The sequence below is a fragment of the Rhyacophila brunnea genome, unplaced genomic scaffold (genome assembly GCF_057557595.1).
Source record: "Rhyacophila brunnea isolate RB1 unplaced genomic scaffold, BYU_Rbru_1.0 scaffold_1, whole genome shotgun sequence".
In the NCBI taxonomy this organism is placed as follows: Eukaryota; Metazoa; Arthropoda; class Insecta; order Trichoptera; family Rhyacophilidae; genus Rhyacophila; species Rhyacophila brunnea.
This window is the reverse complement of record NW_028232751.1, coordinates 4,601,681-4,673,769: the sequence shown is the minus strand read 5'-3', so window position 1 is coordinate 4,673,769 and position 72,089 is coordinate 4,601,681. Positions and strand designations below refer to the sequence as shown.

General features: G+C 33.5%; 1 protein-coding gene across 1 annotated transcript; it reads right to left on the bottom strand.

Moving 5' to 3' along the window:
• Nucleotides 1–48,360: 48,360 nt before the first annotated feature.
• Nucleotides 48,361–69,687, bottom strand: LOC147079394 (uncharacterized). Its single transcript, XM_085953355.1, has 7 exons — nt 69,567–69,687; nt 62,718–62,870; nt 60,428–60,564; nt 56,067–56,246; nt 53,756–53,811; nt 51,681–51,836; nt 48,361–48,959 (listed from the first exon to the last, which is right to left on the bottom strand). Exons 1-7 carry the CDS (start codon nt 69,589–69,591, stop codon nt 48,749–48,751), a joined length of 918 nt encoding a protein of 305 aa, XP_085809481.1. The 5' UTR covers nt 69,592–69,687; the 3' UTR covers nt 48,361–48,748.
• Between the last annotated feature and the right edge of the window lie 2,402 nt (nt 69,688–72,089).

The following is a 72,089-nucleotide window of genomic DNA, read 5'->3' as shown; positions in this document are numbered from 1 at the left end:
CGATTGGATTAGATAACATAATGTATCATTTAAAGAAAATACTACTTGAAAGCCAACCGTTTAGAAAAATGCAGATTCGTTCCACGGTTATTTAAATTTTAAACTAAATATTACAATGTTGGGGAGGTACATACTTATTTTAACTTTCCAATTATATTAATGCAATCATGACACCTCGTATTAATTAACATAACTGAGTTCAGTTAAGACGTACTTATACTGATGTTTCATGATTTATGTTGACAATGAAATATAATCCATCTATGTTTACTAATCGGTAATTAAACTCATATCAACAATAAACATAAGAAAAACACAAAGATAGTTAATATGATCACTGGATCAGTATTTAAAAGCATAATTACAATTTTACAAGATCAATTACCTACAGAAAGATATTATGTTGCAAAAATTGAATTGAAAAAAGAGAATAGAAGGTAGGTACTGAAAAGGTTATCACTCTTGTTACCTACATAAGAGCTACATAATGTTGTATCAATGTTATTTTAGATAGGTAATTACCTAATCGTGATTATAGAATGTGTATGTATACAAGCCTAGTATAAATTTTATATGAATTTAACTTCTGCTGATGAACATTTTAATAATGCTCATTTGATAACGAAAGTGAATTCAGCTGTCTTTAAATAATAATTATTAGGTTATAAATAACACTTTCCTTAGGTTTATTAGCATTAAAATTTTTGAAACTAATAAACCTACTTAAATATATTTTTCCAACATTTCGATGCATTGGTAGGTACATTTGTGCCAAATTGTTATGTATAATATTATATTCCACTAGTTATTTAATATTTTTGTATTTTTGTATTGAACAATAATAATTATGTGTGTTCTAAAGTAATAATTACTAATTTAATTCACTCAGTATATCCTTTATGTAAACTATTAACGAACTTACAATGATTTATTTATTGAAATATATTATCTCTCTGGTTTCGATAATTGTACTGAATATTAATTAAATTAAAATTGTTCTAGCGATATATCTATTCTATATTTTTAATGAAAAATTTGTTACGAAGTAGGTATAAAAAATAGATATTTTATTGATGGTGTAGTAAGTAGTGTTATGTACTAATTTCCTCATAACTTCTTTATTATTCCATTATAAACATTTTTCCTGAATTTTTATTATTTCGTAATGTACATATTCTGATTATTTATAAAAATATCAATAATAACTTGCAAAAAAACATAAAAAGTCATACTTAAATACATTTAAATTATAAAAACTCCGTATAAAAATATATTTATATCAATATGTCCCTATATCCCTTGTTAAGATTTTATAGACACGCTGTACTATTTCGAGTTAAATATTGCGCAATGTCAATTTTTCCGTAAAAGAGCGTTATAACTATAGTTGTAATTAATAAAATCGTATAGAGTAAGAAAAATGCGACGTAAAATAAGGTTCCTATCTCAGAATATGAATGTGTTATGCGGAGTCAGTAATCTATTTCGTCCGCGCAAAAGCATGTTGAATCGAGTCGAAATATAAAATGCGTAATATTATTCCAAATAAAAACGATTTTTGGACATTATCTCAGCTGTTAATTAATTAATCACCATTAAATTTTAATAGGAATATAGACCATAAAATGGTCTATCTGATTTACTTAAATGAGATAAGAAAAAACTTACTCATTTTATATGATGAATTAAATAGCGTAAATATTTTAGTTTTTTCGCTCTCCTGAACATTTATGATTTTAGACTTATCATGGTTTTTCCTGGGGCCGTCGATATTCGCAACGAAGAAAAACTATTGGAATTAATATATAATTAATATATAATAATCATGAATGGTGCTGAAGGGGATAACGGGCTGCAAAGGTGTATGGGGTATAACTCACTTCAAGAATCATGTTCTCTATATACGACCCGACACGCAGACTCAACGTCTCATACTGATCGTAAGCAATAGTCAAATTTTATTGTATTTAATCAATATTGATTTAGGTATCAATGGCCTCGACCATACAGGTATTAAATAAAAAGAGGGGCAAGGAATCGGCTTTCTCATACAACTGAATGAAGCAGGCCAACAATAGCAGACAACTTACGAGAAATAGCGACGCGATTAAAATGCAGGGCATCATAATATAATATAATGTTAACGTGGTAATTTTGCCGCAAATTGATTACCAGCCTGCCCATTGCCGACTCAAGTAGAAAGCCGATACATTCACAACGACTGGTCTTACTTTTTCCGCCCCTCCTATTGTTGTCTATGGATGACCTGTCATTATCTGTCATTTTTCGAGTGCTAATACTGACGCGTCTGCTGTGTTCACACAGGGAATAGTTTGATTTGAATAGATATGATAAATAATACACTAGCATTAACACGCCTTCTAAATATAATACATAGATAAATGCTACATATTTTTTGGAAATCGATATTACCACCGGTTATTGTGTGAAGGACTAGTCTGACTTTGACAGCTGACGAATAATAGGAATGTATATTATTAACAATTTATTAATATATTTGATTTGAGAATTTTTTCTAATCCAATTTGAATCGAGAAAGGATGAATCAATATGTCAAGCAATCTGGGATCTGATTTTGACAGCTGAACAGTGGACCACGCGTTGCGGTGCAAAAAGATATGCTCAGGCTTTATTAATCTAAAGATGGCGCTCTCCTGCCTCACCATACTTTCCTGCTTCACCATACTTTCATATAACCTGCCGCCCCTAGGTCTCTACGCTTGTTTTGACTGATTCATAACTGCTATACTGCCCTGCTAAGTAAAAATACATTGTTTTCGTTTTAGTGAAGTCAGAAAACCCAAGTTTTGAACTATTTTTTTTCTTATATTATGTAAAATTATTAAATTGTTTTGATATATACTCTAAATAGGTACGTCTGTTTATAGATTATGTCAAAACACAACAATAATTTAAGTAGTAGTAATAATAGTACCTAGTACCTAATTAAAGACAAAAAGTACTTTAAAATGTGTTTCCTCTGACTTCACTAAAACCAAAACTCTGTTTTTTATAATTAGCAGGGCAGAACAAGTGTCACTAATAAAAATATAAATAAATAAAAAAATATATGAAATGAAAATAAGAAAATGTATTCTGACTCTATCTATACGATAGTATTTTTTTTTTTTTTTTTTTTCGACCATGTCCGATCTTGATAGGATCATATGGGCCTCCACAGAGTGGAGGTTTGTATTGACAGATTTAGTTTTTTACGAGAAATGGATGTCAGCCACTTGCTCAACCTATTAGGTCCATACCCTGACACACACAAATTGAAAAACAATATGTGTAGGTACTTGCCAGACCCAGGATTCGAACCTGGGACCCACGGCTTTATAGTCCAACGCTTATGCCGCGCGGCCACCGTATACGATAGTATTTAATCAAAGGCAAACGGCCTATCTGAATAGTCTTGATAATGGTGTTACAACCGAAATAGCTATCGACAAAACATTTTTTTAAAAACCTGTAGAATTTAATAATATTATTTATATTTTCATTTCTTGTAAAATGGAATTCTACCAAGTAAATGCGAACTAAATTAATACAAAAATATATCATATTGGTCTTGCTTGACAGCTACACTAAATAATTTTCCGTTATATTTTCTGGTTTTAAATGTCTCTACGGACTATTAGAGATTGCATTTGGACAAACAACAACTTTGTATTCTATAACATGTACATATTATTATTTGTTAAAATAATTAGTAAAATCAGACGAAATCATTAGAGGCCCATGTGAAATATTTACGATAAAAAATTATATTTCATAATCTCTGTGATCCCAAATTTGACAAGAATTAGTTATTTTATTATTCAAAAAAATTGGCACGATTAACACATTTGTAGATAATTCTAAAGATACTGATTATAAACTATGTCTTTGACCATTCAAATGTGATAAACATCATACGAATTATGATAGTTTTATAATTATAATTGACCTAAGAATAAGGTGGTATTTTTTTTAAATACGCCATCTCTATTGGCATTTCCCAGTGGTTAGGCGACAACATACGGCCATAGCCATAAATTGACAAAAAATAAATGTAGTAGGGAGTAAGATCGTGTTAATGCGCGTGTTTGAACATGTACCGTTTTAAAAAAAACGATTTTTTTCGGTTAGGTTAGGTTATTTCAAAAAAATACTACCTTATTCTTAAGTCAATAATTATTATAAAACAGTCATTATTCGTAGAATGTTTATCACATTTGAATGGTCAAATATATAGCCTATAATCTGAATTTTTGAATTTCTGAATCTGAGTTTCACGAATATTTAAAGACTTCAGCCATACGCCGAAGAAAAAAATGTAAAATTGTGCAAGACGGTTGTACATAACTAGTGTATCCATATAATATGTAGCAATAATTACGGATAGTGTCTTTCTCGTTTTTTTCTCATTTGCGGGGTTGAATAGAATAATATGGCGATTTTCGAATAATTCATTTATTTCTAAAAGTATTGAGTCTATTTTACTTATGTATGTAATTAAATTATGAATATTTCAATAAATTTTGTTTTTTTTTGTAAATATATAAAATAATGTTAGCTGACCGGTTTCGGCCCGGTTTACCCTATTCGCGAACACTCTCCATAAGGAGGGGCAGACTTCCATTCTTGCGTCGATATTCCATCAAAAAGGATTTCCTCGGGCATATTTTCCACAATGGCTTCGTTCCTCGTCCATAAATATCAAATTGCCCGCTTCCATTCATACCCGCACTACGTCAAACAACCAACCAAATGAATTTCTCAATGTTGCTCATTCTATGTGAAATTTGCGATAGTAAATTAACTATACATGAATAAAATAGTATTATTTAGGGATTCCACTCCCGGGATCCCGAGCTATTTTCTATACCTATGAATCCCGGGATTGATAAACATAATCTCGAAACTTTCGGGATTGATTTTTTATCATTTTTTATGGAAAATAAAATAAAAACGAAAATATAACAGAAAAATACTTAATAACAAATAAATACATTAGAAAAAAACTGAGTTTGAATGAAGTTCATTTATACCCATGTGTAAATTGCCGATTCATTTTATTTTTTCACATAAATTAATAAAAATGAGAAAGATTGGAAAAAGACAATGGCTTCGCACTTTTAACAAAGTAATCCCACCATGATCTCATACGTTTTACGGCAGTTTCATAGTTGGCTGACTAATTAGATCTATGAAGCGGAAAGGCCATAAGTACACCATGATTTGCTTTACTATTTTAAATCTGGCTGACCCATTCATTAAATATTTACTATCAGAAACAGCAATCTCATATTAAATTCACATTATTAATTATATTAAAATATTATTTACTCCATTAAACTTATGTATTTCCAAGATTGAACGTATACAATATTAACAATAAATATCTTAAATAATGTTATTTGTAAATATAAAAATTTTATATTAACAATGGAAAAAAATGCCAATTCCGGGACCAGTCCTGGGATCCCAGGATTGTCAAATTGTAATCCCGAAATCCCGGGATCAGAATTTTGGCTCGGGATTGGATTCCCTAGTATTATTGTTATTGAGAACAATTTCTCACCCTTTTAGTAGGTACATACATACATTATGTATATATATTTTCAGCCGGGGTCGATCCACTGCTGGGTGAAGGCCTCCCCCAGCTCCCTCCACTTTTCTTGGTTCCTTGCTTTTCTCTGCCACGTACTTCCACCAAACCTAACAATTTGGTCAATCCAGCGGGTTTTGGGGCGTCCCTGTGCCCGTTTAGTGCCCCTCGGATACCACTGAATGACTGTATTCGTCCAGCGGTTGTACGTTCGCCGTGCGATATGTCCGGCCCACCGCCATTTCATCAAGTTGGTGATCTCTATCACATCTCTCACTCTTGTTTGCTTCCTTATCCATTGGTTTCTTCTGCGGTCCTTACGCGTTATGCCCAACATGCACCTTTCCATGCCACGTTACGCAACTCTCAATTTTTGAATCTCTCGTGTGTTGAGAGTCCATGTTTCGCAAGCATACGTTACCACTGGTAGCACCATGGCCACCACAAGGGGAGGTCTGACAGGGCTCTAGCCAAGGGGCCCGGGCTCAGGAGGGGCCCGGCGAGGCGAGTCCACCAGATAAGTGTGATAAACACACATCACAAATTTTGCTTAAATAGTAAAAAAAAGTCGCCTGCTTCCTTCAATGTTATTATTTAAAATAATGTGGTTGTACGATAAATAAATATAAAAATTTTAATTGTGTATCGATACTCGACAACTCCATGATTCAAATGGATGTATTAAAATATGCAAAAAAACACTAAATATACACATTAATTTTACCGCGTATACCATTTTGGAAAATGCTACTGTAGAGCGTCACACTGCCTTTATCCTTAGCGATAGGTAGGGGGGCCCACCAGAGATCCTAGCCTGGGGGCCTGGTTCAGCATGTGGGGGCCATGGGTAGCACATATTGTTTGAATATTACATTATGTATATTCCTATATAAGTAATAAAGGTATGGAAGAAAACCTTATTCTATAAAGATCGGGTCCAAAAGAAATGAAAGTTACTTTGGGATAGAACCAGGGAATACAAAATGTATGGTAACTGGCTTACCTACTCTACCAAATGTGGTAGAAGTTTTTAAACAGAGTTCCTTTATATCTTTCGGCTATAAAACCATAGGACACGAACAGTGACGTCCCAAGTTAAAATGCCGCCCCTAGGCAGCGCCAAAATGCCGCCTCATTTTTTATACTTACATTATTTTTATCATCCTTTCAGTCCAATATCTAAGAAATATGTTGTATGGATACATTACTAACAAAATATCAGACTTATTATTCACAAATCTGCACGTGTCGTTTCTGGTCACCAAGGACGTCGAAAGGCAGCGGAAGTAAACTAGATATAGCAGTGAGCTGAATTTTTTAATGGAAATATATTTTCTTTATTACTAAGTTTATGTAGCTATTTCTATATATTCCAAATGATTTTCTTCGATTTGCCACCCTTTGAATAACTGCCGCCCCCAAGCGACGCTCAATCTGCCTACCCCCATGGGACGTCACTGGACACGAAACGCGCCGACTATCGTCAAATATTAAAGGTGCGTTATATTTACGTTACAAACTTGCATATTATGAGACCGACGCTATTTTTGAGAATAAAATATTCATTAAAACGTGTTTAAGTTTATCCCATATTAGTTCACCCAGAAGGTAACGCATTTCCCATCATTTCTGTCCTCCCTGGCTACATGTCATCCCTACCTATGTAATTATGACCATAGCACTTAGTATGCTCTGAAAGTTATTAAGAGCATACATAAGTGAAATGGCAAATAATTTTCAACAGTAGGTAGAACGAAATTTCGCAATCGGAAACTGACGGTCGAGGTGTGAACACGTAAATTTGTTTTGTGATGGGGTCGGAGGAATATATTCTTAAATCGTGTAAAGATGACTAAAAAACGTTCCGCATGTACTTGAAAAAGAAAACATGTCAAATTCAATATTATTATTACGAATATAATAATAAACATTACATTAAAAGGACGCATGTTGAATTTTTATGACAAATTATATTTCGTTCTGCACGCGTCATTAATTTGCACAATCCGCGCATCGCCTAGCCACGATCTTTTTAGACCATGCGTCAACTAACTGAAGTATAGCCTTAACCAAAATAACATTTATCTTAAAACTTTATACAATTTTTTTGTAAAATAAAAAAGACTAACTTATAATACCTTTACCTAAATAATATTAATGAATATTACATAACATCTCAAATAATTAGTAAATAAGTTATCAAAGGAAATTATTAAAATATGGTCGCAATTTTCTTTATTACCACGTTTTATTAGCTCGTATTCTTGTTTGTCCGGTACAGATTTTTTCTTGTGTGTCCATTACACATTTTTTCTTGTTTGTCCAAGATTTGTATTGGACGATTGAAGATTTTTAACTAACTTCCCAACTAGCTAGACATTTGAAATTTTTAGAATATATCAGAACTTCCTGAGCCAGTCACCTATGAGAACCAGTCACCTAGCACGTAGCCACCAAGCAAGGCACCTGCATATGTGACCTTAGCTCAGCGCTCGAAATGCAAAATTTTACGAACTCGAGCGCTTGATAATTTTACGAAAATATTAAGTTTATATTTAATTTTATATGTATTCTATCAAAAGAAGTGTGTTAGATTTTTTGTTATACGGCCTATCTAGCTCATACTGTCAAATAATTTTTCCACGAGACTAAGCGATAGTTTTGGGGATTTTATGAACCGGAACGGCGCTCCGGTGCGCACCGGTCCATTTCGAGCCCTGCCTTAGCCTTACGGTTAGATGCTTACTAGACCTACCTACCCAAAACTTAAATAGGTATATATTCCAGCATCTTGTTGAAGCTTGATAATTTCGATTTTTATTTAATTTTTATTTAATTTTTTTAATACATAATAACAATAAATGGTAAATTGCAAACGCACTCATTTATTCTGGAAAACATAATACCTACTTATTTCAAGATATTATACTAGATCGTGTGAGATCCTAAAAATATTATAATATGGGCCTCCACAGTGTGGAGGTTGTTTATTACCGGATATTTGTTTTTACGATAAATAGATGTTAACCGCTTGCTCAACCTATTAGGTCCATATTCTGACTCCAAACACACATTGAAAAACAATGTTTGTTTGCCAAACCCAGGATTTGAACCTGGGACTCACAACATTATAAGCCGGTCGCGCTATTTTATAGTATTTGAAATGGAATGACCAACTATATTAAGTCAATTATATTAATACCTACTTAAACTTTTTTGGTACCTAGATATAAACATTTTCGGTTGAATTATTTGTATAAATCGTAAATAATATTATTATAGATTCGAATGAGTAATGCCATCTCTCGTTAAATGATCATTCTCCATTTAACTGTTCTGCACAAGAGCTTTTTATATAGAATGAAAAATGTCGTTAGATCTTTTTAGATTTTATAATAATTATTATACAATAATTTGTAATAATATTATTATTATTGTTAAAATAATTTAAAAATAGTTTTATTTCAGATAAACAAGGTGTTCAATTGTACAACAACTTATTGAAAAAAAAATTAAACAAAATGTTTTAAAATATCTACGTATTTGTAAAAGGTAAAATTATTCATACCTACCTACAAGAATTATTTTTTCAAATTAGATATTCAATACATACTCCAAACCAAATTCTCTTTCTCCATAACAATTCTAGATTCTAATCGGATTAATTTGGAATCAAGCTTAATTGTTATAAATATTTTAAAAATATATTATAAAAAAATATTTAAATACTTACGTGCTATAAATATTATATATAACACGTCTATTATTGAACGGTGTTAAAAACAATAAAATAATGTTATAACTTATAATAGTTATAATGATTCATAATATAATAATTTATTTTAAATTTAGTACTATCTATTGATTTTTCTATAAATTATTCTTCAAAACATAATGAAGTATATTAAGGGTAAAGTAAGGGTAAGGGTAAGAGTAGCTTACTTTTTTAAAAACAGATGTCATTAATAAGACAAAATTAAAATATAAATTGTTTCATACTTAGGTATTATAATATTATAAATAAGCAGAAAACTTTTCCCAAACGAGAATAATAAAATAGATACCGATTTTTTTTCCGACCATGTCCGATCCTAGTAGGATCATATGGGCCTCCACAGTCAGCCACTTGCTTGACTTGCTCAACCTATTATGTCCATACCCTGAATCACACACAAATTGAAAAGCAATATGTGTACTTGCCAGACCCAAGCTTCGAACCTGGGACCCACGGCGTGATAGTCCGACGCTTAAGGCGTATGGGTTTATTCGTAAGAATCAAATTTGACGTAAGCGCCATGAAAAATAACAATGCTCGAAGCGTAAAAAAACAAAAATCGCTTCGCTCGGCTTCTCGTGTAGTAGATACGAAATCAGAGGTTTTAAAAGTGTTGAATTAATAATATTTTTTTCCTAACAAATTTTATAAACATTTTTGTAGTCGGTAGAATAAATTATAAGAATAAAAATAGTAGACCTCTAAATAAGAACCTCATATTATTGATATGCTGAATTTGTGAAGTGACACCTTTTCTTGAACCTATCATATTTAGGTTCAAATTCAGTGCAAATATTTTTCAAAAAAAAATCTAATACTAAAAAACACGAAATTGTAAACAAATATAATTTTATTCATTTTCATAAGCTAACATTACAAATTATAAGTTTAAAACATTCACAAGATGGCATGAAAGATTTCTGTTATTATTGCGTTTTTATTAAATTATAAAAAAATGACTCATAAAAGAAAGCAATTCAATGAATATTTGTCGAGGAACGTTTTTTTTTTTTAAATTTAGTACACAACAATTATGATTTAAGAAACAATTATTATAATAGCATGTATTTGACGGCAGTACGTTTTGGTCGCCGCGGAGGATTTCGGAACATTAGTGTATAGAAAATTAATAATTGGTTCCTTAATTAGTGTATTGGTTTAACGGTATGCAATATATTAGAATAACTATTATAAAATGTTTTTTTTTTTATAATTTTATTTTCTTTTCTATTGATAGCTATTAATTGATAATTGATATTATTATTTGTTAACTTGATAATTATTATATTGAGGGTTTCTTATATCCATCGACCGTGTTAGTCTGATCAACGAGTTCAGGCAATACACAATTCATATAAATCTTGTCACTTGTGATGTGAAGAGTAATATTGTTTTTATTATTCAATGAAATAGGTTCTTACCTCAATATATGTTTTACTTGAGTTAAATAATTACTAATAAATGCCTAAGGTGATTCCATTCAATTCAACTCGGCATTAAATATATTACATTCTAAAAGTTTTGTACTATTTCATTTGAGTCGTTTTATGCGATCCTGGTTTCGCCTTTCGACATCGTCAGGATGCGCACTCCTCAAATATACACTGACAACGAAAGCAGCTAATTCTCACTTAACAATAAATTAATACAATAAAGTAAGGTAAAAACTTTATCACCTACCTATTAAGTCAAAGTGCACAATGAAAAATTTAACAAACAATTAATTATGAATAGTTGAATTGTGGCAGTATGAAAAAAAAAGATTTTACCACAAACCATCTGAAAAATACATACATCATAAAACATATACGTGATTTTGTGCCCCAAAACACTTATTTTATTATTATTTTGACGATTAGGAAAATTATGACACATGTTTCAGTGGCCATTACTATGACAGCATTCGAAAACGTATTTTACTTTAAATTTTCTACAAATTTACTATTTGTGACATAAACCACTTAAGATCGATAATAAATAGACCTTGAAAAATAATATTATTTTGTTTCTATTGATAATGCCAATAAACATACTCCTGGATACGTCCCTTTGAAAATAACAAAACATGGCGACCCAGGTACATAAAAACTGTATTAAGCCCAACCAAGTAGGTATTTATCAAAATAATTAAAGTCCACCTATATTTTATCTAAACTGCTCAAGTCCAAAATATTTTTTTTTATAAATGTTGCACCGAACGAATACCTTTAGGACTTCTTTGTAGCCATCGTGGTTATAAGATTCAATTATCTTACAATATCTCACATGCTGCAACCATTTGTATTACAAGATAATAAATAATATAATATAACTACATTTTTCTCAGTTTGACATTCACTGGTATTTTATGATGTTTGATTTGTCAACACAAATTATAACACCTGGTCTACGTTATGTGGTCTTGCCAATTTGATTGTTACTGCAATGCGAGTAAAGGTTATTTTTCTATGAGTTAAAATACTGTTCGCGACGGATAAAATTTTGGAAAAAAAAGACGTCCTCACCCGTTGAAATTCACAAGCCTACTAAGGTTAGAAATGAGAAATTAGAAAAACTATATGGATTAATCGATCAAATGGTCTCTTTTTGTTAATTTTGCAAAATAATTATATATCTAAATTGTCTGAAAATAGGATAAATACATGAAAACGTACGACGTGTTTTGGTAATATAGCGTCACTAATTGTACCGAATTTATAGGGTTTTATTTATTTTTTCATTGTTAATTATTATTTATAGTATTACGGAAATGTTATATTATAATAAAAAAATATTTTTATTGTGCAGTATATATTATTTTGTGAGAAAAAATCATTCAAAATTGGCTGATGTATACTCAAACTAAAATGGCTTTAAAATCTTTATTTTTCTGAAATTAAAAAAAGTACGTGAGTTAATCAATGAAATGTATTGTTTTACCCATTTCTTTCATACAATATATACCTGCAAAACTATTATTAAGTTCAAAAATTCACTGTGGCGTGACAGTCGTTTTGGCCAATTTCGAAAACAGGACCGACTATTTGTCATTTATTTTAAAAATTAAAGCGAATCAGAAAATTTTAATGACACAAAAAGTGTTATTTGAATATTATTTATTAGATTTTAAATAAATAAAGTGTTTATTATGTGTCAATTCGTGTTAACCTTTCCCTTACCATGGTAAAAAAATTACGTCCGTTCCCATGCCGTCCACTCAGTGTTCCGATAGAAATTTGGCATTTTAAGGCATTTTAAAAGCTAATTGATTGCTTCAAAAGGTAAAGTATGTTTTTAAATACTATTTAGTCATCGTTTAACATGTTATTCTGTGTATATCACATGCAATTATCTTATAATCGTGTATAATAATCGGACATCGATAAATGTACGTCATAACCAAACCACGGTGTGTCTCGATCTGTTTTAAATGGAACAACGAACACACGCTGGCATTTCACGGAGAGTGGGGATGGCTAATTCATCCGAAGCGGACGAGGGTGTTGTAAGGTAGACTAGCACGTGTGCAGGCGTTCGTTATTACGTTCGCCACATAAAATAATAGATACCAAGCATATTATGAAATAATAATGGCTTCGATATATGTTAATGAACACATTAAGTTTTATTGCTTACATTTTGTCCAATATATAGTGGACAAAAACATATATCTAAATATATATCAAACTCAAAATTTTATGAAAACCTTTTTAGGGCTTCTGAAACTAGGCGCTTCACTTGAAGAGTTAAAAAATACCAACAACATGACGTGTAATAATATTATGTATTTTATATTCAACGAAAAGAAATAAGTATGAATGAAAAAGTGTGCACAAAATTGTCGGATTGCCCAAAGCGTACTGAAACTACTTATTATGGTTTTATTTTGGCTGGGTTTATCTGATTTTTTAAAACTATCCAACACCATACTATGTAAATTATTGTAGTACTCGTTCAAGAAAAACAAATAGGTACGTATGACTCACAATGCACTATTTATGTCGGATCTTGACAGCCTACCTCCACACTTCACCACTAAGAAATAATAGTATAATATTATGTATATACCTACATCAGATTGAGTATGATCATATTTATTTATATAATAATATTATTTGGTAAGTACTTATGAAATTAGAATGATTCAGTAATCTTAAAATGAATTTCTTCTACCTACCTAAAATCCACCGATCTTATGGACATATTATATTATATAGTTAGACATATAATATTATAACACAATATCATGTAAACACAACAGGTTCACTATGATTATTTATTTACATATTAGGTATGTAAGTAGGTACCTACTTTATAATTTTATTATTGGTACTTATAAAATTAAGAGATACAAATGTAAAAAAAAAAAGTAAATATTCATTGTACCTACTAAAAGATATTATACCGATTTTTCCGACGGGAAAGTTTGAACATAGGTAACTGCAAACACTATAAAATATTTTTTGCAACTGTGTGTCTACTTCATAAACAAAAGAAACTCCACGTGTACTACCTAGTTGCACTTGAATTGCATTTGCTGACTCATTATTATTTTCGGATGAAAACTATTATTAGTGATTTACGACGACAATACAATTTATTACGGTTCAACCATGGACCAACAAAATAATGTCTCATTTATAATCTTTTATAATTAAAAAAAAAACTAATATAGGTAGGTATTAGTAATATCGTCAAAAAAAGGATATTTTAGAATATCGTATTAACTACACCGCACCGCAATTTACAAAGCTACAGTTAACGATAATAAATAAATACAAATATATTATTATTGATGCCAGTCATTAGAACATACCTACATTTTCTGTAGCTGTCTGATTTCAATGCAGGGTATTTATTTAAACGGGTTTAACATTTGGGTTTGAATACAACATTTGAATGGGTAGGTACAACAATATTATGAAATTTATAGCATTGTATTATTTTCCTAAAATTCTAAAACTGAATGAAATAATATTACCCTCGCCAATATTTAACATATTGCATTGCCTAATATGATAATAGTATAAACATGTAGAACATGTGAATACGCCACGCCACATGCTGTGCTGTTTTTATTTAGCCCGCTCGAGATTTTTTTCAATTGCTTGTGTCCCACAAACTGATGTAATCCTTACACAACCTTGCAACAAGGGTCCGTATTCTAAATCCGGGGAGAGAGATTTTATTACTTTATTATTTTATTACTAGAATTATGGTCAATGGCAATGGACCCTTTTTGTCAATTGTTTATGAAAAAACGCCACATGTAGCGAAGTTAACACGGAAAAATGAACATTAATAACATTGCGTTAAAGGTTGCTCTGGCGTTTATCGTCAGATGTATTTGAAAAATGTAAACTTCAAGGTTCGATATATTATGGGAGGCTATCACTGAATGCATTTTTCACAGAATTATGTTGAACAAAGACATACATTTCTATCTCTGACTAACAAATGACATTTTAAAATAGTGTCTCATGTTTACATTACTATTATGCGCGTTTTTCTAACGTATATCTTTCTAGATAGCCCTGTCACTGTCTTATCAAAATATTGATTAGACTTTCGAAAAATAATTAATTTTACATATAAGACATTCAATTCAACTACCTACATATTTTTCTTTTTATGCCTAAATATTTTATCTACAAATAGCTAAAAGTAGACGTTTATATACATAATAATAAGTGGGGTATCTATGATTTTAGGTCATTTCTAAACTGCGAGACCATCGTGGCAACGGGAGTGTTAAACGTCCTTGCCATTTCCACGATTCTGAGAAGACAGGAAAAAACGGGTCCAATGGCCTTAAGCCGCGCGGCCACAGTGGGCGTGTACCTATACCCTATACCTAATAATATTATTATTTTATTAAAATACTAAAGTAGGCGTACTTCACAATTACGTTGTATAAACTTCACAAACAAAATATATGAATTAGATGTCAATGTAGACAATAACAACAATCATTTAAGGCGATCCTTCTACCAACAGAGGCATCTAGCGGAAAAAATGAAGCTTGCAATTTGAGACATTTTTTTGATAATTTATAATTTCAACTGTATTAATTAATTTTATTTTAGGTATAAAAAGCATTTGAAGTTTTATAAAATTCCATGTTTTTTTTTAATAAATATTAAGGGGGGATCCTATATGCCAACAGTGAACCTAGCGGAAAAATACGAAGCTTGCAATTTGAGATTTTTTTTGATAATTTGCAATTTCAACTGTATTAATTAATAAATATGTATGTATATGAAAACATTAAAAAGATTTTTTTTTTAAATTCAAAGATAAACTTACAATTGTAAAAAAATGTTATTTCGTTGCAGGGTCACATCTTATTATTACATTATATTTTATGGTCATATTTATTATTAAAATTTAGTTTAATAAGTTTTAAATTTTTCGACATTTAGATTTTTGACTAATTAATCGTTTTAATATTTGTTTATATTTATATTAAAAAACATCGATTTTTATAAAAATATAAATGTGTAACTTGAAATCCTTTTTTATTATATTTCCACTATTCTATTACACTGGTCACATTTTACTTGGCTTCCGGGCTACCACAAAAAGGAATCAAGATCAGTGCTTCATAATATGATGCCGAATGACGACAACTCGATATATCAAGTGGATTTATTTAAATATACAAAAAATCGCTGAAAATACACGGAACTTTTACTTTATGAAACACTGGGGATCCGCGGGACATCATTTAAGGAACACACCTGTAGAACATCACACTGCCTAACTTAACCTAAGCAGTGGGAAGGAAGGTCCGCTAAACATCCTGGTCTGGGGGCCCGCTTCAGGGTGTGGGGGCCATGAACATAACATAAGTAATTATAACTTATAATGCGCGGCGTCTACTAGAAACTATCAAACGCATCCAATAAATAAATACTTTGTAAAGATGCCTATGAGTTTTTGTAATATACCTATCTATATTTATATCGTCACCTCAATACTACAACCAGATAACTCTGATTTGGTAATTGTTGGGAAAATTAAATTTAAACTTTACTTGACCAACATAAATCTAGGCTATAATTATTATTTAAAATAAAAATGGAAAATCGTGATTTGTCTAATTGGGAACATTTAAATAATATTCAATTAAATGAAATAATAATGTAGAATATTTAGTGTATTTATTTAATGCATTTATAGTTTTAATGTTGTGTAATATTTTCAAACACAAAATTCATACAGTTCCCGTTAACTTCTGACTTACCTAGTTTTATCATTTTATAGAGAAGGAAATGTAGAATCATATTCAATAGTTCACTCAAAAAACAATGAAAATCATGTTATCTAGCTGTGTATTGAGGTAACGGTATATATTATAAAGTGTGTTTGTTTGAATTTTATAATTTTGAATTTTTACCACAATAATTTATAAGGTTTGCAAATTTTGGATTTGATTTAAATTTGGTAAGTATTCTGTTATTTGACTGCTATCTGAATTATTTTCATTTTTACATATTACATTCAGTTATTTTGATATTGAAAAATGTGAATATTATTGTTAATTATAGAGATAAATGCATATTTATTAACGAAGCAACCTCGTGCAAATCCGGGTACTTCATCTAGGACATATAATAATATTATGTTTTAATATTATCATTTAGGTCAACCAACAGGATCAAGCACAGAGAATAAGTATAATGAGAATGAAAAATTAAATAATATCTATGCGATGGTCCCAATAACGGGTGGACACAAAAAACATAATAAATTGAATTAAGCCAAATAGAATAGAGCTATAATGAATATATTGGAGAATTATATAATATGAGTTCAAAAAGAAAAACATAAAAAACTATACATGTAGAGAAGATAGGCAACATAAGAAAAGATAATTACAAGATAAAAAGAACTTTTTAAATACAAAGTTTTTAAATTTTCTGTTCAATTATTATGCTCAATATGCTCAAACTTGTACTTGATATGAAGTAAATAAAAAACAAACAAATATAGAATACTGAAATGTCATTTTGATTTCCATAGTAACGCACGTATATATTAATAATTTAGTTGCTAGGACCACCTCCTTAGCAACCAATAATAGTCGTTTACTTTTTGCGGATTTTTCTGAAATAACTTTCCATACAAAACAGAATTAGCTGAAAATGAATACAATTCTGCTTAACGATGGCTAAAAGTATTAAAAGAATGCATTGGCATCGTGTTCTGATATATTCTAAAAGTTTCGAATGTCTAGCTAGTCGGGAAGTTAGTTAAAAATCGATTGCAAGATTTGTACTGGACAAACAATCACCGGACAAACAAGAATACGAGCTAATAAAAATGTTGTAAAAAATACAATAAAAACGCAGTCGTCCAGATCCATTACGTCGTAATTTTTTCTAGAAAATTGATTGAATTGAATTGAAAGAGGCAAGATAACAAAACAGTTCCATTCGACCACTGTCATAATTCATGGTTCTGCAGAGTCGAATCACCCGGGCAATGATAACCTAGAATGGTTTTACATGTATATAATACTGAAAATATTTTAGGACGAATACTGAGTTTGGGTACATTAAACTTAAAGCGATACATCAGTGAAACGGCAAATAATTTTCAACTATAGGCGCGACGAAATTTTGGTCTCGCTCACTACTCGCTGGCATTCTGAGAGAGAATGTCGAGCTAGGCATACGTCAATTTGTTTCGTGATGGCGACGGGCGTATTAATTCTTTAATCTTGTAAAGATGACTAAAAACGTTACCCATTTACTTTAAAAAGAAAATATGTCAATGAATATATTATTATTGTTACCAATAGAACAATAAACAGAACATTAAACGGATGCATGTTGGATTTATATGACAACTTATATTATTTCGTTTGGGATGCGTCATTTGCACCCGCGACCCGCAATCCGCGCATCGCCTAGCCACGATCTTTTTAGACCGTGCCTCAACTGAGGACAATACAATAATATAAACGAATGATTGAATTCGATCATTGATCCAAACTCTTTATTTTATGAAAAATAGTGAACAATGTCATGTTGATTTTTATAATTCAAACTTTCAATGCATTCTTTATTACGGAGGATTCGTTATACATATTTTTATTAGTCCGTCTATTGTATTATTATATATTCAATAACATATTCAGAATATTAGCATAGCGGAAAAAAATACAAATTATATAGGTAAATGGAATATAACTTCATCGGGACTTCATGACTGAGGACCGGATGATGCGGCATGTCTAAAATACAAGACAGCGCGGATGACACAAATCGGTGGTTACATGTAAATTGTACGTAAAACATTTCACCGTGGCACTGTTCGCCGTGAGCTTTCTTATCGGAAAGAGATGACAGTATACTAATATGGTCTCCAATTTTATTAGATTCAATATGAACATTAATTCAATTTTCATTGTTGATTTTGGCAAAATTCATGACTTATTCAAGAATGAAAACCTAACCTAACCTAACAAATAATTTAATTAATTTTAAAAATTCGTTTGCTGCTGGCTTCCTGTAAAGTCTAAACCGACAAGAACCGTGTTTTATTCAGACATGAATTTTATGTCAGTAGGTACTATACAACACAAAGAGGTTGGACGGTCTTTAATATACAGCCATATATTTCCGATACAACATTTCATGGTGAAGTGTGATACGGCGAACTGCATACGTACAGGTTTCCGGACACGCAAATGGACACTACCGATCCTAATAATTATGACCGCGCATTCGATAACATAACGCGAAAGCTCACAACAAATCGAAGGTTATACCCTTAGTTATACCTGCAACCCAGGTGTTTATAATAGCTAGATTTAAAGTGCGGAGTGTCTGGGTATGAAGAATGAATCTGAAAAAGTGTGGTATGCCGCGATTGAAGCGACGACAAACTATACATAATAGGTGGAGTTAATAAAGAAGTCAGCGACACCTGCTAGATTTTCTTAAAAGCATACTTCAGTGAAACGGCAAATAATTTTCAACTATAGATGCTTAGATTATAGATATATATAGTATAGTATAGATGCCACGAAATTTTGGACTCGCTGGCAATCGGAGAGCGAAAGCCGAGCTGTGAACACGTCATTTTGTTTCGTGATGGCGACGGGGATATTAATTCTTAAATCGTGTAAAGACGACTAAAAAACGTTACCCATTTACTTGTAAAAGAAAACAATTCAATGAATATATTATTATTGTTAAACAGAACATTAAAAGCAAGCATGTTTAATTTTTATGACAAATTATATTTCGTTCGGCACGCGTCATTTACACAAACCGCGCATCGCCTAGTCACGATCTTTTTAGACCGTGCCGCGGCTGAGGTATAGCCTTAACACCGCCTTGAAAATGAATTAAAAAATATTAGTTATGGATATTTTTTCAAAACGGACCCCCCAAACCATTTTTCTGTGTACGTTCCTGATAGCCACTAAACCGTAATTCCACACACCACACTAATCCATTGAACGCTGGCGAATGTTAGATAACTATTATTACTTGTCTTACAAACGTTACGAACTATTATAATTTTGTACCGTTAACTTAATAACGTTATAATTTAAAATTTAGTAAATGGTAGGTATATATTATTGTATTTAGTCCAACAGAATACCTACAGGCTAAAGTCCATGTTGTGTGAAATGCCAGTCCTTCTTGGCCTTATAACCTAATTTAAAAGAATTTTTCGATGAGTATTTCAAAGATGAAAAAATATCCTACTCCAAAATAATTGTTAAGAATCAGTAAACTCACATTATTTTCGGCAAGAGAATAACGGTCAGTAACATAGCATAAATCAGTTAAGTCAGCGCCATTTTTAAATCAATAAAGCCTGACCATATCTTTTTGCACAAGCAACGAGTGGTCCACTGTTCAGCTGTCAAAATCAGATCCCATATTCCTTGACATATTGACTCCTTTCTCGTTTCAAATTGAATTATAAAAAAATCTATCATATCAAATATATTAACTATCAGTGTTATTTATAAATAATATGCATTCCTGTTATTCATCAGCTGTCAAAGTCAGACTAGTCCTTCACACAAAAACCGATGGTAACTTAGACTATAGATACATCTAGACGCCACCATTGGATTGCTAAATGAAACTGCGTGCCATGCGTTTGGTTTGTGGGCGAGCGAACGCATTCGTATACAAATGTTTGAGACCATGGACCATTTCGGTAGTGCTCGCCCAAAGTGCTCGCACTAGACGCTCAGAATTAAAATATAATTTTCTATTTTTTACGTTATATAGTATTGTTAAACCGTCAAAATGCAACCATTAGGTAAAGATATCCATAATTTTAGTTATTTTAAGGAAACACTAGGTCACATGATATTAAAATATATAATAATATACAAATAAATTATCACGAACATCTATCAACTTACCTATGAAACGCAATACAATCTTCTTGCTTATCAGTACGGCTACCATATTTTAATACAACACACAGAACCATCTTTTCTACTTAATTAACTAAAAATATTTACCACTGACTTTATGTTTTACACAAAAAATATCAATTTTAGCAACACGCGCTCGCATGTTATCGACACTTAGCTATGCAACAAACTAAGATTTGGCGGCGACACCATAGCAAACCATCTCACACATCTGTAAACCTTTTATCTTACTCTAGCGCGTGTCGCAGAGATTATAAGGTGCCGAATACTTTCTCACTCGCACTTATGCATCGTTTTTGTTCAGGCCTTGGGTGGTAATATCGATTTCCAAAAAATATGTAGTATTGATCTATGCATTACATTTGTAGAAGGTGTGTTAATGCTAGTGTACTATTAATCATGTAACTTATTTATCCAAATCAAACCATTCCCTGTGTGAACACGACAGATGCGTCAGTGTGAGCACTCTATAGAACAATGACAGGCAATGGCAGGTCATCCAAAGACAACAACGGGAGGGGCGGAAAAAGTAGGTCCAGTCGTTGTGAATGTGTCGGCTTTCTACTTGAGTCGGCAATGGTTAAGTCGATATGCAATTGTAGGAAAAAATGCCGACCGCTTCTCTGTCTGGTCACATCACCCATATAAGGTACATGTAACACACCAAAACAATGATAATTATTATACGAATCGCGACGGAAGTCCAAAAATAATGATGTGACATACTTAATGTCGTTTTACCAAAAACGTTAATTGTCATCGTATATATGTACGCTCAATGAAGAAAGAAACTATCCGTTTGTTTTAATGACGCCATTAATAATGTATTTAACACAGAAACATGGTTTCCCATTATTTTTATATGTGGGAATGAAGACGAAAGATGTTGAAGAATCCCTTCTTCTCCGAGATGGAGCCATCTGTAAGTCCCCGGATATTAAAATAATTGTTAAAGCAAGTTCCAATTTGTCGTAAATGTTATTTTCCTAACTTTTATACGAAATTAGTCAACTAAGGGTCCTGTTTTTGCATGTTGTAGAAAAAGTTGTTGTTTAACATCTTTCATATAAGGCATAGGCAGGGAACTCTGAAATAATGGGAACCAACGGGTTAGGCGATAGCAGGTAACCGTCACGGGTAAGGAAGAACCGGGTTAAACTTACACACGTGTCAAGAATACGCTGTACGTCTAATACTGAAAACTGCTCTCGGTTTATGCATTTACGCTCATTTAGTGTTGGTGTATTACACATACTATTGCACGTGCATAATGCGTGCTTCATTTTTGTAGGACACTCACACATTCAAAAACCCTGCTTCAACGTGCGGCGTATTGAATATAGCCAATCGGTATTCTATTTATTATCTGTTCTGTGGGCATAGGCCAATGACATTATTAATGGACAACGCACTCAATACAGTAGCTAGTAAGTAAATTCGCGCATAGCGACATTCCCACATGTATAGGTAGACGTCACGCAATTTCCATTATGCGATATCACGCATCGGGAATTTATAGCAATGTGACCTTTACTGTAATGGCGTTAGAACAGTGTTTTTAGTGTCAATGTTCATTTGAGCGAACCCGTTCGAACCGAACCATTCGGCAGACCCGACAAAAAAGTGAGTGTTATTTTTTTTTCCAGATGCTTCGTCCATATTAATGTCATTGGCATAGGCTGACAAAATATGTTACCGATAATAAATAGATCACACAGACAGTTATTGCTATGTTCCGATTTTTTTTTTTTTTTTTTGTTTACTTTATGGTTGCTGCAATATTCAGGAATAGATAGAAAGAAAAATCGACGAGTGTAATTAATTTAATTTGATGTAGGTACGTTTTAATTATAGAATATTGTAATTGAAATAAGTACTATATATTATAATTATTATTATTATTAACACCCACGGTGGCCGCGCAGCTAAAGCGTTGGACTATCACGCCGTGGGTCTCAGGTTCGAATCCTGGGTCTGGCAAGTACACATATTGTTTTTCAATTTGTGTGTGAGTCAGGGTATGGACCTAATAGGTTGAGCAAGTGGCTGACATCCATTTCTCGTAAAAAAACACTCTACTCTGTGGAGGCCCATATGATCATATTAGGATCGGACATGGTCGGAAAAAAAATTATACTTATAATCCACGGTTTTACTATATTAAAGAATATGGGTTTAGTTAAATACGTTTTGAGCAATATATAGTTTTAACGAGGAAACACAAAAATAAGTGAGTTACATTCTGGTACAATTCTCGGATATGGAGAAATATGGGATATACTTAAACACGTGTCGATAAATATATTATATTTTCCATAATATGTATAAAGTTTGTCGCGTAAACGGATTGCACATTCAATATTGGTAGTTGTTGAGGATATTAATTATTATCCAATATTTATTTACTTGTGACGAGGATATACCTGCTTATATTTTTCTCAAATCCAAACTAATTCCGAAATCCTAAGATTCTAAAATGTTCAATTCAGCATGAAGAATTCGAACGAGAAGGAATGAAAAAAATACAAATTATTGGAATAATAGAATAGTTACTTTTTCTTCTCCTTCACCAGGACCTCATAATTGTGGACCGCGGCCCGGTTGTTTTGGCTGTCGAACAGCTTTCTCAACTTACCGTTCTCCTCTTGGCATTTTCTACGACCCGCAAAACATATGTCAGTCGATGAACCGTCGCACTCATGAATAAGTACAACCTTCTGTGGGATCTAATATTCCTACGCAGCACACTAAAAGACAAGACGGCGTGGACAATACAAACGGACACCAATGATCCTAATAATTATGATTTTTTAGTCACACGCATTTGATAACTATTACGTCTTGTGGATGCGACTCATTGCTATACTGCCCTGCTAAATAAAAACACATTGTTTGCGGTTTTAGTGAAATGAGAACCCTACTTTTTAACAGGGCTCGAAATGGACCGGAACGCCGTTCCGGTTCGTGAAATCGGTTAAATTATCGCTCCGTCTCGTGGAAAATATAATTTGGCCGTCTGAGATAGATAGGTTATAAGATAACAAAAAATCTAACACACTTATTTTTTATAAAATACACATAACATTTGATAACTATGTTATATCTTCGGAAAATTGTCCAAGCGCACCGTTTTGTAAACTTTTCCATTTCAAGCGCTGCTTTTGAAACTATCCTTTCTTTTATATTATGTAAAAATATTGGATTGTTTTGACATAATCTCTAAATATACAGTGTTTATCAGTGGCGAAGGGTGGAGGTAGGCTGTTAAGATCCGACATAAATAGTTCACACGAAAACTTTGTAAATCAAACGTACCTACCTATTTGTTTTCATTGAGTTAAGACTAGGTACAATGTCTAGATAGTCTTTGTTAGATTTTAATTTAATTAATTTAAATCCTGCCTAATCCAAGCCATAATAGATAATTGTCGAAAAATATTCGTTTAAGTACCTATAAAATATCTAAAATTATACAATTAAACCATACATAATTTAAGATACTTTATAGATAAGAGAATATTTTTTATTGATTATGGTTTGGGTAGGCAGGGCTCAATGACTTTTAAAAAACTATCCAACACCATCTGTTAAAGATGCAAGAGTGTGCACTATTTTTGTCGGATCGCCCATAGTATATATACCTGGTATGGTTTGGTTAGGCAGGGGTTAATTGAATTTTAAAAACTAACCAGCACCATCTGCAAATTGTATTCTTAGTTAAATGGAAACAATTAAGTATTACTGACAAAGTTTAGTGTACTATTCAAGGGAAAGGGTTGTTTAAAACGTCCGTTCTCATTTCACTAACACTGTCTATTTACTTAGTAGGGTAGTATATCTCTAAAAGACTCTGAAAGTACGCAAGACTAAGCATAACATTTGTAGTGCCTTTTTTACAAATGACAGTCATAATGGCCATGGGAATGGGACAACTGGACGCCAGGACAATTGGACGTCGCACTGTCGTTGACACGTAAACAGAACGTAGACGATGAATTTTAATCAGTTATTATCTAATACCTAATAGTTTTAATTCATTTTACTCTTAACATAATATTAATACTTTCGACCGAAGGTACTTGATGGAATTTGAATTTGAATTCTAATGGATTCTAAATTGTAACTCCTGTAATCCTTTAGAATCTTAACATAATGTTTTTTTATTGCGGATTGAGAATTACCATGCCTAAGGCTTTATATAAAAAGAAAAAAACTCTTTTTTCGTTGGAACTTAAACATTATGCATGATTTAATCATTATTTACGTGTGCATATTTAAATTCTCATGAACTATTAAATCGTAATATAATAATTTAAATATAAATAATCATATTAATTTTTTTAAGTACGTATAAGTACCTAACGTCTATTTATTTTCGAATTGCGTGTGCGTCCAGTTGTCCCGGCGCCAAATCGTCCTAGACCCATAGCCACTAAATCTAAATAAGTACAACGACACCTTAGTAAATAAAAACAATTGCTATTTTGTATATTTTAGTATGAATGCGTGATAGATAGAATTCAACGATCTAGTTTATTTATTTTGTGTGAATATTTTTCAAAATGGACACGCATGCGTAAATGCGATAGCAAAAGTGAAATAAAATTGTAATTTTTAACTGTTTTTTATTCTCAATAACGTACTAGGTATATCAATGGTATATCAAAGTCACTCTCACTTATAAATTATAATAATACGATCTGATTAGTAGTCAATTGGCACGCAAGGTACAACACGATAACACCGTTGGTGCAATATACTCCCGTGTTACGAGTATGATACATTTGTTATGTGCATTGCAGTGACTTATACAGAAAGCTCGGTGTCATAATATGTCTTAGCAGTGTTGCCAATTACTGTTGTCATAAAAAAATCCAGATAGGGTAAGCAGTGACGTTTCGTCGGGGTAGGCTGGCCATTCGTTGCATGGGGGTGGCACATTATAAAGGGCGGCGAATGAAGAAACGAATACAAATATTACAACTTTTAAAAGCGTTGGTTGTTTTCGATTATGCTTCCTAGCGCCCAGTGGCGAAGGCTCCATGGTAGGCGATTATTTGAAGCCTACCTTCTAAGAAAAATAGGTAGAAAGTATTTAAATTTAAATTCTTAAATAAAAAAATGTGCGGGAACCAATTGAATATATCGTCAGAATAATTTAAAATAAATAAATAATATGTGACAAACCAGCGCCTCTAGCGAGTATTGAACTAATATCGATACATTCGAGAATATTTTTCAGAGCTTATTGTATGAACTGCGTCTCAAGGGCATCGGGGAAGTCTGCTTTTATTCATACGAATCTATAGGCTTAGCAAAGGTTATATATTTAGTGTCGAGGACTGTCGCTTTGGCGCTTTATTCAAATAATAATTAGTAATGCGATAATTAAAACAAAAATTCTATTTGTTCAATCACTTCATATTAAGATAGAATATTTTTAAAAATAATTAATAATTTTATCTCGTGATTATTATTTATCATTTAATTCAGTCATAGAACATATTATACGTATATTATTTTTTTGTTTAGTTGTTTGTCATATTGGGCTGTTGATAATATTTACCGATGATATATTTTTAGGCGTATGTTACGTGTAAATATAGGAAAATACATAATTTATATTCATTGCTCAATTCTATATCGTCAGTGAGCTATTGAAATTTCATCGATTTAGTGTGAAGTTGACAATAGTGTGTACCTATTCATCAGTAGTAATATCGTATTATCGTCATATTTCTGTGAGTATACCTGACAAGTGTGCTCTTTTTCTTTGATCTCCACAGCCTACCTCTTTCCAAAAGTCACCCTTTGCCACTGCTAGCGCCCGTACACGTGCATGGATTTGTTTTCAGCAATATTGTGTATTTTAAACTATCGCGATAATAAATGTTTACACGTAAAAGTACTGGCTAAAAGGGCAGCACTTTTCCTAGGTACGTCACTGGGGAAAGAAAAGAACATTTATCGGAGAAAATAATGCAGGATTTCGATTTTAATATATATATATCGTACCTTGTATTTTTACCAAGTTTTCTTGATAGAAATATTATTTGACATTACCTGGTTTATCCTGAGCAGTCATTTGACATTTTTCCATCATAATTGGAATCAGGGGTTTATTAAGATTTATTTTATGGTCTTGAGTTGAGACAAAAAATGGTGAAACAACATGAAAAGTTGACAAGCGCGTGATTCGAATCAGACAGGTAACAGTTTCACATGTAGGCGCTCTACGAACTAGGTCACCGTAGGTCAGCTATTTCCAAACTGGGAGGCACGGAGTGTTGCAAAGGGAGACGCAAAAAGTTTAACACAAATGTAGTCACAGGTTTGCGTTTGCAAATGCATAGTTTATAAAAAGCTTGGGGGCCCGGGCATAACACACATCACAAATTTACTATAATATTTTTAAAACTACTTTATTTTATATATACTTTATTTCAGGCCTATTAAATGTTTTAAATATGTGGTTGTGCGTTGCAATTATTTGATGTGATACATATATTATGATTGCTATACTGAAATGATAACTCCCGTGTATAATTTAGGAAACACTACTTCAGAGCACCACACTGCCATTAACCTCAGCCATAGGTAGGTGGGCCCGCCAAAGATCCTGGCCTGGGGGCCCGCTTCAGGGTGTAGGGCCCATGATAGAATACATTTGTCAATGAACGATGATGAATTTGGATTGACTACTATTGAAAAGGAAAAATTGATAGAATCTGGTATCATGCGATATTTCATTGAAACAAAAACTCTAGTTCAATATTGATTGAATCGAAGTGAAGAATAATATATTACTTTGTCAAGAAAAGCAAGCCAAGTTGTAAATAAAGTACTGCTATCATTGATTCGTAACATCATATTTATGCGAAACGGGATTTTCTGCATTAGCTGCAATGAAATCCAAATATCGATCCCGTTTAGTAGAAAAGAGCACTTCGTGCTAAAAAACAAGCAAATCCATTGCATAAAAAATAAAGTAATTTAAAAATGAATATAATATATAAGTAGTAACACTTTGTTTATTTTTATAATTAAGTTTTTTTTTCATTTTTGTATTAGTACATTTTTGGCTATTTATAAGGCACCAAGATTAGATTTTTTTAAAGGGAGGCGTAGTAACATAAAGTTTGGAAACCACTGCCGTAGGAGCAAGGTGTTGATTTTAGGTTTTGATAATTTTTAGTACAGTGGTTCATTTCTTTTTCAGTTCTTCTGATGTGCTTTTAAAAAAATCGGAACATAGTGCCGATATATATTTGCCTATATATATAATTTACAACGTTTTTATTACCTCGTATTCTTGTTTGTCCGGTGGTAGTTTGTCCAGTACAAATCTTGCAATCGATTTTTAACTAACTTCCCAACTAGCTAGACATTTGAAACTTTTAGAATATATCAGAACACGATGCCAATGCATTCTTTTAATACCTTTAGCCATTTTTAAGCAGAATTGAATTAATTTTCACTTAATTCTGTTTTGTATGGAAAGTTATTTCAGAAAAATCCGTAAAAAGTAAAAGACTGTTATTGGTTGCTAAGGGGGTGGTCCTAGCAACTAAATTATTAATATATACGTGCGTTGCTATGGAAATCAAAATGAAATGTCAAAATGAATCAGAATTCTATATTTGTTTGTTTGTTTGTTTTTTTTATTTACTTCAAATCAAGTACAAGTTTGAGCATATTGAGCATAATAATTTAACAGAAAATTTAAAAACGTTGTATATAAAAAGTTCCTTTTATCTAGGAATTATTTTATAATAATACCATTTCGAATCATTTAAAAAATCAATAAGTACATAATAACATATTATTATCATGAGGGCGAATCAAATAATATTATTTCATGAAGTCATTTTTTAATGGAAAGATATTTGGTTATATATATTATAGCATGGCCCCCACATCCTACAACGGGCCCCAAGGCTAGGATCTTTGTCGCCCCCCCCCTACCTATCGCCAAGTTTAAAGGCAGTGTGATGCTCTACAGTAGCGTTTTCCAAATTGACTTCACGGTAAAGTTAAGGGTATTTAGTGTATTTTTAATATTTCCATCAACTTGAATTATGGAGTTATCAAGTAATGACATGATTAAAAATTATATCGAACATATTTTAAAATATTAATATTAATACAGGAAAACAACGCCGCAGGCGACTTTTTTACTTTTAGAGCAAATTTGTGTTTATCTCACTTATTTGGTCGACTCGCCACGCCGGGCCCCCTATGAACCCAGGCCCCCAGGCTAGAGCCCTGTCACCCACCCCCTTGTGGGGGCCATGTATTATAGTGTTGTATATTATGTTAGATAGGTAGAGCTATGTCTATATCCCAAGTGATTTTCCTCGATTTGCCCCCCTTTGAGTAACTGCCGCCCCCAGGCGACGCTCAATCTGTCTACCCCCACGGGACGTCACTGTAAATAGTACGTTACAATATTGTATAAATCCGGCCACGGATAAATCAACACGAAGTTAGCACATTTTTAGTTGAAAACGCAATTGTTTATTTGTCAATAGAAAAGTTTTACTAGCCACAAAAAAGAGTTACTATCATTCGTTATCGAATTTACACTTTCATTATAAATATAATAATACAGGCAAAAGAAGCTCTGGCGTTACTTTGTCGTCGGAATTATGGAGAGGGTACGATGTCGTATCTCAGTGAAGAGAATAAAATTATCAGAGTAGTTTAAAAGGATTCACGGGCACACAACACACCCAGTTCCAATACGATTACTGCACTAAACAGTTGTCTACAAACACGAATAAAATAACATTCAATTTAAAACACCGACGTGATACTTCATTTATACTTATATATTAAATTATAATATAGTATAAATACATATTATAATTGTTATATTGTTTCAATATTTCTGATATTTAAATCAATATTATAAACAATATAATTATGAGTCTTAAAGAATTTACTATAACCATTTTAGCTATTCATAATTTTATTAGTTGCGTATCTAGTGATGTGGTTAATCAGTTGAGTGATAACTTGGGTAAGGGAGTTCTGTACGGATACCAGGATGGCGATATAACGCAGGGGGTTGGATACGGGGTAAAATATTTATTTTTATAAGAACAAATAAAAGCTTCATTAAATCATTTTAGTATTAACAGTGAAGAAAATATATTAAATAATACTTGACTACTGTAAATTATGTGTACTGTGTCGCTCTTTGCAAAATCTAATATAACAACTTACAAATAATATATCTTGCGCTTTATTATTAATTGTTAAAAGTTCTATTAATTCTAGAGTAGCGTAGTGAAGATTTATTTACCTTTATTTACCCATATCCATTGATGATTGGCATCCTTTATGTAGAGAATTAAGCAAAATATAATCTATTATATAACTGTTATAATATGAAATATTATGTTCTTTTATCACTTAAGCATTTTACAACGTTTTTATTAGCTCGTATCCTTGTTTGTCCGGTGGTGGTTTGTCCAGTATAAATCATGCAATCGATTTTAACTAACTTCCCGACTAGCTAGACATTTAAAACTTTTAGAATATATCAGAACACGATGCGAATGCATTCTTATAATACTTTTAGCCATCTTTAAGTAGAATTGAATTCATTTTCAGTTAATTCTGTTTTGTATGAAAAGATATATCGGAAGAAATCCGTAATTCCATCCACTATTATTGGTTGCTAAGGGGGTGGTCCTAGCAACTAAATTATTAATATATACGTGCGTTACTATGGAAATCATAACGACATTTCAGTATTCTATATTTGTTTGTTTGTTGCAAAATAGCAAAATATAATTTGTTGACAATTGCCTTATTTATCCTAAATTATTAATACATAGAATGGTCAAATTTATATGATTCAACAGAAAATTTTAAAACGTGGTATATAAAAAGTTCTTTTTATCTTGTGTTATGCTACTGTTTTCCTACTCATAAGCACATATAACATATTAAGTATTTGATTTATTTTACGCCAAGCGAAAATGAAACTAAGCGGTGGTGTTTATGTTGTAATAGTTTTTAACAAATCATACAAAAAATACCAAACCAAAATTTATTTAATTGTTATAAACTATTTTTTATTCAACGCATAAATTCACAAGATTAAACATAATATTATGTAAATTGAATTGCTATTTATTAATCTGTTATGTGGTTATTTATAATACATAAATAATTTGTAAAAATTTCATTGTGTAGGTATATAATATTTACGTTTATATTTTCTTTCAAATACATTATAAGTAAATCTTATTATCCAACCTTCAAATTACTGGATTATTTTCAAAATATCAAATATTATTGGATAGGTACAGTGTATTTAGTTATAATACCACATTTATTGTTTTTATGTTGTTTTTAGCTGTCACTTTCGCGCGCAATGTTTACTCTATGCTGTACGAATGTTTAATCAAGAATGTAAAAAAATAAAAAAAAATGTTTCCTTGATATAATATCTCTATATATATAAAAATCTCGTGTCACGATGTTTGTGGTCGAACTCCTCCGAAATGGCTAAACCGATTTTTATGAATTTTTTTATGTATATTTGTTAGGTATGAGAATAGGTCAACAAGTATATTTCATACCGCTTTGTGATTAGGGTATCTCTATCCAGAAAATTTTTCTTTTATTTTTTTGACAATTTTTTTTTTGTATTTTTTTTATTATTTGACATAAAAATATACCAATAAACCCAAATTTTCACCCTCCTACCTCCACCCTCCCATTTTTAAATCGCGATTTTATTATTTTTGTATGAACAATTTTTAATTTTCAATTTAACCGTCGTTCGTATTTCAAACAGAACGAAATTATTTATGTTGTTGTATGACCTACGTCCGAGAAGAATTCAAGAGAAGCGTCGCGTCATTTTGACATTTCATTCGGCATGCCACAACGCAGTGCGTGCAAAATTTTGTACGATTTATTTTATTTATCTATTTTTATGTGTGTCTATTATAGTGCACAATACCAGCAAGACGCAAGGGGGGCCATTTGTGTCGTCGAACGAATAAAGCAACAAACATGCGAAATAGTAGAGCAGAAAGAACAGACGGACAAATCCAACAAGATAACAAAAACTTGCGTGTAAGCATGTCGCAATTGCGTGCAGCTCAATCACAAGAGACACGAGCTGAACGAAATCAACAACGACAATTGGAACGGAGCCAAGCGCGCCGGTTCGTAGTTACCACACGCAGAGCAAATGACCGACAACGCCAACAAGTACATCGAACATTTACATCCGCTTCGTTCCTTCGTCTCGCATTCGAGTACGAGCCAGATATTGAATATTCCGCTCATCCGAAAGTGCTGATTGGTGCTATAGACAAAGAATGTCCCCATTGTCATGCGCTCAAATTCAAACATGAGTCAGCCGGGATGTGTTGCGCATCAGGAAAAGTGCAACTACCAGAAATTCAGATACCACCAGAACCATTGAACGGCTTGCTCATCGGCACGGTTCCAGATTCAAACCTGTTCCTGAAGTCCATTCGCACATTCAATTCATGCTTCCAAATGACTTCGTCCGGAGCAACAGAAATAGTTCACAATACTGCGGCAAATGGTCAACAATTCCATTCTACGTTCAAAATCAAAGGTCAAGTATACCACAAAGTAGGCTCATTGCTGCCAATGCCAAACGAACCACATACATTTTTACAAATCTACTTCATGTGCGCGGCGGTGATGACATCAATCATGTGGATGCACGTTGCGGCTACAACAGCCTCAATTCGCCTAATGCCAGGCGCATCGTCGGCGAACTGGACGCCCTGTTGAATGAGCACAATGAATTATTGAAATTCTTCAAAGCACACATGCACGAATTGCAAAGTGACAATCACGCTATTGTCATCAATCCTGATAAAACACCAGCTGGAGAGCACGTACGTTGATTCAATGCGACTGTTGTTGACGACATTGCTGGAATCATGGTTGGCGACCGCACATCGACGCGAAAAATCGTGATTCGAAGAAGAAACAATAATCTGAAGCTCATCGCTGACACACACCGTTCATACAACGCTCTCCAATATCCGCTAATTTTCTGGAAGGGACAAAACGGATATTGCATAAATAGTAAAGAACGAGATCCTGCCACATGTAATTCATTCATTATGAACATCATTACTCATTTTGAATTGAGAAAATGAATGGTTGATGTTTTTTTGTTTTTATCGGCGGTCATCGTCTACAGCGCTCTATTCCTCTTTCTGTCATAGATCCCATCCCCACACACTTACGATACATTCGTTATTTTTTATTTAACAACCAAAATATTCACTAGAAATAATTTATATGGCAGAACAACGTTTGCTGGGTCAGCTAGTATATTATATTATTACCTAGTGTATTTTTATTTTTATATTTACTATTTTTAATATTTTATATTAATCGCGTGAAATCTCCAAATGTGAAAAAAAAAATTCAGTTAAAAAATACATAATAATATTATAATTATTGACCGGTTTTTGTCGCCTAAGATATTTTCAACTTACAGTACAAAAAATCAAAAATGCTTAAATTTAAATTATAATGGATAATTTAAATTATTTTATCAAGTATTTACGAATTTTAATATTATTAAGTTCTTATATATATATGCAGTATATAGTATACAGTGGCCGCGCGGCATAAGCGTTGGACTACAAAGCCGTGGGTCCCAGGTTCGAATCCTGGGTCTGGCAAGTACAAAAATTGTTTTTCAATTTGTGTGTGTCAGGGTATGGACCTAATAGGTTGAGCAAGTGGCTGACATCCATTTCTCGTAAAAAACAAAATCTGTCAATACAAACCTCCACTCTGTGGAGGCCCATATGATCCTATCAGGATCGGACATGGTCGAAAAAAAAAAAAAAAAAATATATATATATTTTTTAATTATTGAGATAATTTGATAAAGGGGCATATATTTTATGTTGGTAATTGTGCCGCAGAGGTAGATACGATCTTTTATATTTGTTTTACGAAAACAGTTGACTACTATAATAAATACCTTTTTCTGTCGGCGCATCGGCTTTTCGATCAAATATGTTAAATTTTCATACATTTTGATACACCATTATCACAAACTAAGATTATATGAAGTTATATTAGGTTGGGCTAGGTTAGATTAGGTTAGGTTATGTTAGTTAGGTTAGGTTAGGTTTGGTTTGGTCTATAACAAAAGTTGTAAAATCTCATGTCCACCTCTGCGGCACATTTACCTTTCTGTTTATTGGAAACTCCATTAAATCATATTATTTTATGGATAGGTAAAATTTGAGCTTTTATTCATAAGCACTAGTTTTCTTTAATATATGTATATTTTATTAATTAATATTGTATTATTTAATGACACTAAATATTTGATGCTGGTAGTGCCAACATTCTTAAATTCTGTGTTTTTTTTAAATTTCATTTTAATTCGAAACAGTGAATAATAATTTTAATTTATTGATACTACCCACTTATAACATAATAATAATATATAATAAGCATCGCTTTACCATATTGATTAAAACATATTATATAAATAAATAAAAAATAGTAGGTACTATCAATTAGTGGAATTTTAATTTAAATTCTGATTAATTTTAGCTTTGTAATATACCATATTATTTACGTATAATTTATATATAACATATGTATTTGTCTGGTGTATTGTAATCACTTTGCTATAGCTATGTAATTTAGCTTCATTTTCCTTCTTTTGGTCATGTCTGGTCCTAATATGATCATATGGGCATCCACGGAGTAAAGGTTTGTATTGACAGATTTTTGTTTTTACGAGAAATGGATGATAGCCACTTGCTCAACCTATTAGGTCCATACTCTGACTCCAAACACAAATTGAAAAACAATATGTGTATTTGCCAGACCCATGATTTGAAACTGGGACCCATGACATTATAAGACAGCGCGTAAGCCGCTCGGCCATCGTGGGGCCAATTATACTGATTAATTAAAGCTTATTGATAAAAAAAATAATAATACTAATACATATTATTAGAAAATTTATCTACAATTGTATTCTATTCAAAACGTAAACAGGAAGATTAGATTTGTTGTAAATGTATACTAAAATAAAATTATGTAAATATATGTTAGATGCAAACTAATTAGCTGGTTCACAGTGAACATCATAGTTACGTTAAATGATTTTCTTTATTTTTCAGCATTATTTACATCCCTTCTACTACCAGGGAACATCGAAAAAATACTACAACTGTGCAGTGGAAGGTAAAAATATTATAATCGAAATTAAAATAAAAGTGTTATTTATGTTGATTTTTACTTAATATAAAATCTGACAAAGATTAATTTATGACGTCAACATACAACTTCCTGCCCTAGGGGGAAATTTGTTCGAATTATTATGCAAATGGTACAGGGGAAGAAAGAGGGATGTCAGTTTTATTAAAATGTTCAGGAGATGAAGTTTACGATTGCAACACTCATACTGACCTATTTTCTGCCACTTTGTATTTTTTTATAATTTGTAGAATAATTTATTTATATCTATCATCTAACAAAGCCAAAACCATGGAAATCTTTTACTTTTAAAAATATTTTTAAAAAATCAGACTATCTCCCAAATTTACAATCCAAAAAGGGAGGATGTCGTTTGACTATTTATTATTACAATACGTAAATAAAAATAATAATAGATTTTGTGAATTATTTATTTATAAGTACCATTATGAAGTACCTACATGCAAAAAAATGGTAATCTTAATTAGAATGATATTGATAATCTCTTGAAGTAAAGTTCAGTTACTGGTAAGAAAGAGTCGATAACCACTGTCAAAATTTTAATCTGGAATATCTTATGACTCCAAGCTTTTTTGCACTATAGTCCATTGAAATCTACGTTACGCAAATTTAGTGAGATCATGCCTTTTTCCTCTGTACCCTCGTGTGTTATTACGAATGTGTTTGGTTTTTGTCTAGATTTACTAGTTATTGCCATATTTTATCAATAATTTTTCTACCTCTATAAAATCGATAATAATTATCGAATCAAGAATAGTTCATTCTCAATAAATCAAGATTGGTTTATTAATTTGTTGGGATCTGGAAAATTATCGATCCATCCTAGCATCATGCTAAAAATTTTCACATGCAAATTGAAAAAATAACTTCCGTAGAGACTCAAAGTAGAGACTTTATATTTCTCATATTCTCGAGATTCAGGACGAGACATCTCGATTATAACATAATGACTGGGCCGTATACTGACGGCATATATTTGGATTCATTCTTCAAACTGGATTTATTCAATACTAATAAATCTCAATTAAAATATGCTACAACTAGGGATTGCAATACCGGTATTTCAAAACCGGTATTCCAGTATTTATCAATACCGAAATTCCGGTTTTAAAAATCCAAAATACAGGAATTTTCGGTATTAAGAAAGCACACTCGTTTACGTTTATGAAAATGTATTATAAGTTATGTGCTGCTAATATGCAAATATATTGAGTGAATGCAACAGAAGTAAAAAATAATTAAACAAATTTCATCAAACATATTTTACAAATTATCATAATATTATTTCGAAATAGAAAACATCCGTGACAAAAATGTTCAATTATTCTATAATAAATATTGATGACTGCACAAGCGTTGAATTTAAGAAGCTTTTCCTGCAGCCGGGACTTATTTGCACTTGATGAACTTTTTAGGGCTTTAGTTAAAACTATCAATATATTCAAATTATTTGTAAAAAATCAACTAGTTCTACAATTATAATCAATACATATTTTTAAATGTCTTTTAAAAGGTTTTTGCTATAAAATAACATTAAAGAAAGATTTTAATAGCTATATTTATTGATAAGTACCTACTTCTGTTTTTTTAATGTTTAATAAATACCAGTATTCAATAAGAAATACCGAAAAACCGATATTGCAATCTCTAGCTACAACTACAATAACGATACTTCGCGTCTTTAGGTAAAAAAATAAAACAATTCGTTATTTTCTACACTATGTTATAATTTCTGTTGTTATCAACATAAATCCATTACATATTTATTTAATAGTTTGCCGGTATGGTTACCATAGTAATGGTGTATTCCTTTTCAACGGATACCTGGGTAAAGAGGTCGAATGGAATTCCATTCCCATGGTTAATCGTGAGCAAAACGATCAAAAGTGGCAAGTATCATTTCAAAAAAAAAATCTGAAGATGAAGTACTTTGAGACTGTTTAATGTTCAAGGTTTAAAATGATACGCTGCTTACTGCCATTTGGCGTAATGACTGCAGTGTCATGCTCCGATCGTTCAAACATTGCAAGCTCAATTTACGAGTCACCGTTATTTTGTCATGCGGGACTATTTGTCAACCGAATTTATTTTTACAGATGATTGGAAACCTATCTCTGGTTATCGAGCACCTGTTCCAACGGACGGCGACCAGCATCTGCGTAAACCGCAGAAAAACACTTCCCCCGTAAAGAAGTACCAACACCTTGACGAAAAAGTGAAAAAGAAAGTGGCTCCCGCCAAAAAACTCCACTTTGCACCGGCTCGGAGCCCGAGAGAGAAATCACACTCCGCATCAGCGACCAGAAAATATTATCGCATACAAAACAGGAACGATTACTCTTCGGAGAACGTCTTCGGCGAACATAGATTGCAACAAAACCACGCTAAATTAGTCAGAGATATTAATGGCCTATCAGAAAATCAGCCGTTCCTGAAGAAATTCCGAGAACACGATCAGATTTTAGCTCTGGAGTCAGACAACGGCCAGAATATAAACATAGCCGAGAATCCGATGGCAGAATATATCTCACACGACGTATCCCCTACTGACATTCAACAAGTTCCTGGATATAAAGTTCATGAAAATCCAATAGACGTTCTGCCACCTAAGCCACAGAATGCTCCAATACCTCATAGGTTTAAAACTCCTACATCAAAAATACCTTTTCAAAAGTTCAAAAAATTTAGAATCATAACTGTGAAGCCTTCGTCAGTTATACATTTAAAATATTTGGGAGGCGCTAATAAAAATAAGCCAGCTAAAGAGGAAGCAGGTCGGCCGCAGTATTTTCTTCATGATCCGCACCACGAAGGACAACCCTACCCCTATGTTACCCCGGCAAACGAAGCTGACCTCACTAGGAGTAATCGATACCAACATAGACCACAGTACGATGCGCCATCAAACCTCATGAAATTCAGGCAGGGAATAAATAACCCAGCTTCCCTTTCGCGGCATCCTCGATTAACACTCCTTGAACAATTTCTTCTCCTTTTTCCTAGATTGATACGGTAAATTATATAATGATAATATTTTATCCTGTTTTTATGTATTGTATTAAAGTATACTTGTTGCACAAAAGGATTTCATTCGCAAATACTTTTTTCATCCTTTGTGTCAATTAAATACTTTATTTATTAGCCTATCTTTTTTTATTTTCACCTTTAGAACTTGAAATAAAAACTACAAAGAAATATTAACTTTACATATAATTATAATAGTAATAATTTAAACAAATTAAGAACATTTACCTACAAATTAAAATATAATTATTACACACGTATGTTAATAGTTAAAACAAATAATAACTATGTAACGGTGCAACGAATTCTTATAAATAATATATTAAAATCAATGACATTAATATGGACGAAGCATCTGGAAAAAAATGACACACACTTTTTTGTCGGGTCTGCCGAATGGCATAATCTGTTCTAACGCCATTACAATAAAGGTGATATTGCTATAAATTCCCGATACTTTTTGTCGGTCTGCCGAATGGCATAATTCACATTTTAATATCAATATCGTTCGCTCAAATGAACATTGACACTAGAAATACTGTTCTAACGCCATTACAATAACGTTGATATTGCTGTTAATTACCGATGCGTGATATCGCATAATGGAAATTGCGAAATTTTGTGATGACGTGACGTCTACCTATGCATGTGCGAATGTCGCTAAGCGCGAATTTACTTGCTAGCTACTGTACTGAGTGCGTTGTCTATTAATAATGTCATTGAATAAAATGTTGTTTTTAAGAGAAATGCAAAGTTTTGCAAATTATTTTTTGATCTTTTTGAAAAAGAAAAACAAAAATGTACCTATTTAATTATTTTTATTTTATATTCTTCACTTAATACTTCACACTATTTATTTTACATATGATTGCGATTTTTCAGTAGCTAATTTTAACTCAGTATGTTATAGCGTAATCATGAGTAATTGTGTGATTATTTATAGAAATTTCTTTAATAAGAATAACGCACACTGAGATCTATAGGGTCATAACTGCAAAAATAAACCAAAAATGACTTATGAATGCAGTTCGATAGAAAACAAATCGATCTTTAATGCAATATGGCATTAACTGCTACTTGGAAGCAGTGGACTCCGACACAATTGTGTCCATGGTTATTTTATATTTAAAATTTTAATTTAGAGCTATATAGAGGCATTATCTTACATGAGATTCTTTTGCCTAAAAAATATTTCATCTTTGGTACAATATTTATTGTGCTAGACCGCCGTATTTTTCTGCAGCCTACTGCAATTAATTAAATTGTAGTAAATTATTTAACATTCAAACTCAAATTACTCAAGATCATGCTCTTTGCAGTTATGACCCTATAGATCTCACTGTGCGAATTAATTATACTTAATTTATTATAGAAATAGTAAACTATTAATATTTATGTACGAAAAACTAGTGAACGAAACGAAATCATTCGGTAGACTATTAAGTTTATTCAAGATTTTAAATGATGTAGGTATACCTATATATTGTATAAGATTTAAAATAGACCCTGTTTAACCTGTAGAAGTTATAACTGATACGTTGAATGTTAAAAATGAAATAAAAAATAAAAATATAAAAAACAAATTTTTGATGTTACTCCAAAAATCACTGACACCTTTAACCTTTTTCTTACTGTGTTATTAATCCATCACATTGCGATAGTATACCTACATAGTAGTTTCACGATAATACAATACATAGGTATTTTAAAATATAAATTTTAAATTTTAAATAAAAATATAAAAAATTGATTTATAAATATTTGTTTTATCGATGATTCAAGATATCGGTATAAAATAAAGTAGATGATGATCATATTGTCTCCAATATAAAATAAAATGAGAACCATCCAACATGTGTAATGTAACATGACGCCACTGGATGGAAAAGGTTAACAAAATGTATATACTTAATCTTATCCCGCATATCCTGAAGCGGGCCCTCTTCCTCCAAATGGTGTTCAGATGTATTAAAAAGTAGATACTTGAATTATGGATTATTTGAGTATCGACGCTATTATCAAAAGACAATAATTATCTTTACAATTGGAGCATATTTGTGGTGTGTGTTTATTTCAGTTATCTAGTCAACCCATCGCGCTGGGCCCATGTAGGGCCATGTTCTTAATATACCAGTACGACATCTTTTTTTTTAATGAATTATTATTGTGTTTAGTTGATTGTTGTTGCTAAGTAGCAACAATCCAGTGGCATATGAGTGGTTCTGGATTGAAATCACCGCTAGTTCAAACTGTACCTTAGACTTTAGAGCTAAAAGTCTGGAAGTCACATGCAGGAGAGCAGTTTTAAAATAGTTAATGCTAAAAATTTGGGAGTCCAATGTCACACGGTTTTCAAAATACTTACTTTCAAAACGACGGTTGTCCATTTATTATACTTTAGAACTGAGAGAGTGGATGTCCAATTTAAGTCATAAAGATTAATTCCAAAAGTGCGGAAGTCTAACATACGGAGTTTTAGTCCGAACGCGAGTGAGTATTTTAACTAGATTATATTAAGAGAACATGAATCATCATCATCATCAGCCAGAATCTATCCACTGCTAGATGAAGGCCTCTTCAAGCTGCTCCCACATCTCTCGGTCTTGTGCGTTGCATTGCCACGTACTTCCGCAGAACTTTATCATTTCATCGATTCAGTGGCCTCTAGGTCTACTTTGCGGACGTTTTGTACTTCTTGGATACCACTAGATGACTAGATTTGTCCAACAATTATCTCTTCTTCGAGCTATGTGTCCAGCCCATCTCCATTTAAGGCTTTTAATAGACTCTATTACATCGCAAACCCTTATCTGCTTCCTTATCTACTCATTCCTCTGTTTGTCCTTTCGCGTTATGCCCAGCATGCACCTCTCCATACCGCGTTGTGCTACTCTAAGTTTCTGTATCTCTCTTTTACTTAGGGTCTATGTTTCACACGCATATGTGATCACGGGAAGCACACACTGGTTGAACACTTTCCGCTTTAGGCACAGTGGAAGGTCACTTTTGAAGACATTATTCAGGCGGGCGGCCAAAAGCACTCCAGCCTAGCTTTACTCAGCGAACAATTTCATCAAATATACATCCATCACTTGATGTACACGTGTTGTCCCAGATAGATGTAGTTTTTTACCTGTTCGAGCTGAGCGCCATTGATGAGGATCTATTTTTGACCCGCAAAGCAGTTGAACATGACTTTCGTCTTTGTTACATTTATTTTCAAACCTACTTTGTTACTTACTTCAGCTAGTTCCTGCATTCTGCTTTGGAGGTCTTCTGAGTCTTGCGAGAAAATTACTATATCATCGGCAAAGCGCAGATGACTCAGGTATTCTCCATTTATGTTCCAGTCAAGTTGCCTGAATAAGTCTTCAAGGGTATTGTTTAGGTGAGATTGTATCACCTTGTCGGACTCCTTTCCTGATAGGAAATCTGCGCGATGGTTTATGGAGATTGACATATGCTGTTGCGCTACTGTATATATTATTGAAAATATTTAAATAGCGCCCAGGGATTCCTTGTTTTCTGAGTGCGTCGAGTATTGAACATTTCTTTATCGAGTCGAACGCCTTCTCTTAGTCTATAAAACCCATGCATAGTGGCAGTTTGTAGTCTTGGCACCGCTCTATGATTTCTCTGACGACTTGGATATGGTCCATAGTGCTGTATTCTCTTCTAAATCCGGCTTGTTCTTTCGGTTGATTCTCGTCTAGTACATTTTGCAGACTAATGCTACGAAAACTTAGTGACATTATAATAATCAATTTAAAGTAAACGGATTATGTATGTGGTATGTACTTACTTATTTTTATTTTTTTTTCAAAAATAATGCTCGAAAACCGCATGGCTCTTCTGTGCAATTCCAATTTTAAAACATTATATTTTTGAAGTCGATGATAGACGAATAAAACAAATGAAAATTACTTTGCTGACGTTCGCAAAAATGCGCTAATAATAGATTTAATAAAATTCTTCTTCGATGGCGCTACAGCTCAAGTCGATCCCTGGCCTCCTCCACCGCCGTCCTCCAGCCGGAACGGTCCTCCGCACGTCTTTTCCAGTTTATGATTTTTAGCAGCTGGTTGGCATCTTTTGTAATGTTGTCACCCCGTCGCGACGCGTCGTGTGCGTGGCTTTGCTTTCCCACTGGCCTTTTCTCCCCTGAGTTTCCTTCAAGGATCTTGTTTGGTATCCGTGACTCAGGCATGCGCTGGACATGGCCTGCCCAGTTTAGCCTCTGGAGTTTTATGAAGGTGGAGAGTTTTGAATCTTGGTATAAGCGGTATAGTTCCGTGTTGTACCTAATTCTCCACTCCCCACCATCATTCATGGGTCCGTATATCCGCCTCAGGATCGTTCTCTTAAAACAATCCACCATTTCAGCTGCTTTCACATTTAGCGTCCATGACTCGCACCCGTATACAACGACTGTGCGTATGACGGTTTTATAGAGCCGGGCCTTAGTTTTTCTGTGAATATTTCTGGATTTGAATATGGGCAGTAATGAGAAGTACAATTTAATAAAATTATACGTGCACATTATAATAATTATATTGTTCTGGTTCCTTAAAATAATGGAAGTATTTCGCAAACGATGAAATAGATTTATTGGGAGGTTTTAGAAGACTATTAATCGTGAAAATAATAATTATTTTAATTTAGCAGTAGTAAAAAATGTTCATACTAATTGCATAGTGGCATACCTGTTACTTTGCTTTTGTACACGTTTCGAAAATTATAGATGCCATCATAATATAGTTCATAATGCCTTACAAGAATTTAAATATTTTTTTAGTACGTTCTTAGATGAGCTTTCCACCTAGTTTCATAGAATTTTAACATAGGATTCAATAGATTGAGAATGTCCTATTGAAACGGACGAAAATCCTGAGAAATTTCTTGATTATCTGGATTGTACAAAGCAATTATTTTGTAACAAAAAAAATAGTAATACCAATATCCAAAATGCGAAAATAATTAAAAATCAGTTAACATTATAAATGATAATATCAATTAGGTACGATATATTAAATTCTACTTGCTTATTTTCTAACGATCGACTTAAAAAATATCCGGTAGAATTTTATATCATCATCAGCCTGAATCTACCCACTGCTGGATGAAGGCCTCTTCACGCTGCTTTTACTTCTCTCGGTCCTGTGCATTGCGTTGCCATGTTCTTCCGCACAACTTTATCATTTCATCGATCCAGCGGCCTCTAGGTCTACCTTGGGGACGTTTTGTACTTCTTGGATACCACTGGATGACTAAATTTGTCCAACGATTGTCTCTTCTATGAGCTATGTGTCCAGCCCATCTCCATGTAAGGCTTTTAATAAACTCTATTACATCGCAAACTCTTGTCTGCTTGCTTCCGGGATCCCCATAAATGGAGAATACCTGAGTCATCTGCGCTTTGCCGATGATATAGTAATTTTCTCGCAAGACTCAGAAGACCTCCAAAGCAGAATGCAGGAACTCGCTGAAGTAAGCGACAAAGTAGGTTTGAAAATAAATTTAACAAAGACGAAAGTCATGTTCAACTGCTTTGCGGGCCAAAAAGAGATCCTCGTCAATGGACGGACACTCAGCTCGAACAGGTGAAAAACTACATCTATCTGGGACAACAAGTGTCTATAGCTGAAATTGTTCGCAGAGTAAAGCTAGGCTGGAGTAATTTTGGCCGCCTGAATAATGTCTTCAAAAGTGACCTTCCACTGTGCCTAAAGCGGAAAATGTTCAACCAGTGTGTGCTTCCCGTGATCACATATGCGTGTGAAACATGGACCCTAAGTAAAAGAGAGATCCAGAAACTTGGTATGGAGAGGTGCATGCTGGGCATAACGCGAAAGGACAAAAAGAGGAATGAGAATTTTATATAATTTATATTATCATTTTTAAAATAGAATTCTACTAAGTAAATGGTGACTCAATGAGTACAGTTAACACAAATTTTCATAAGAAAAATGATTTTAGTTTATTGCAGCAATGAATTGGAATTGTGTATATTTGTCAACATTGAAAAAATTCATGTAGGTACCTACATAATAACATTTTTTTGACAATACCTTTGGTATGTTTCACAGTAAGTACCTAATGCAGATCACGGAAGCAGTACACAACGAATTTCAACATGCTATGAATCGTGTCCGGAAATTTGTACGTATGCAGTTCGCCGTATCACAATTCACCGTGAAATGTCGTATCGGAAATAAAATATGGTCATATATTAGACTATCCAACTTCTTTAGGTCGTATAGTAGGTAGGTACTGAGATAAAATTCGTGTTAAATAAAGCACGGTTCTTGTCGGTTTACAGGAAGCCAGGGGCAAACAAATTTTGAAAATAGCTGATATACTGGATTATTTGTTACGTTAGGTTAGGCTTTCATTATTGAATTCATAAATTTTGTCAAAATCGGCTTCATGTAAACCGACTTGTACCTAAAACACTTACAAAATAGGTACTTAATAAAAACTACCGAAATAGATGACCGTATAGTATATGGTCATCTCTTTCCAATAAGAAAGCTCACGGCGAACTGTGCTACGGTGAAATATAATACGTAGAATTTACGTGTAACCGCTGTAAATACGATGAAAAAGAAAAAGAAAAAGAAAATACGAGGATTCCAAATTTTTAATGGTGAGGAAATTTTAATACTTTGGACGCGGAAGACGCACACGGCGCGTAATGGCCAGGCGGCCGATCGATGTAATTAACGTGCATTTTAAAGAGGGCAATTAAAATCTCATTATCTCTTCAGCAGCGAAAGCGTTAAGGAACTGTAGAGGAACTAAGCAAAGAAGCCAAGAATGGGATGCTGGGAGAAGAAATGTTTGTCTTTCATATTTTAAAATGTTTCAAAAATGTTTATTTATTTCGAAAACAGTATTATGGCGTTACAGCTATCAGCAAATTCGCCAAAGCCAGAATACATCGATGAGAACACATATAAAATAATATAATAGCACAGAGAAAGCAAGTACTTACGTTATAGGAAATTAAATAATTATTAATTTAAATACTTTAACACATCTATAAAAATTAAATAATCCAAAAAAATATTATATAAATCAACCTTCATGGTACCAAAAAATATATTAATCGCACGTTTTACACCACCATGGCATTTATCCTGCAATATGTTAGCATACAAACTGCATGGTTACGTGTAATTTTATTGGTGGGAACATGAAAATTAATATTTGCCAGTAGAGCATCCAAACCGGTTAAAACCGAAATCGGTTAACCGGGTTGCCGCGCGATTCTTCACTAACCGAAACAGGGTAATTTTACACTGTTAATCGAGTGAATTTTTAGTTTTTACCAACAAAAATATATAATTATTTTATAATGCACACCGAGATATAAGTATTTCTTATTTTATAATGAAAAAATATTGCAATTATAAACAATTTTTACTAAGTAGGCACCTAATAAAAGCAATTATTTATATATAGTATACCGAATATATTGAAAAAAAAACATTTTTGACGTCATTACTAATTATTTCTATTCAAAATATTTAATCATGCAATATATATATTTTTTTAAATCCCATCGTTTAGCCCGATTAACCGGTACTCGTATAAAACTGATACCCGTGTAAAATTTCAAGTTAATTGGATGCTCTAGTTGCCAGTATAATAATTTTTGATGGATCCACGTATAAGTAAAAATAAATAATTTAAAAGAACAGTACTATTCGGGTCGACAGGGATTGCATTGGTGGCATTAGGGATTGCTATACTGGTATTTAAAAACCGGTAGTAATTTACGATACCGAAATACCGGTTTTAAAAATCAGACAATACCGATATATTCGGTATTGGAAGTAGAGAGATTTTATTATGAAATAATAATTATACACTATAATACAATGGACTTGCGTAAGTATATAATTTTTTGATGTTTTCTACGGAAGAAGTAGCTTCTACAATAATGGAGAAATATATTTTTTTTTTTAACAAAGCGGTGAGCAATATTGTGTTTGGTTTTACTTCTTACGGGATAAAAGTAAAGAAATTATTAAGTTTAAAAAGTACAATAAATTATTAATAAAACGTTACGTGGTATTACCAGTGGGGCACATATACATCTAAAAACACTTCATAATATAAATTTATTGAAAGATCATTCGAAGAATAAAGTGCCAATAGTTCATCTACTAAGTATTTGTAAAAATCAGCATCTCTTTACCTATTTTTAAAGGTTTACATTTATGTACATATTTAGATATTTTTGCTATAAATATTAATTGTTTTTAAAGAGATCTTTATATCTAGGTATATTTATTGGTAGATATTTTTTTCCATATTCAATAGGAAATACCGGTATTGATAATTTCATTCGGTATTGCAATCCCTAGATGGCATACTCAGAGGAAAACGCATCGAAAAAATCTGTTGATTATTGCAATGGAATAATTTGAGAGACAAGAAGAATAACTAAAAGCTTAGTTACTCAAAAGTATAATACTTAACGCTACTTTGTAGTAAAAATGATTAATTGAATTTTCGCAAAGCAATAACAATTTTGTTTAGTATTTAGTTTTCATTATCCGTATCTCCATTTGGTATTTTTGATAATAAGGTTTACTGTATGTGGAATAAGTACTACATAATGTGTTTTATTTTAATTACCTAATACAATATCTTGCCACCATGAAATTCTCAGTTAACACAATTAAGAACATTATTATAAATTATAAAATCAATAAATACTTAATCCATTTAATAGTAACTACGAATATTTTTGAAGTTATACTTCTTTAGGCGCGTTTGGGAAAACAGATCAGAGTGTATTTTTGGCGTGGGACGAAGTTGCGCGCGCAAATGTAACGCATTAACTTGGCGTGGGACGGAAGTTTTGCCCGCCGGTGCAACATAATTTATTTTGCGCGGCGACGTTCGGGTGTTCTAAATGATGGAGGTTTGTAATTTTCAGCTGTGATATTGAGGGCTTTGGCTTGGGCCGGTTGGGTAAAGACCGAATGTTGCAACTCATATTTATGAGTAAAATTATATATCAATATATAAATAAATTTTGTAAATGTTGAGTTGGTAAATAATTCAAACAATGGTAAATTTACAATATTTAGACACTTCATACACAAAAATACATATTTTTACAGTTTAGGATAATATTTGTCGTACCTATATCCCATGTCAATTTATTTATTAGCGGTTTATAATAATTGAAGACAATAATAATTATTATGTTTCATCACAAAAGCCAATATCACATTTCAGTTAAACCATTAAATAGGCTATATTTTACTTTTGATTTGTAATAAATTATTATTGTTAACGAAAATAGTTGTACAGTCATCTGTTTAAGTAAAGATGGTCGAAATAGCGGTTTGCTAAATTTTTCAAACACAGGTTTTGAGATTTTTTTTTCTTCCAAAGTAGTTACATTCTGCAATAATATTTTGTTTTGTTACGCCAAAGAAGTATAACTTCTAACGCGCGTACATAAGTACATACACCGATTTTTTTTCACATGGTAAAAATCCCGATTTGGTAAAATGTTTATCTGGCAATGCTGATTATAATATCGTGATCTAAAATGACAGTAGGAAACTGATATACATCTACCCGTAGACGAAAAAACATTGTACGAAAATTGCCTAATAGTTGAAAAGTTGTATAAAAACTATTTATAAACATAGTACCTATGCCATGTTTTGCCTGGGATAGAATACGTGTGCAAATAAATGCACTAACAAACAAACATTCAAGAGTGACCAAATTCGCAAGATTTTTGTTACGGTTATGTTATTTTGATCATAGCGCGAAAATTTTTACGATATGGACTGGCCGAACTATATTTTTTAATTTGGTAGCAATATTTGCAGGTATGGACATTAGTTAAGGTTCAAACAAATTTCTGTTTTCGTGAATGTAAGTAGGTACAGATAATTTTATGATAGGTACTTAATTTGAATACGGAGAGATGTATATTGTTCTAGACTAGGCTTTATGTGAGTTCTAATTAACATAACATAGTATACCTACGCATTCAAAATATATCTACAAATATGTCAGTACGTATGATAATATTGATTATAAATATGTATTGTTTTGTTATCAACACTTATATTAAAGAAAATATATGTGTTGTAATTGCATATTGTTATTATATTATTGTTTATCTAAGTATATCCATTTATCATTTTCAATATATACCCAGGTATATATTATATATATACACTTAGAGGTTGAGTTGGTTTGTTTCCCTGAATGTTGGTAGGTTATAATTTTTGCTTTTACATTTTTACATTTGAATAGGTGGACGAAATCATAAATTCATTTTAAATTGCCGAAATAGAAAATCGCAAGTGATAGCTGTCAGATTATAATGTGTATTATGCATGGGTTTTCGGAAAAGTAGGTATACTGTTATATTTCATTATAATTTAAATCAAAATTCAGTTTTTTCAATCTTAATCTTCCAAATGGAAGACATTGCAATTTATTCTTGAATTTTGTGTACAGTAGGTAGGTATATTTGATTGTTTTGATAAAAAATGCCAAGTTTTTTTAATCAAATTAAGTAACGGCGTCATTTATGTTAATTACTGTAATTTAAGAGACTTCTTTGCATCTGACCCATAGTCTGGAATTTGAGTACAGATCTAAAACCCGTAAAAACGGTGTTACTTCTTTACCGCGTGTAGTTCGAATGTGGCTGACCATGTTGCCCATGTGGTGGAATGAACAGCGGTGGCGGCTTGAAGCGGCCTGATGATGGAGGACTATAGTCAGGAGTTGGCGTGTTATGCTCGCTATACCGCGAAACTGATCGCTCCCAGGGTGGTGGAATTGGCTTTGCGGGGCGCTTCATTATACCGGCGGTCCGCTGTTGTTCAGGATGCCTTTAAAAACAAAAAATAACCATGAAGGAATGATTACTTTTAATATTATCATTATCAACAGCCTGGGATAATTATTGCTGTGTCCAGCCCTTCTCTAGCTACTCCTACTATCATCAGTTCTAAGTTATTTTCTGCCACTTACATTCACGTGAAAAACTTGATAAAACGTCCGAAAAAACTAATTTTACATAATTATAATAATATTCTAATTTAAATATAGATAATAATATTACATATTTTTTTTAAGTAGGTACCTATAAGTACGTGGCGTCCAGTTGTCCCGCCGCCAAATCTTTCTAGACCCAAATGTAATTATGTAACATCAGTTTTTCTCGGTCAAAACCAAATGCCGCCTATTCGACGCTTGCATTCTGACGGCGCTGCTTTACGGTAGCGAATCATGGCATAGCTTCGAAAACAGATGTTTGCGACGAATACTGGGTGTGCAGTGGTATGACTTTAGGAGCAACGAGGAGATACGAGAACGCACCAAGCAGAAAGTGAAGAGGCGACGTTGGACCTGGCTCGGCCACGTACTGCAGATGCCAGAAGAGAACTTTAAATTGGCTTGCCTGTTCTTCAAGCCAACCGGATTCCTGCGACCTGGAAGGTCGCTAAATACAATCTACAGAGTGTATACGGCGGAGCTACGGGATGCTGGTTTGACCTGGAACGAAGCAAGAAGACTGGCGAGCGACAGGGATTCTTGGAGGCGCCGCGTGGTGTCTATATGCTCCAGTTAAGGGGCGGATATGGCCATAGAAGTTTTTCCAGTTTTTTCACATGAATGTAAGTGACAGAAAATAACTTGGAACGGGTCTAGGACAATTTGGCGCCGGGACAACTGGACGCCACGCAATTCGAAATTAAATAGACGTTAGGTACTTATAGGTACCTACTTTTAAAAAAAATGTAATATTATTATTCATATTTAAAATATTATATTGTGATTTAATAGTTGGTAAGTAGTGAGTGGTAGTTGGTTTAATATATAAAGAATAACATTACAAAAGATGCCAACCACCTGCTAAAAATCAGGAATTGGAAAAGACGTGCGGAGGACCGTTCCGGCTGGAGGATGGCGGTGGAGGAGGCCAGGGCTCAGCTAGAGCTGTAGCGCCATCGAAGAAGAAGAAGAGAATTTAAATATGCACACGTAAATAATGATTTAATCGTGCATATGTGTAAGTTCCAACTAAAAAAGAGTTTTTTTTTATTTTATATAAAGCCTTAGGCATGGTAATTCTCAATCCGAATCAAAAAAAAAACTTCACATAAAGTAGATGGGTACTTCATGAAACTTTATGAAAGTTTACCATAACTTCGTGCCCCTGTGGTAGAGCTTAAAAGGTTTCGTCGCCATTGCCGGCCCTCCCCCACCCTGCAACGATGCTACAAAAGCTCTTACATGGTCTTACATATCTTACGTAGGTCTTAGCGATGGTGCCCATAGAACGCGTCGGGCGGGCGAAGTCGGCGTATGAAGTGTTTATTCATAACCATAATCACACGTCTCTTCCCGCGAATTACCCTTCACCTATGTAATAAGCGGCCCAAGCAGCACAAAATAATTATTTTTACAGCGTCTCTCATAACAAAGCAATAAAAATATTATATTATTTCGGGGCTTGTCATTAATATTTACGACGACATTATTCAACCAGCGAAATATAGGACACGGAACAATGACTTCTCTGTAATTAAATAATTGCTTTTCGCCCGTCGATCGACGACGCTTCGCGCAGCGTGATTTTGGTAGCCGTGTTCAATGAATGGACTTATTTGTATTTTCATTAAATCGTATCGCCGAGAAGCGAAAAACAGTGACTCATACGGCAGGCGGGGCGCAAGGCATCGTCAAGTCCAGTGTGCGCTGGCGTATTTGATTACGTTGTATTTTCGATGATTTACGCGCCACTTGTAGAAATTTTGCACGAGCGCCGCACTCGCTGCGTCAATGGACTTTATGCCTTACATGGCGGGACGCGCGAGAGTTGCCGATGAACCGTGGGAAATGGCGCGAGCTTGTGCTTACCCTATGCCCCAACGTTGGGGCGTAACAAGGTGAAGTAGGAGTAGTAGTTATCATAACTGATTGTTATCCCTATAAATTTACTCCTAATAATTGTTTGTGTTAATAATACTATATCTAATATAACGCACAAGTATCAAATTTCAAGTCCGGTGATTTCTTACTGAAAAATATTTGTGTGATCAAAATCCTTTCCCAATCCCAAATAAATGAAAACTCTGGATACAACTTGGAGAAGTTATCAATCAGCGCTCGAAATGGAAAAGTTTACGAACCGGAGCGCTCGACAAATTTTCTGAAGATATTTACATAGTCATCAAATCGTATGTGTATTTTATAAAAATAAGTGTCAGATTTTCTATTCTATGGCCTATCTAGCTCAGACGGTCAACAAATTTTTTCCACAAGACGGAGCGATAATTTTACAAATTTCACGAGCCGGAACGGCGCTCCGGTGCGTTCCGTTCCATTTAGTGCCCTGTATCAATACATTACACAAACTAATAATATGTAAATATATATTATATTATTATTAACACTACACCTGGCCACGAAGCCCAATGATAGTAGAACAGTGAAATAGTAGTTTAGGGGTAGAAATAAACCAATCACATAAACACCCAGTACCATTAAATGCAGATCTAGGACGATACTAATATTTTAATGGTACTTAATGGTTTGGTAACTACCTATTTATACTAGTGCTGGAGTGGTTGTACGATGGATTTGTTTCCCCTTGATAACTACGGTTATGCACACTAGTTGTAGGGTTTGGCTCGTAAACATGAGGCCTCTCCATCGTCTCTGCACCGGCTAACCAACGTGATGATCTTGCTTCAATAGACCTAAAAGACAAATAAAGATTGTTTTTGTTGAGAGATAGCCGTCTAATAGAATAATATAACAATATAATTATATAAGAATAAAGAAGTACGTGTCGAGACCTAGCACTCGCTGCGCCGATGCTAGATACCGACTATTGTTTGTAAGAGGGAGACAGATTCTACTTCCCACTAATACGCCGCACCTGTGTGTGTCGGCGTGATACTAGTTAGTTCTCTTCGGTTAATTGTAACGCGCTCATATAAAATGTAATGTTTCTGTATAATAATATTCATGCAGTTGAATATAAATAAAGTTAATCGTACTTATATTAAAACTACGTTGCTTATTTACGATCCTCAAAACAATCCACTATTCCCAACAGTTGTAATACATTCTAAAGACGATACAATGAAACCGATCTCACAATAATTAAATTCAAGTATTCATTGGACTGGTTGTAGAATAGACTGCGCTCATTATGACACCCAACCGCAGCGCAACGGTCAACCATCAGACTTTTGAGGTACAATCATTTCCGCTTATCCTGTGCGACTTCATGCGTACATGACAAAACAGAACAGCCAGGGGAAAAATGAAACATTAATTTTTGTGGAATCTTTTTAGGTTAGGTTAGGTCATTATTTCGTTGTACCTAGTCACCCAATCATTTTGAACATATTATATTGATTAAGATGAGATATACTAAGCTTGCCGGCAAAGTCCCGTTTATTTGAGGCTTTCTAACGATTAGGAATACAGAAATGAGGTTTATAATTTGATTTATTATGGCGTATTTAAAATCTGTGCTATAAAAATCTATCAACAATCGACATAATAGAGATAGGACAATTTCAATATTAAATTTATATTTTTCCTGAAAGGTCATAGTTATATTTATCGTTGTTCTGTTTTGTTATGTTATGTGCAGAAAACTTCACACCACCTACCGCTAACATTTATTTGCTACTTTTGCGAGGCTTACGAAAAGATAATCCGTCACAGTAAGCAGATAAGCAGCCAATCATTACACTTCGGCATTATTAGTCAATTTTTGTAAAACTGTTTATAACTGCACTCGAATAAGTGATCACTTCTCTCTTCTTGGTCATACACTAATGGATGAGGATCGTGACCACATTTGAATTTCACCATCCTTTGAGCGACCAAGACTTTTCATCCTTCTCGATCTTCCGCTTCTCTCAGGGCAGAATGAATGGTGCCCCCAGTCAGCTCTTTCACATGGTCACTCCAGCGCGCAGACGCTTTTCCTCCACGTCGCCTTCTCTGGAGGCCACCCAAAACCACCAGTCTCTCCAGGTTGTCCGGCCAGCGCCTGATAATATGTCCAAAAAACTGCAGAATTCGTCTCAGACATACTGTCGAGAGCCGTTCCTTTATCTGCAGTCTCTGGATGATTGACTGGTTCGTCTTGCGCTCCGTCCAAGAAATACGAAGCATTCGGCGCCAACATCGCATCTCAAAGGCATCAATTGCCTTCCGTTGCTTTGCCTTCAGGGTCCACGACTCGACTCCGTATAGAAATATCGAGATGACTAATGTTTGCACAACAAGTAATCACAGTGGACGTAAAAATGGCAGTCATAAGAAAATCGAAATGGCAACTGAGCAATGCTAATATTTGTAGAGATTATAAACTTAATCACTCATTTAGTGCTAACACCTCGACTGGCGCGTTTGAAGTCGTTGGCCATTAGATATAATTAACGTGTAATTTAAATGTGGTAATTAAAAGGTTAGCAGTGATTGTGTGCGTGTGTTAAATAATTTTAAATATCAAAAACTCAAAACAGAAATAATGTATAGGGATGGTTCCTTTTATTTATACTTCGTCGAAATTATTTGAATAATAACTAGAAAAAATACACAATATTTTTATTCTAATTATTATGATGATATTATAAAAATGTTAAATACTCACGGATCAAATGCTCTGATTGGTTCCCTGGATAAATAATTACTTCCATTGTCGTTCGCCTATAAAAACAAAAGTTGTGTTGTGTAAAAATAACGGACACGGGAAAACATAATATTATAAAGTACGCAGGTTAACGTTTGTATATTAAAATAATAATATTTGCACAAAAATATGGTGCACCAATCGCAATCACTTACATATCTACTAATAATTATTGACTGTCAGAAGGGAATTAATTGTTAGAATTTTATGGCTTTTATTCGAAATATCTTATTTTCGTAAATTTGAGAACTATTGCCAATTTTTAATAAAGTAATTTGTATAAAAGTAAGTTCTTTGAAAGAAAGATATTAAGAAGTCTTCGGAGCTGTATGTGAGGAGGATGGCACGTGGCGAGGAAGGTACAACCATAAGCTAATATGCGTTGTATGAAAATCCCCCGTAGTCGCACACGTGAAAGCGGGGCGACTCCGTTAGGCAGGCCATGTCTCAAGGATGGAAGACACCCAACCACCAAAGAGGCTTCAACAGACTAGAAACGAAAAGGAGGGTCGGAGACCTAGACTGCGGTGGCTGGACTGTATAGAAAGTGACAGCATCCCTGAGACTAAGGCGGTGGAGGGAGCTTGCGGCAGACAGAGAGGAGTGGAGACGTTTCCTGAAGGCGCCCAAGACCCACATTGGGTTGTAGTGCCGATGATGAATGAATGTATAGTATACGTAAATTGTTATTTGACTATCTATTTACAAGAATATCTTATGTAGAAATTAAACATTTTCCAAAATTTAAAAAAAATATATATTTTAAGTTAAATTATGACATGACAGATAAACAAAATAAATGAAAATAGTTTTGCTGTCATTCGTATTACGGACTGAAAAATAATTTTTATTTAAATACTTAGGTATACGTGCATATTATAAATATTCTGGTGGTTTTTAAAAATAATGGATACAATGTTAAAGCATGAAAAATAAATTTTAATAATAGGATATTAATGTGTGGAAATATATACTTACCTACCGTCCGATACGACCCATTTATGATGCATACGAATTTTTATATTATATGTTAATATTTTATATCTCTATATAACTACATTTAAACACAATGAGGCAATCTACTTCGTCATCAATTAAGGTAAATAATAATAAATGACATTAGGTACTAACTTAATTATGACAGATGTTTGGCGCCAGCCAAATTTTATTATTGGCATCTTGTAATAATTATGAATAACATTTTTTTTTAATTCAATGCTGAATATACAAGGCGGGTACTATAATTCGTAGATGTAACTTTAATAAAGAATACTAGATTCCTAAATTTGTGTATTACTGATTTAATAAAAAAAGTTTTTTTTTTAAATTTATGTTTCTATTGTAATAATGTGTAATATATTTACATTTTTGCCCCTAAAACGGTGGTCCGTAATTCTGTTTATTGAAGTGCTTTTCGATACACAGCAGTGTTGCCAACCGTACTATAATTATAGTACAATACTTACTGTAATTTTGAATCCGCGAAAAATGTAAAATACTATAATTTTACGCCAAATATGCCAAAATACTATAATTTTAAAGAATTCTAGACAAAAATGTTCCTGTACTATATTTTATACAGAAAACTATATTTTTTACGCCTTTGTCCTATAATCAGCATAGAAAAAGTTCACAGTCGTTTTTCCGTCTGGTGCATACACGAATAAATCAGAAGGTTTTCCAACGCGTGAGCAGGCAACATACAGCTGTCCATGTGAGAAGCAAGGATTTTCCAAATTTGGTATAGCAACGCATACGAATATAAGAAGATAGAATAGAAGAAGATGTTTGTACTAATTCAGAAACCTCCCGGGCGTGCGCACACCAACTCACCAAAGTTTCATTGCAATCGGATGAATGGTATAGGAACTCATACGAATAGAAAAAGAAGAAGATGGTTGTACTAATTCAAAAATCTTCGCGGGTGTGCGCACAACAACTGACGAAAGTTTCATTGCAATCGAATGAATGGTATGGGAACCATACGAATAAAAGAAGATAGAATGAAGAAGAAGAATAAGAAGATGGTTTTTCTATCGCAATTGGATGAATGGTATAGGAACGCATACGAATAAAAGAAGATAGAATTAAGAAGAAGAAGATGGTTGTACTAATTCAGAAACCTTCGCGGGTGTGCGCACAACAACTGACGAGAGTTTCATCACAATCGGATGAATGGTATAGGAACGCATACCGGACAAACAAACAAACATTCATTTTCATATATATAGATAAAATGTATTAATTTTATTATTAAACAGATTATACTTACACCGTCTCTCGATAGAATATTGTGAATTTTGAGAATGCACACCAGCAGATAGAAGCAGACAGCAATGTTTATCATAAGCAACAAGATGCCTTGCAGGACGACAATCATCATTATGGCAGAACACGACTTGAAGATCAAAAGGTTCATTATAAGCAGAACATTTTGTGGTGGAATGGAATCCTAAAACAAGAATGTTGATTGAATAAAGGTGGTAATAAAACTTACGAATTCGATTACGCCATTGTTTAGTTCATTGTATTCTTGAATACGTAATTCACTTGTTCCAGTATCGTGATTAGTGGATTATTCTTAAGCGTCAATTACATTGAGCTTTTTTATGAGCTGATTATTGGCAAATTTAAAAGCGGGCGGTTCAGCTACTGCGATTTCATGATTACACACAAAATTTTCCATTCGCTGATAAGCCACAAGCCAGCGAGCGATTTTGACGGAACGTAGTTCGTTTTTTTGCCGGGAGGTCGCTACGCTCCATAATAATGTTTCCATTAAACGTCAAAAAGGTAAATTTCAAAATAAGTAGTTCGTTTTTCCACCACCACGCTCTACTGCGCAGACGCGATACGCCCACAAGCCGGCGTGTAGCTTATAAAGTTGACCGGCTTTCAACTTTTCTCGATGGAGTGTTTACAACCTGCTTATTAGCTTGTTCGATGATTACACTGGGCGAATTTACAGGCAGATTATAAATTTGCCAATAATCAGCTCGTAAAAAAGCTCAATGTAATTGACGCTTTAGACTATATTATATACTGGGATTAAAGGTATATATTGAAATCCATCGATGGTATATGAAAAATAAATGAAACAGTGTAACAATCATATTATGTAGTGGTAAATATTAATAATTGCCAATTCAATTCAACTATTAAATATCCATTTCCTAACAATTTATAAACTTAAGATAACCGTTTATGACAACTAAAAATATACAATACGTACGTAATTGACTGTAGTAACTGTAAATATCTACCAAATACTGCGTCAATTGTAGTCCACCTCATTCGAACCGTAGCAATAAGGTGGTAGGTCATTGCTTCGCGATGTGCGATGGACACTCTGTCGACTGACTGATACTGCAAGTAGGGAATCCAATCCTGAGTTAAATTTTAGGTAAAGTTTTGATCCCGGCATTTCGGGATGACAATTTGACGATCCCGGGATTGGTTTTTTTTTCGATAGTTAATATTATTAGTTTTATTTATTCAAATTCCGACCATGTCTGATCCTAATAAGATCATATGGGCCTCCACATAGTGGAGGTTTGTATTAACATATTTCGTTTTTACGAGAAATAGATGTCAGCCATTTGCTCACCCTATTAGGTCCTTACTCTGACTCAAACACAAATTTAAAAACAATATGTGCATTTGCCAGACCCAGGATTCGAACCTGGGACCCACGACGCTATAGGCCAACGCTAATGCCATGCGGCGTGGGTGATATTTTTACAAATAGCATTGATAAAATCGGTCAAAAATGTCTAGTACAATGTATAATATTTAATACATTTTTAATGTTAATATCGTGTACGTTCAATCTTGGTAATACATCGGTTTAATGGAGTAAATAATATTATAACAGATAATAATGTGAAATTAAAACAGTTTTTTTTTATTTATTTAAGAAAAGATAACATTCATAAATTTTGGCGTAGAAACATATGTCTGCCTGCACGTCCGTGGCACTGGCGGTTAGACGCCGTTCGCGTGCCAGAACGTCAGTGGCGTCTATCTCGTTAAATGAACGAATTTATTATTTTTCTGATGTTGTTGCGATTGCGTATGATAAAAAACAGTGGTTATTTATTATCCGTCAGCATCTGGAGATTTCCTCTGTGACATGTGCAGGTACATAAACGTTACTAATGTAATTGTGTACACATACTAATTGATTGTGATTCATAAAAAAATCAATCCCGATGGTTTCGGGATTATCTTTACTAATCCCGGGATTCATAGGTACCAAAAAATGTCCGGGATTGGATTCCTAACTGTGAGTGTTACAGAGAGCAATCATTACAGCAAGCCGTTCAATATTCGTTACACTTACACTCGTGGCTAAATTAGTTTCTCAGTAAAAATAATTTTAATACGAGAATTTGATAAACCAACGCAATTGTCCCGACTATTGAAAATATATTGTATCGTCAGATATCTTTAAATAACGGGTATTTTTATGCTTAGATAGAACTTACGAACGGGTTAACTGTCAAACCTAGCTGTGCTATTACGCTCACAGTTTGACATTAACAAACAGTATAGTCATGCAAATCATCATTAATAGAGTCACGAACATTGTCCTTAAAATCACATATTAAATAAAAATAATTTTAATTCAAAAACCTATTTTTATTTCCTAGAAAAAAATATGTTTCTCTATTTTAAAAAAAATCTCAAAACCTGTGTTTGAAAAATTTAGCAAACCGCTATTTCGGCCATACTTGCTTAAACAGATGACTGTACAACTATTTTCGTTAACAATAATAATTTATTACAAATCGAAAGTAAAACATAGCCTATTTAATGGTTTAACTGAAACGTGATATTGGTTTTTGTGATGAAATATAATAATTATCATTGTCTTCAATGTATAAACCGCTAATAAATAAATTGACATGGGATATACGACAAATATTATCCTAAACTGTAAAAATATGTATTTTTGTGTATGAAGTGTCTAAATATTGTAAATTTACAACATACCATTGTTTGAATTATTTACCAACTCAACATTCACAAAATTTATTTATTTATTGATATATAATTTTACTCATAAATAATACTTACATAAATATAGCCTCAAATCGTGATACACAACCTTTACAATGAAAATAATAAAAGTTGTAACATTCAGTCTTTACCCAACCGGCCCAAGCCACAGCCTTCAATATCACAGCTGAAAATTACAAACCTCCAGCATTTAGAACACCCGAACGTCGCCGGGCAAAATAAATTATGTTGCATCAGCGGGCAAAACTTCCGTCCCATGTCAAATTAATGCGTTACATTTGCGCGCGCAACTTCGTCACACGCCAAAAATACACTGTGATCTGTTTTCCCAAACGCGCCTAAAGAAGTATAACTTCAAAAATTTGTTTCTGAGAGTTTGGCAACATTGGTATTAGGACGATGAGATAATATGTGACATATATAATTTTAAAAAAATACTTTTTATATGTAGACAGCTAACAGTTACATCTCCACCTCCCCAAATAATTTAGTCGCGTAGTAATCTCGCAAAAATGTAACGAATGATCGAGTAAATATGCCTTTTAACACAATCACAACACGTACAGCGGGTCTATTCTATACAATAGGCGGACTATCGACCGCTAAAGTGATAGTATTTATTACATATTTGTATTGAGGTATTATAATTGTTGCAATAAGTTAGCCAAGTCAAAACTGTATATCTCGCTCTAAATTTTATCACAGCCAAGAGAGGTGCTGTGAAAATATAGCAACAATTCCAGCCAACTTATTGTAATTGTCACAATAAGTGCTAATACTTTCATACTTCTTCTTGGTCGTACACTCATGGCTGAGGATCGTGACCACATTTGAATTTCGTCGTCCTTTGAGCGACCAAGATTTTCCATCCTTCTCGATCTCCCGCTTCTCTAATGGCAGAATGGATGGTGCCCACAGTCAGCTTTTTCACTTGGTCGCTTCAGCGCACAGGCACTCTTCCTCTGCTTCGCCTTCCCTGGAGGCCATCCAAAACCAGCAGTCTCTCCAGATATTCCGGTCCGCGCCGGACAATATATCCAAAAAACTGCAGAATTCGTCTCAGACATATTGTCGAGAGCCGTTTCTTTATCTGCAGTCTCTGGTCGATTGACTGATTCGTTCTGTGCTCCATCCAAGAAATACGAAGCATTCGGCGCCAACACCACATCCCAAAGGCATCAATTGCCTTTCGTTCCCTTGTCTTTAGGGTCTACGGCTTGACTCCGTACAAAAATACCAAACCTACCGTAAGTTTGATAATATTTATCACTTTATACATATTTAGCAGAGGATAAGTATAGAATAGACCCACAGAAGGCGTTATGTTATTAACTGCATGCGAGGTTGTGAGCTGTTCTAATGAGTAGTGTGAAAATTAATAATTATTCATTATTGATAACATAGTATATTATACGTCATGATAGTATGTGACCAGTAAAATTATTTGATATTACGTAATAGTCAGGACATTATAATCAGTAATCACGTGTCGTTTAAGGATGACTATGAGGGTACTGACTGAGCTTTTCAAGAAATTCCGATTACGTATGTATACATGGCCCCAATCAAATGATAATTTGAATTGGATGTAGTAGGGACTGAAAAACTTACAATAAGTGTTTTAAAGCTTTCGACGTCTCGGCCAAATAAAGCTCCCAGAGCAATGTAAACAGCGCACAGTCCGATTGTGTAATAAACCCATATATGAATACTCCATATTGATTTACGCAAGTCATTCGGCCTAAATTCTGAAAAATAAAAAATTATAATACGTTTACAAATTAAATTGTTATTAATTATTCTCGATGTATGTCAATTATTATATATCCAATATTTGAAATAGATATTATTATGTAGATCCACATAATTTTATAATAATGATCCTGGCCACTTTCATCCGTTTGAAGGACACTGTATATTGTATAACATCTAATGTCCCTCTAAACCAGGTCTGGGTAAACTTTTTGGATAAAGGGCCACAAGTAAAATACTATTTTTAGACATACTTACATTATTTGTTATCATGAAAAAGGGATTTCAACATAAAAAACTGATGATTCTCTAATAGCCAATAATTTAATGAGAAGAATGAAATTGTTTTACATTTTTCAACATTTTTTTAATTTCGTGTGTTAATTTTGTAGTTGAGATTTTTAAAACTGCTTGTAAATGTCCAACGGTGATGTTTGAAAGTAAAGAGTTTTTATTGATATTCATAACTGAAAATGTTTGTTCACATTTATGTAGGTTGATCTAAAATAATTACAAGATAAAAATAACTTTTTATATACCACGTTTTTAATTCTGTTGAATCATATATACTTGAAAATTCGATGTATTAATAAATACATTTTTGTAAAGGTGTTTTTTTAGAGGTATAGAACTTTGAAATAGAATAAAACAAAGATGACTTTTTATATTGACATGAAATTTATTTTATTCGAAAGATGCTCTTCTGGCATTATAATTTAAATATGACTTCTGGCATATGACCGCCACGGCTGGCTCGGACGTAGTCTAATCTGGAGGTCCAATTTCGATGACTTTTTCCAACATTTGTGGCCGTATATCGGCAATAACGCGGCGAATGTTGTCCTCCAAGTGGTCAATCGTTTCGGGCTTATCGGCGTAGACTAGCGACTTCACATATTTCCACAGAAAATAGTCAAGCGGCGTTAAATCGCACGATCATGGAGGCCAATTCACGGGTCCGAAACGTGAAACTATGCGGTTACCAAACGTTTCCTTCAATAAATCAATTGTGGCACGAGCTGTGTGACATGTTGCGCCGTCTTGTTGAAACCACTGCTCCTGCAGATCATGGTTGTTCAATTGATGAACGAAAAAGTCAGTAATCATGGTTCTATAGCGGTCACCATTGACTGTAACGTTCTGGCCAGCATCGTTTTTAAAGAAGTACGGACCAATTATTCCACCAGCCCATAAAGCACACCAAACAGTCAATTTTTCTGAATGTAACGGTGTCTCAACATACACTTGAGGATTATCATCACTCCAAATATGGCAGTTTTGTTTATTGAAGTATCCATTCAACCAAAAGTGGGCTTCATCGCTAAACAAAATTCGCTTATGAAAATCGGGATCAACGGCAATCTTGTTTTAAAATAAATTTTCACAACTTGGAAGCGTTGTTCAGGCGTCAGTCTATTCATGTTGAAATGCCAAACCAAACTAAACATAAATCATTTAACAGCTGACAAAATGGCCGCCAATTAAAAAAGTGCTGCCAGCTTAAAGTTCTATACCTCTAAAAAAATACACTTTACTTGATAGAAATACTGAATAAATATAGAATACTGAAATTTCATTTTGACATTTCATATTGATTTCCATAGTAATGTACGAATATATTAATAATTTAGTTGCTAGGAACCCCTTAACAACTAATAATAGTGTTTTACTTTTAACGGATTTATTCCGAAATAACTTTCCATACAAAACAGAATTAACTGAAAATGAATTTAATTCTGCTTAAAGATGGCTAAAAGTAAAGATAGTTGCAACATTGCTGTCAGCTGTGATGTATGGCCATGTCGCAAGTGAGACGGTTTGTATGTGGTTTAATCACGCGATCTCGGCTGCGTAAGTTATTATACTTCTTCATTATTATGTTCATTAAGTGCGCAAAGGAATTTTGCATTGAGGTGGAATGAGAGTTTTGTAATCGGCTACGTTTATCAAAAATAAACTAAACATCGATTAAAATTTAATTAACACGATATTTAATTCTTATTAATTTAGTAAGAATTAAATATCGTGTTTTTTTTCAAAAATGTAAAAAAATCAATTATGCAAGAAAATATGATTTTTTTTATTAAGATCAACAATTATTGTCTTCAGACTTTCTCGTCAATAACAAAAACATATGAACAGTTCTTACTCAAGATTAAAATCGTCGAAGCAAACAGCCAAATGACATTCAGTGCCAAAATAATGCATTCCCATGTGAATATTTGGTACGGGCTCAGTATAGTTCCTGTGATACCCTCTAGTCTCATTCCTTTAAAACTATCGCTTTTCGAACATTTTTCATCTGAAATTATAATTAATATATTATTAAATGAATTTATTTCATTGTTTTTATTTATTTCCTCTACAATACGATGTAGATCTCATGATTTAAAAAAAAAAAAAAACGGTGATTTTTGAGACATCTGCAACTTTTTAATGCTAGATCAGTGTATATCAAACTTTTTTTTAGCTGACGGCACACTGGGGAAGGGGATTTGTTTCGTGGCATACCAAACAAAAATTTCCTAAAAATATATATTCTTTTGGTAGATATAGCTATCAATCAAAAAACGTATAGCTAACTATAAAGCAGTGTTGAAGGGTGGAGGTAGGCTGTTGATAACCGACATAAATAGTCCATACTAAATTTTGTCAGTCAAATGTAATTGTGTTGATTGAATTAATACTACAATGTGTATAATATAGTTTTTAAAATTCAATTAAGCCCTGCCTAATCCAAATCATAGTAGATCATCATCATCATCAGCCGGGGTCAATCCACTGCTGGATGAAGGCCTCCCCAAGCTTTCACCAACTCTCTCGGTCTTGTGTCGTTCGCTGCCACGTATTTCCGCCGAACTTTACCAGTTCGTCAATCCAGTGGCTTTTAGGGCGACCCTGTGGCCGTTTCGTGCCCCTTGGGTACCACTGGATGACGGCATTTGTCCAGCGGCCGTCCATTCGGCGAGCAATGTGCCCCGCCCATCTCCACTTCATCTGTTTGGCAACGTCTATTACATCGCGTACTCCTGTCTGTTTCTCTTACGGTCCTTTCGCGTGATGCCCAACATACACCTCTCCATGCCTCGCTATGTGACTCTTAGCCTTTGGACATCTCTCGTGTTGAGGGTCCACGTCTCGCAGCCATACGTGAGCACGGGTAGCACAAATTGGTTGAACACCCTACGCTTAAGACATAATGGTAGGTCACTCTTGAAGATACTATTCAGACGTCCGAAAGCACTCCATCCCAGCTTTGTTCTTCGAGCAATTTCATCGTGCATGCTTCCGTCTATGGACACCTGCTGTCCGAGATAGACGTAGCTGCTGACTTGCTCGAGTTGGGTGCCAGAAATACAGATAATCGCAGGGTCCGAAAAACAGTTCCTCATCACTTTTGTCTTTGAGACATTTATCTTTAGACCGACCGTTTGACTGACATCCGCGAGTTCTTGCATTCTCATTCATAGTAGATAATAGTCAAAAAATATTTTTATGATTATGTCTGGTTTAATGGCATAAGAATATATTTTATCGATTATGGCTTGGTTCGGCAGGGCTTAATGAATTTAAAACAATTAACCATCACCAGTAATAATATGTATTCTTAATACAACGTACACAAATAAGTTTGACTAAGAAATTGTGTAATATTTGTCTGATCCTAAACTATTACGGTTTGGCTAGACGGGGTTTAATTAAATTTTAAAAACAACCACCACCATCTGCAAATTGTATTCTTAGTTCAATGAAAACAAATAAGTATGACTGACAAAGTTCAGTGTGCACTGTTTATGATATACATTATTTAATATTTCAAACATAATATACATTTTTATGATGTGGCGAAATATTCGTAATAATGAGTGGCGTGCCAATGGCTAATATTGCGGATAAATTATAAATTAGGAACGGCATTATGTGTCTATTATTAGCATTAATTAACTATTATAAATTTATGAAAATATATATTTTATTATCGCCCTGCCATCTCCGTAAAATGATAGTAAAAATAAAATAATAAAAAAACAATTTTATATGCGATATTTGTTATTATGCAATTATATTACACATATTGGTGAAAGCTTAATTAAATACGATGTTTGTTCGTGTACAAGCAGAAGATTTGATAATTTAAACACACATATTCACTACCGAAAAACCGAGGAAAACCGCAACAAATATAATATTTCTGAACTTACAAGTAGAAGGTATAACCATCTAAAATACCATGCTGGTGTGGAAACTGGATACAAGCAATTTACATCGCATACTTGTTTTATTAGAAATTTAATAACTTAAAAACGCTTTATTGAAAATCTATCTAAATGCGACAGTCATTCATTTACAATTAGAACATTATATGACCACCCAAAAACAAACCATTTAAACCAAACTCTTGCTCATTTATTATTAAATTGACATTGACGACCTGTCAGGTCAAGCGCAATATTGCAAGTGTAATAAAGAATATCTAATATCTTCTGGTAAAAAAATGATTTTTATTTTATAAAATTGATTTCATCAAAGATTCTTTCACGTGTCAGCAAAATTACCGCGCGTGCCATATAGTAAGTACACACGCACGTTCTTGCTCGATGGTTTTACGCTGATTCCAAAATGCCTCAACGTGTGTACCATCTGGCTCGATGGTTTTTTGTTCGACATTGCGCTATCCGAAAAAGATTTAAGGTCTGTAATTCATGCGCGATGTAATTTGAGTGAGGGAGTGAGGACGCACCGGCAAGTCTAGTGTGGCCTCGCTCTCACTCGTGGTCGAAGTCGTGGCCTCACAGCGTCTTGTGTCGAGATGCTCGACTGTGTGGACCAAGGCCTGAACAAAAACGATGCATGAGTGCGAGTGAGAAAGTATTCGGCACCCTTACAATCTCTGCGACACGCGCTAGAGTAAGATAAAAGGTCTACTAGCTACAAGCCAGTTTCCAAAAGTATCGCCATCAAATCGGGGCGAAACGCTTCACATAGCATCGATAACTTGCGAGCTCGTGTTGCTAAAATTGATATTTTTTGTGTTAAACATAAAGTCAGTGGTAAATATTTTTGGTTAATTATGTAGAAAAGATGGTTCTGTGTGTTGTCTTAAAATGTGGTAGCCATACTGATAAGCAAGAAGATGGTATTACGTTTCATAAGTAAGTTGATACATGTTCGTGATAATTTATTTGTATTTTATTATATATTTTAATATCAGTGACCTAGTGTTTCTTTAAAATAACTTAAATTAAGGATATCTTTATCTAATGGTTGCATTTTGACCGCTTAAAAATATTATATAACGTAAAAAAATAGAAAATTATATTTTAATTCTTAGCGTCTAGTGCGAGCACTTTGGGCGAGCACTAGCGAAATGGTCTATGGTCTCGAACATTTGTAGACGAATGCGTTCGCTCGCTCACAAACCAAACGCAAGGCACGCGGCTTCATTTATCAATGCAACGGATGGCGTCTATATGTATCTATAGTCTAAGGTGTGGACGCAACGACGAACATGCTTCCAAGTCAACATGCTCGATCGAGCAAAACCGTTGAGCAAGAACGTGCATGTGCTATAGGTTGGCCACCGCTGATATATTATCTGTACCAAAGTAATAATATTATGTATGTCAACTCCTCGTGTTTAGTCAAAACGATACAGAGAGAAGGAGAAATAATGGCGCGCCCTCATCCATTCCAACAATACCAGCCTCACCATGATGCTATAGAGTATAGATATAGGCAGACCATAAAGTATTGTTATATTAATGCAGTGTTCTCATATCAAGGGCAATTTTAAGAGTAGAGAGCGAAAATAGTGAAGGAAATTTTCAACCTGAAAAGACCAGACAATGAGGAGATTGGAGAACGATCCTTGTTATGGTTACGACAAAAATGTATTATTTATTGTTATAAAAAATCTATAAAAAAGATTGTGATTGTTTTTTATTGATTATTTTTCAGATTTGTCTGGTTATAGTTATACTATTTTTAATTGAAAATTTACTGATTTACATTTATCAGCTTGTATGTAAGGAATAGTGGAGGGAAAAACATCAATATCCTTTTATGTTTGTTCAGTTTTACGGGTCCGTATATTTCTAAATGCATATAATATTAGTTATTTAAACCTGTCAATATTTATAATGTCAATAGCAACTGAACATAATTATAGGTAGTATAGGTACAAGTTTTGTATTACGCAAGGGGCGCATTTAACGTTCCTGCTCCGGAGACTAAAACATCGGGACGTACGATACATGGACTACGTAAAAGAAATATTATAACGTAAATACAACATAAATGATGATAATAACATACTTATGACATATTAAATATATAACAGTTTTTTTAAACGTATTCTAATGTGTACAAATCAGCTGCAAATCATTCCGCAATCCAGATTAAGTTGTAGCAAACTTCGCAATTAAGTATAAGTACTTGTATTTAACAAAGCCTACTCCATCAGTCATAACGGTAATTTTATAAAATTAATCATCAATATTCAGAAGGACAATCACATAAAATCGCAATTAACACGAAGCAGTGAAATATGAGATGATAGCGCAGATAGAAATAAACCTTTTTCAAAATTTTAATGACACTGTCAAATAAACCGCGCAATAAGGCCCGTTTCAGACGGGACACCGGTGTCACGCTCAATATAATATAGGAGGTCTTTGTATTCGAATAAAGGGGCCTTTGTATTATGTTTATGAACGCCCCAGAGCTAATGAGTCAACGCATGATTTCGCGTTATAAATTAGAACATAAAACTGGCTGCGGTAATAAAAACAAGTGTATCGGCGGCTTGAGAATGTAGCGGCCGAAGGAAAAGTGTGCCGGTCACGCGTTGACTCATCAGCTCTGGGGTGTTCATAAACATAATACAAAGGTCCTTTTATTCGAATACTAAGGCCTCCTGTATATCGAGCGCGACACCGGTGTCCCGTCTAAAACGGGCCTAAGATAACTTCACGACACCATAATAAGAATAATATTAGAATGCGATACAAAGACATGGTTTCAAACATAAAAATTAATAACAAGTGCTAGTAGTACCTAAGTACATATTACAACTTTTTACATAATATACAAGGACCAATAATGGGTTTCCACATTTATTATTACATTTATATTAAACTAAAACAAAGTGAGATAGAAGAAACAACTTTAAAATAAGTATATAATATAAGGTATGTATTTACGTGCGTGTGTATATATGGGTGAGAGTGCGTGGGAGTAGGCTTTGGTATTTATTGCGGTAGTGTGAAGTTAGTTTTGTATGTTTTTTCGCAAATTGTTTTTGTGAATGTGTCAAATGTTAGGTGTAAAATGTCTGTATCGCTGAAAAAATTATTGTACGTAGTCATTATTCTAACGAATACAGCATTACTAGCGTAGTTAGTGTTGTGTTTAGGTATATGGAATAATTTTTGAGAGCGCGTGCGTTTCTGGGGTACATTTAAACATATGCTGGACTGCACTATTTCGATCGAGTCAATGGCGTTATGTATGATTTGGTGTAGGAATTTAATGTCGTGGACAGTGCGTCGTGATTCCAGGGAGTTGATGTTGTAGTTATGTGTGCTGGTGGAATTATGTTGTGTTATTTGGGTTGGAGGTGATGATTTGTGATCTTGTATTTGTGCTTGATGAATCGTTTTTGTACTTTTTCAAGTCTGATTTTTTGTGATTTATAGGTGGGTGACCAAATAATGAACCCATGTTGCATTTTTCATATTTTTTTTTCTTTCTTTTTGACCATATCCGATTCTAATAGGATCATATGGGCCTCCACAGAGTGGAGGTTTGTGCATTGACAGATTTTTTTGTTTTTTACGAGAAATGGATGTTAGCCACTTGATCAACCTAGTAGGTCCATACTCTGACTCATACACAAATTGAAAAACAATATGTGTACTTGCCAGACGCAGGATTCGAACCTGGGACCCTCGACTCTATAGGCCGGCATTTAAGCCACTTGGCCATCGTTTAAGAATTCGCGCTAATATATTTTATTAAAAATACTAAGATTTGAAAGTTTTTTTTTAATTCTACATAAAAAGGAAACGGATATTAATATAAACATATTCCAACGCTCTAGTTATCTGAATCTCTAGCATCGGTTAACGAAGACCAATGGCGAAGGGTGTAGATCATGGCCACATCCTGAAGCGGACCCCTAGGCTAGGATCATTGTTGGGCCCCCCTACCTATCCCTAGGGTTAAAAATACTCTACAGAAACGTTTCCCAAATCGTATCCCAGGTAAAATTAATGATATTCAGTGTATCTTTAACGATTTTTTTGTATTTTTCAATAAAATCATTTGTGTCATGAAGTTTTCGAATATCGACACACAATATTCAAAATTTACATCACATAATCACATACCTATTTTAAAATGGTAATATTCTTAAAGTAAAATAGCGCCGCAAGCGACCTTTTTACCATTAGAGAAAATTTGTGATGTGTTTTTATCTCACTTATAATGTAGACGCGCGAAGCGGGCCCCCCCAGAACCCGGGTTCCCAGGCTAGAGCCCTGTCAGCCCCCTCCTTGTGGGGGGCCATTGTGTAAATTATATGATGTTAAGATCTGACATAAATAGTGCATATTAAAATTTGTCAATCATACTTATTTGTTTTCATTTAACTAAAAATACAAAATGTAAATGATGCTGGTTATTGTTTAAAATTCAATTACTCCATACATAATCCAAACCATCGTGGTGGAGGTAGACTGAGTAGATCCGACAATACTAGTGTACCAATAGTGTTTTATTGAATTTTAAAAACTAACTAGCTGCAATTTGAAGTCTTCAATTAAAACAATTACGTACCACTATGAAAGTTTAGTGTGCACTATTTATATCGAATCTTAACAGCCTACCTCCGCCCTTCACCACTGTCGAAGACCGATCTGAGAATGAGTTAGTAGCCAGAAACAAGTGTCAAGGTAAATAACTCAAAAATCGTAGAATTAACAAAAAAATACTGTACCAAGGAAGTAGAGAGTTCGTAACATTACTCCGGGTATTTCAGAATTTGATGAAGTAATGAGATTTTCACAATCATAATGAATTATTAATCCAAATATAGTTAGAATCGTCCACACCGATGATTGAACCTAAAAGTAATGAAAATTATTAATATCAGACAATTATTATCCAGATGGTAAATTAATCTTGATTGCGCTTCAACAATACCATAATCATCACCTGGGGTCAAGCCACTGCTGGATGAAGACCTTCCCTAGCTTCCTCCACTCTTCTCAATACATAGCTCAGATGCTAATTTCGCAACTAGCAAAAAATACATTTTGACTTATTCAGTGTATATTTGAACGCATATATAGAATGAGTTAGGAGAAGGGGTAATAATATCATTCCTCTTTAGAAAGGCTATACTTCAGCTGGGGCACGGTCTAAAACGATCGTGACTACGCGACGAGAAGATTATGCAAACGACGCGTGCAGGATAACACATAATTTGTCGTAAAAATTCAACATGCGTCCATTTAATGTTAAGTTTATTGTTCTATTAGCAATAATAATAATATATTCATTGACATGTTTTCTTTTTCAAGTAAATGGGTAACGTTTTTTAGTAATCTTTACACGACTTAAGTATTATTTCCCCCGACGCCATCACAAAACCAATTGACGTGTTCACAGCTCTACTTTCGCTCTCCGATTGGCAGCCAGTCTGAAATTTCGTCGCACCTATTGTTGAAAATTATTTGCCGTTTTACTGAAGTATGCTCTTAATATAGCTAACATCCATTCTGTGGTGGCCCATGTGCTCTGCATACAGGCGAGAGAGGTGGGAGGTTTCGGGTCCAGAACGAAGAATAAACAAATTATTAAGGTGAATAGAGCATCATTTTTTCTTCTTCACCATCGAGACCTGATGACCGAGGATCGTGGCCTAGGTCAGAAACACTCTTCTCCACATTCTACGATATGCAAGACCTGTATTAGTAGAAGATTTGTAGCAGCACTCATGATTTGGTTCCATAATCTGGAGCAGCGTACGTATAGATCAATGGACAGACGTAATCTCGTTACTTCACAGCGAGGAATAAACAATATTGACAGTTTTTTGTGAAGTAGACGAGATAGTCGATTTGTCAGAAAACACTAAATTCTTAAAAATAGTATTTTCCACGAATATTAAAAAATCATAGCAATAAACACGCTATGATATTACAGTCGAACTTGGTTATTACGAGGATGATTGGACTGACTGAATTTGCTCGTTAGAAGTGTTACTGTTATATCAGAAAATAGGTATTTTTAAATGAGCGGTCACATAATACAAAAAGTCGCAATTCAAACAAAGATACACAATTAGAATTTATCCCGAAACAAGCATGGCATTCATAAACTACAAAAGAAGTTGTTTATTATAATGAACGCTGGTAGGTACCTACTTACTTCACAAACCTTGGATTTTTTTTCAACCATATGCGTGGATACTTTTTCAATCTTGTCGGCGAAAACACCAATTAAGTAGGTACTTAGACACTTAACTAGTGTCATAAACGTAATCCGTACCTGGCGGCATCCTGTCCGTCTGATTTTATTGCTTAGGGTCGAATATGTTTTAAACGATCCACACATTAACAGTTTTAAGAAAAATTTTGACGATATTTTAGCTCGGCATATCCGATAAGGAGCTCGTTATAAAAATTAATAAATGTTTGGAGAAAATCATAAACTAAAATGTCAACGAATGTTTCCTCGTTAAATCCAAGATCTCGCTATATTCGTGATCGTAATAACCGAGCTCGACTGTATAGGTATATATTTTTAACACTGACGGTTGTGTCGACATTTGAAGGGATCGCAAGACAATGAATATGAATTTGTTGATTTTGACTAAAACCAATATTCCCAAGGCATACACTCACGTTTTACTTAAGACACTTTTAAAAAAAACACTGATGTCTCAATAATTATGACCAATGTGTAGTTCTTACAAATTCAAATTTTGCTAAAAAAAATTGATTACAACAGTAATATGATATGCCATGCCAGTCAAAATTAATATCGGTCAGTCATCCACGCCTTCTGCTCCAAACAGAATAATTAGATGTGAGATATATCAATCATTTTAATGAGGATAGTAATTTTTCCTGTTACAATAGTAAACGAACAAGAACATTAAATTGCTCAAATCTTCAAACTATGCTACTGTGGCATATCATTGTCTTGCAATAACCTCATCATTTTTGAAAACGATCATGCCTAAACTAAAACCGCCACTAAGGAATACAACAACAAATTAGTAGAGACTTTGTCATCGTGTCTTACATAAAAGACGTTTTTACTTGTCAAATTGTAGCCCAGCCACGCATGTGTTTCTAGGCAATAGTTTCACTACAGTCAAAATGTATTAAATTTTGAAAATACTCACTATTCCCAGTGTCCCTGCCACATTGATTGCAAGATTGAGATATTTCAGTACCCCACCAGTGTTTTCTACGTTCATCGTGACGCCTTTAATCGGCAATATGGCGAA

Excerpts from the sequence above, each read along its gene's own strand:
- LOC147079394 (XM_085953355.1), bottom strand. The coding sequence starts at position 69,591 with ATGTTACGAACTCTCTACTTCCTTG. Across the intron at positions 60,565-62,717 it reads TTCGACGATTTTAATCTTGA|AATTTAGGCCGAATGACTTG; the intron begins GTAAGAACTGTT and ends TTTATTTTTCAG. Across the intron at positions 56,247-60,427 it reads AAAGCTTTAAAACACTTATT|GATTCCATTCCACCACAAAA; the intron begins GTAAGTTTTTCA and ends TTCTTGTTTTAG.